The sequence below is a fragment of the Pseudochaenichthys georgianus genome, chromosome 14 (genome assembly GCF_902827115.2).
Source record: "Pseudochaenichthys georgianus chromosome 14, fPseGeo1.2, whole genome shotgun sequence".
Lineage (NCBI taxonomy): Eukaryota > Metazoa > Chordata > Actinopteri > Perciformes > Channichthyidae > Pseudochaenichthys > Pseudochaenichthys georgianus.
This window is the reverse complement of record NC_047516.1, coordinates 36973654-37045742: the sequence shown is the minus strand read 5'-3', so window position 1 is coordinate 37045742 and position 72089 is coordinate 36973654. Positions and strand designations below refer to the sequence as shown.

At 42.6% G+C, this 72089-nt stretch overlaps 1 protein-coding gene across 2 annotated transcripts; it reads right to left on the bottom strand.

The window, feature by feature from the left end:
* Nucleotides 1-17998: 17998 nt before the first annotated feature.
* fez1 (fasciculation and elongation protein zeta 1 (zygin I)) lies at nt 17999-44039 on the bottom strand. 2 transcript variants are annotated; one of them, XM_034098426.2, is made up of 10 exons: nt 43786-44039; nt 38144-38474; nt 27804-27891; nt 27006-27092; nt 26519-26702; nt 20723-21027; nt 19816-19896; nt 19312-19387; nt 19154-19219; nt 17999-18982 (listed from the first exon to the last, which is right to left on the bottom strand). In XM_034098426.2, the coding sequence occupies exons 2-10, from the start codon at nt 38467-38469 to the stop codon at nt 18933-18935; spliced, it is 1263 nt and encodes a 420-aa protein (XP_033954317.1). In that variant the 5' UTR covers nt 38470-38474; nt 43786-44039; the 3' UTR covers nt 17999-18932. The 2 variants fall into 2 exon arrangements, with proteins under 2 accessions (XP_033954317.1, XP_033954318.1); XM_034098427.2 differs by having other exon boundaries at nt 17999-18949; nt 43786-44037.
* Between the last annotated feature and the right edge of the window lie 28050 nt (nt 44040-72089).

Below are 72089 nucleotides of genomic sequence, written 5' to 3'. Positions count from 1 at the left end.
ATGAAGTCTAGGTGTTTTGTTTTTTCTTGCCTATATAATTGACTCCATACATTATGTGTAAGGAATAGTTTGATAAATATTAACATGTTGTGCTGTAACGTTAAATGAATTTAACTTTGATTCAAGTTTATTCCCCGTATGTTCATTATGGGACAGTGTCATATTTAAAATAATAAACAGTCAAACGTTGTTCATATCCCTAAATATTTTGCAATTACTTTCAACTTTTGTAATACTTTGCAGCTAAAAATAGTGACAGTTAACAGGTAGAAATGATGTGTGTTAGTTGTCTCACAAAAATATAGTTTGCCAAACCCAAATAAATGGCTCGAATGACTGCTTTCTGTCTGAATCAAAGGATAAATACTGGATCAAGTTGTTGTCCCCAAGATTTGGATGGATTGAAAACAGTCGCTGTAAGTTGTTGTTAACTTAACTGACTTTATTAAATGAGTTGATCCAAACTCATTCCATATAACTGTGTTGATTATAAGGAAATGTTAAGCTCTCTATTGATACAAACATTTTTTGTGCACAATACTGTGAACTGTGAAGATATAGTGCAAGCATCTCACCTTCACAAAGGTACTCATAAAAAGTGCCTATCTTGTCAAGGTAATCCTGGGCATAGGCGGTCAGTGTGCAGCGAGGGGTTAGGATTTCACATTTGACGTCCTTCTTCCTTGTCTCCTTGCCAAGAAGCAGCACTGGTTTAAAGCCAATGGCATGGAGTTTCTCAAGCTGTAATGACAAAATAATATATTTACTGTTTAAAGAAATGGAAAGGAAACATCAACAACAACAACAACAACAACAACACCAACAACACTATAACTAGAACTGTAACATTACTGATGACAGCATCAGTATGCCATTCATAAACCTAGATGCTGAGTTAAGCTTTTGCAGAATCATGTATTTACCAGGAAGGGTTACACAGTAGAAGCATAAAATATTTTATAGACGAACACAAAATACAAATAAATCAGTATCCTGAGTCCCAGTTCAAACCCTGATCATCTTAAAGTTAAAGTACAATACGATACAAATGTGTGACCACTCAACAATTAACACTTACAATGAGTATTGCATAATTAAAAATGTAACACAATCCAAGCATAGCTTGACACTGTTGAAATTGAAATTGCGTGCTGCGATGTAAAACGTTCCCGTATGTTGTGGCTGCAGTCGTAAGAGTAATATAGAGTAGTAACATACAATGATGTTAAAGGTGGGGTAGGTAAGTTTGAGAAACCGACTCGAGATACACTTGTTGTTATATTCCATGGAATGCTCTTAACATCCCGATAGCAATGAATATCTGAAGTGCTTTGACAAAGAATCCATAAAGAAATGTCATCTGTGGAAGCCGTAGTAGTACTGAAAAAAGCACGACCAATCATCTGCGCCGGCCCGGCTAAAGTAACTGGATGGCCTACCTGCCTGTCAGCCTTCCATCTGGGCACAAACTGATCTCGTGCTCTCATTGGTCATGTGCACGTTCGTGTGTGTTGGAGGAGGGGCTCTGTGAGGAAGGGGAAGATTTTCTCCAGTTGTGTATTTTCAAATTCTAGCGATCTCGAGCCGGTTTCTCCAAAATTACCTACCCCACCTTTAAGGTCTAAAAGTGTGTACATAAGCAAGAATGGAACACAACATGGAAGTGAAGGAAGTGCTCCGTTTATTTAAATGCGAAAGTTAAATTAAAATAGTGTCCCTTGGCTGTGAAAGTTAAGATAAGAGTAGTTTTAAAATTGAAAGAAAAGAGAATATTAAATAATACCGTTGCAATAATATCTATATTTGAAGTTGATATCAAAGTGTATATTGGTTAAGATACAAACATCATTAAGAAATAAATGTATATAAAAAACATTCAACTTTATCCTGGCCCAACATATTGGCAAACAGTGTCAGTTATTTGGTGTCAGCTTGGTGTGTCCGGGCCTTAAAATACAGTAAAAAGTGTACATACCAAGACAATGGCTTCATCCTTGATGGAAGAAATGTTGTGGTTCTTCTTCCGCCCTGACACCCAACCCCCTCGCTTCTCATCAAACCTCTTGAGCTTCTTCTCAAGGCGCAGCTTTCTTGGCTGCTCCTTAAGGCAATGTGCACAGATCTTCTGTGCACAAAATAAAATATTCTGACAGAAGGGACATGTCTTTTTTGTAGACCCACCTGGCATGATTAACACAGGATTACAAACAGACAGACTGAGAAACACAGGAAAGTAGAGAAGTACACAGCATAGATAGAAGGGTGAATAAAGAAATAGATGATAGATATAAGAGAGCTAGATAGGGAGATAGTGAGATATCTTAAAAGTGCCGTTGGTTTTATGATGGTGTAGAATAGATCAGTGTATGGGTTTGTGGTGTGGGTACAGGAGCTGCAGGAGAGAACAGAACAAGTGAATTATGTAGTGAAACTAGCTTTTTTTAAATGCACATTGTGACGGTTTAACTAGTTTAGACAGACTGAGTTCATTTACGTGTTTCCTGTTTCATACGCGTAACAAGCGCATGGACGTGCACATGGACTATGCCCCTCCCCCCAAACATATATTAAAATGTCGACCAGCGTTAGTACTGTCATGTGTAAAACAAAAGCGATTAAGATAACGTATAACTCACACTTTAACACCGACGTATGCAGCCGTAATCAAGACACATCTTTTTCACACACCACTTATGAGCTGATATAAATGTAGCTAACTAGTTTAAGCTTATGTTGAACGTGAGCTAGCTAGCTAGCCGCCCGCAAGAATTATCTCACATTAATGTTGCTTTGCTGATTATGGCGAAGGCATTTCTCAGACTTAGAACAGTTCATTATGTATGATGAACCATGCGAGTGAAGGCTTAAAAAAATCCCCAATTATTAAATCTAAGCAAAACATGCATCAGACTTTAGTGACACAATTTACTTTGTCAGAGGATGGATTGCAATGCCGGTGGCAGCGGTCTTTGGCCAATAGGTGGTTCTCTGAATTATGTAATTTCCTGTACCGATTATACAATAAAATATTAATACATTTCCTGTATTTTAACACGATAACTCTTTAATAACCTAAGTAGCCTACGGAAAAAAAAGTATATATTGCCTTATAAAATACAGAAAAGTTTAAACATCTAGCATGATAATAATAAAAAAAACTAATGATATCTTAAACCAAAATAAATAAAATGGAAAATTAACCGACAACAACAATTTAACATAAATAAAACAAGGATTAAAACAAGGATACATTTGAATCAATGTTGTGTAAAGTACCCGTTATGGTTAAAAAAAATATTTTTTTATTTCTATTTTTTGAAAATAATACAGCTTCCGGCTTCCCGGGACACGAAGAGGAGACACGAACAATTCTTCCACTTGAAATGCGTTTAAACTGTGTCAGAGAGATGTTTAATCGGTTCATTTCAATTGTTTAATAATTGGTGTTTAATACTGGCAACTTCTAATTGTTGGAAAAACGAAAACGTTCCCAATCGAGACGCCCCATAGATCATTTTGGGGGGGGGGGGGCGTTCGATCCAGCTTCGATTCCGTAACCTGACGCACTGCCAATCCAACATCCAATCCCGATTTGAAGTTTAATCACGTGGACTGTAGTCCTAAACGATAGCTGGGGATTATGGGTAGTGTAGTGTCTTCGGCCATCCTCACCTCGATGACAGCGCAAAGTCGAAGATGCTCGAACTGTCCCTTATAGGCCTACGTCTGTTTCCGGTTATTTTTATTTTGAAATTCAGTCCCTGACGGACGCCAAAAAAGTCCGAGATTATGGAATTAAACCAATAAATAAAAGCAAGGACAATTGTGTGTTATTGGTGAGTAAATAACAGTGTGTTATTTTGAAAAGAATAACAAATTAGAAGGAAAAAAAGATTTAAAAAATACAGATTTCAGTATCCTGAGGCTCTGAGCCCCATTTCTTTTCATCACAGACGGCAACAAAAGTCCGAAATTATACGATTTAAAATAAAAGCAATAATTGTGGCTTGATATTGAGTAAGAACATGTTTTTATGAACCACACAAAAGACATGCTGCAGGCAGTAGAAATACATTGCTTTTAACTTCGTGCTGTGCAACACGAACAAAATCGTGCTGTGTAACACGAAAAAAAGGGGCAAATCGTGATGGTGAACACGAATCAATAGATTAAAAATCGTGTTGGTGAACACAAAATGCCGTGAGACTGGGTTGTTCTACAACGTCCCGCTGTGAGCTTTTATTCTATAAAACGTTTTTTAAATCTACTTTATAGCTTGTAGTAACTCACGGGAGGCTTCTTTTATTTTATTTGTATTCATAATTATTTTTATTTTTCGTCATAATGTAAAAATTACATTAGTTACGAATTTGTGTTCTCAAAAAACAGTGGTGTGTAATGCAACTGTGATTTTTATTAAATTAGTTAGTTTTTAAGGAAGGCCAGAGCTTCAGCTGTGTCAAATAGATTGTTCCCTTTAGTTAACGTTATTTAAAAGATATTACGAGCGTCCATTCCCATTGGATAACGGAGAATTGTACACCCGGAAGTAAGTTTTCTCCTTACTGTCGATTGATTTTACAGTGATATCTGAACTATTCATCGACTAAAAAACACCAGATGAGGTTCCTGTAATGGCGGACTGCTGAACAGGTGACGAGCCCCGACTCTCCGATCAATTCCATCCTTTTACTTAATACTGACCAGTTAAATAATCATAAAAACCCACAGTTTGAGACATAAAGCAATGGCAATCTGATATGCCCCAAAAAATACCAAAGCTGAAGCCGAATTGTTCCAGAACACGAAGGACTCCACCAACAACCAGGCAAGCTAAGCTAAAGCTAAAGATGGACACGGCTAATGCCAATGCCGGTGGAGCCAGTGCGAACCTCATAGCTAGCTCAGCCCAAGCTGAATCTGACGGCAAAATATTAGAAGCAATCCACTCCCGAAGAGCAGACGTTACCACCCGTAATGATGAGATTCTGGCTGCAATCTCGGAAATTAAAACGGATCTCAGCTCCTACTCGGGAAGATTAACACAGGCCGAGGATCGCATTGGTGAGACAGAGGATAACGTGACGGTGCTTCATAACACAGTGAACGGGATGGAGAAAGTGATTACAGCACTCACCGAGAAAGTAGATGATCTTGAGAATCGCGATAGGAGGTCAAATCTACGTGTTATTGGTCTCCCGGAAAACGCCGAAGGTAGAGACGTGGAATCGTTTTTGGAGAAATGGATACCAGAAATACTCGGTCCCGAAAACTTCCCAACACCGATGGTAATCGAGCGAGCTCACAGAATCCCGGGTGGCAGACCGAAGCCCAACTCCCCTCCTCCCCCGAGACCTCTCATCATAAAGTTTTTAAACTTTAGGGATAAAGTCAGGGTGATGCAGGCGGCACGAGCCAAAGGAAAGGTGATATACGGGACTCGCCATATCATGTTTTTCCCCGACTTCTCAGCGGAGGTGACGAAGTGGCGTATGAAGTATGGCGAAGTGAAGCAACAGCTCCGTACCCGGGGAATACAATTCGGCCTTATTTTCCCTGCCAGGATGTACACGCTGCACAACAGGAAAAGACGTGTGTTCAATACTCCTGAAGAGGTTGAGTAATTTCTTCGAGATGGAAAGGATACAGACAACGGCTAGATGTGGTGAGTTTACATAATTTGGATCATCCAGCGGAGCATTTATTTTTTTTTTTGTGGTTGTTCCGATACTGACTGTACAACTTGAACTATGTTTTGTACCGACTTCAACGCTTCAAGCCTATGGATATATCCTGGCGTTACTGATGAAGAACGCACTGCAATTTCACTAGGTTTGACACTCCGCTATGCCCCTAGTTTGTTCCGGACGGAATAATGATGCTCTGCTGGAATTAAGATAAAAAGCGGTCACTAGTTTTCACTTGGAAATGATACGATCCACATTACGTCGTTTGAAGGTTCATCTGCATTCATATCTCTGTTCAGGCTTATTACAGCTCATTCATGCATTGTAACGCCCAACTAACTTTTGAGCTTATCTCCGTTATCTCGATCTGTGGTCGTGATTTAAAACAGTGTTGAATGCACCACATTTCATGTTTAGGGTGTGTTAAAAATACTGAATGGATGTTTAATTTGTCTTAATGTTTTTGCAATATTTCGGATTTGTTGTTGCTCTTGGTCTCTTTCATCCCTCGAATATATATTGGTCGAAGATGAGGGGTTCTTGCAGTGGTTAGTTATTGGTTTAGCTGCTCCTCTTAAAGGATCGGTTAAATAGCCTAGGAGCTCTTACATGGAAGAGGTGAGGAGGACGGCGCGTTTCGTTAAGGCCATTGGTGAGAGTGTTTCACGTCTCGTTTGGGGAGACGGAGGGTTCATGTTTTCTTATGGTGTGTTTTTGTATTTTTACGTTTGTTTATATGTGATCCTTGATGTGACAATGTGGTTTGGTAGACGAGTAGTTGCTGTTTCAATATTTACAATGAGGTCCCTTTTGATCATTTTGGAGAGATGGGTTAATGACACTTGATAACCTTTTTAAGATATCATCATGGAATGTTAGAGGGCTAGGGGGATTATCTAAAATAAAACAAGTAATGACTAGAATTAAAATGTTGCAATCCAAGGTAGTATACCTGCAAGAGACCCACCTAACATCCACTGAGATTTTGCGTTTGAGAAGACGATGGCAGGGACAGGTCATAACTGCGTCATTTTCGTCACACTCAAGGGGAGTGGCAATACTCATTCATAAATCGGTCCCTTTTCAAGTGACGGACATCAATGCGGACAGGGGGGGTAGATATATAATAATACAAGGTACCTTATTGGGTGAACAACTTAATTTAATAAATGTTTATGGGCCAAATATTGATGACCAACTTTTTTACAATAATCTTTTTCTAAATATCTCTTCACTTAGAGGTAACATTATAATGGGTGGCGATTTTAATTGCACCCTCAACCCTCTTGTAGACCGATCTTCAGGCATAGATGCCTCCCACATACAGACGAGGAGGGTGATCTCACAGTTCATGACGGATATGAGTCTATGTGACATATGGAGAGTCCTAAACCCTGACAAGAAGGAATTTTCATGCCACTCTCCCACGTACCATACTTACTCACGCATTGATTATTTCTTAATCTCCAAAAGCCTAATGCCAAATATTAAGAATTGTACCTACGGCAGCATAGTAATCTCGGATCATGCCCCATTAACCTTGGAGTACATTGCAGTAAAGCCATTTAAGGGTCCACCGAGATGGCGTTTTGATACAAAGTGGCTGCATGACCCAAGTTTTGTAAGCTTCCTGGATTCTCACATAGATATGTACTTTCAAGTAAACACTACGCAGACCTCTGCTTCTGTCAGGTGGGAGGTGGGCATTTAAGGCGTACATTAGAGGTCAGATAATTAGCTACACAAGCTCTAAATCGAACAAATTCCGTCGTCAAATGTCTGATTTAGAAAAAGAAATAAAACAACTAGAAAGGGACATAGCCCTTAACGACACACCTGATCTACAATGCAAATTGACATTACAAAGAGCCCACTACAATGAACTATCGTCCAATAAAGCCTTGGCAAATATCAACAGACTCAAACAGTCATTTTACGACCAAGGGGAGAAAGCAGGCAAATTACTAGCCTGGCGAATTAAGGCATTACATGGTGAAAGAGCGATAAACGAAATTCAAAACAATGCTGGAAATATTACATCAGATCCTAAAGAAATTAATGAATCATTTAAAACATTTTATAATCACCTATACAAGTCTGAGCCCCCTGGCGACCCAAAGACTCAGTCAGTTTTTTTGGACGGGATACACTTTCCATGTTTGTCTGAGGAACGAAAAGCTAATTTAGATAAACCAATACAACTATTAGAATTGTCTGAGGCCATGACTAACATGAAGGGTGGAAAGGCAGCTGGTCCTGATGGGATCCCCATAGACATCTATAAAGCCTTTAAAAACAAACTGCTGCCACCGCTCCTGAATATGGTCGAGGAGATATTCGAAAAGGGTTGTCTTCCCCCAACCTTACAGGGTGCATTAATAACAGTTATCCTAAAACCAGGAAAAGACCCCTCCAGATGTGGCTCTTATAGGCCTATATCATTGCTTAATTCAGATACAAAATTGATCGCTAAAGCACTGGCTTTAAGACTTGAAAATCACCTGCCTACACTGGTGGGCCTGGATCAGAATGGCTTTGTCAAGGGCAGACAGGCCTTCCACAATATTAGGAGGTTGATCAATATTTTACATACAGAAAGGGGGGCTCCAGATACGGACATTCTGTCCCTGGATGCTGAAAAGGCTTTTGACAGGGTGGAATGGCCGTATCTATTCGAAATATTATCCCGATTTGGGTTCGGGGAGGGTTTTTGTAGGTGGATACAAATTTTGTATAGCACCCCAAATGCAGAAGTATTAACCAATAGCATAGTGTCTGCACCATTTGCACTATCGAGAGGTACACGTCAGGGGTGCCCTCTATCTCCATTACTATTTGTACTGGCAATTGAGCCCCTGGCTATCGCGGTTAGAACTCATTCTCATATCACAGGAATAACAGTTGGGGGCATTGAAAATCGCCTGGCCCTTTACGCTGATGATATCGTTCTATTTATAAAAAATGTGTCAGTGTCATTGCCAGCGCTCAATAAACTGATAAAGGATTTTGGTACGTTCTCAGGGTATAAAGTGAATAGTTCGAAATCTAACATTCTTCTACTTAAAGAATCGGAAAGACTTAATCCACCTCTCCAAACAGATTTCCAAAATTCCCTGGAAGGCTTTAAATATTTAGGAATACAGATTACACCTGAAATAGAAGACCTTGTTCCAACAAACTATGACCCCATAATAGCGTCTGTGACAGATTCTATTAACAGGTGGACATCACTCCCTCTATCCCTAATCAGACGCATCAATATTATCAAGATGAATGTCCTACCTAAATTTCTGTATCTATTTCAATCCCTGCCATTGCACCCACCATCTTCATTTTTTCCCAAAATGAAGACAATCTTTACAAATTTTATCTGGAACAATCAGAGACCAAGGTTACGGCTATCCCTTTTATATCTACCTTATGAGAGAGGAGGACTCCAGGTACCCAATCTGTCCTGGTATTACTGGGCAGCCCAAATAAGAGCAGCAATGTGTTGGTTCTTGGACGGAACCCCCATACCATGGGTTGAAATTGAACGTTACACAACAACTCCACTACCACTGAATTTGTATTTGTTCTCTGACTCTCCAAAACAGCTTAAAAAGAATACAAAAAACCCTTTTGTCAGGAACACAATTGATGTCTGGTTCAAAGTACAAAGCCACTTAGGTTTAAAGTCACAGATATCCTCTTTTACTCCTGTATGGGGTAATAGAAGATTTATACCAGGAACATATGACTCAGGGTTTAAAATGTGGACCAACAGAGGCGTCAATAAGATCAGTGATCTATATGATGACAACAAATTGATGACCTTTGAGATGCTAAGAAATAAACATCATATTCCCTCAACACATTTCTTTAAGTATCTGCAGCTAAGGAGTTATATATCTAAGGCACAAGATCACTCACTTATTATGTCCACCTCTGTCAAAGCTGGAAACAATTATAGTACATCACTCCTCTGGTCATGGACAGGTGTCTTTGATCTATGACCTTTGCAAAGCTGAATCAGGAGAGTCCTCAGAGAATAAAAGACTTGCTTGGTCTACTGATTTGAATGCAGAGGTGACAATTGAGGAATGGGGGCAGATATGCCACAAAGCCCAGGTTCAAACTATTAACACAAGGTTTAGACTCCTACAGTACAAATGGATTATGCGTACCTATATAACTCCATCCCTACTACACCATTTTGATGCAAATATTCCAGATCAATGTATAAAGTGTGATAATGATAAGGGCACATTGTTCCACTGCTTATGGGACTGCCGAAATATTAAATCATTTTGGAAAGATGTTCTGGGCACATTATCAAAAATAATTTCCGCCACATTACCAGAATGCCCAAAACTCTGTATTCTTGGGGTTTTCCCTCTATCTCCCAGACTTAATATCACTAAGAAAAGACTGGTAGTCTTTTCTCTTCTCCAAGCTAAACACACAATAGCTGTCTTTTGGAAAAACCCAGAAAACCCCTCGATCAATCACTGGTTAAAAAATCTCTCTCATTGTCTAGCCTTAGAAAAATTGCCATTTGCCATAAAGGGAAAGCCTGAAGTGTTCCATCAAATATGGGGGGAATTCTTGGAGTTTCTGGAAATAAATGTGCCTCCTAATTGACCTTGTCCTCTATATTGGTTGGATGTGATATGGCTGCTTGTCTACCGGCCCTGTAACTTGCAATGTTTAAATTACAATGTTTACCACATGTCCACTTGTGTATGTATGTGTATGTCTTTCTTTTTATTATTATTATTTATTTATTTTCTTTCTTGTATTATTTTGTTTTTGATTTTCCTTTATGGGATATATACTTGTACAATGTCTTATGCTGAAAAAACGAAATACCAATAAAAATATTTGTTAAAAAAAAAAAAAACACCAGATTATCCTTGTTAATTACACAACATTGATTGGTTTGAATTGTGAACAATGCTTTTGTATTTTCCCCCTTCGATTCGGAGAAACAAATATTTTTTTTTTGGATGGCAGAAGACACTACACTACCCAGAATCCTCAGCTATCGTTTGGGACTACACCATGTGCTTAGCTTGACAAACCCCGTGATCAGTCCTCAAGCTCTTTGATTGGTTGACCTCCAACTGCATTCCATATGAAAAAAAAAAAATCATACTTTATTCAGCAGTGCTTGCTTTACTCTTTGATAGTCATCACATGAATGCATTGTAATAAATGGTTTGGCTGCATTAAATATTACACATCTGTCGTAGTTCTTTATTTATCTCCAGAGATCGGGCATCAGAATAGACCGGAAACTATTCTTTTACAGTTCTGTTTTAATTTCACAATAAAATTAGTAGTAATATTTTGTTTTGATATTATTGTTTTTTATTAACTACTAGACCGCTGGGTCATGTTACGAACATCTTTTTAACCCAAACCACCTACTGGTTAAAGCACGTTATTGCACGTTTAGAGTAATTGCAATGCAGGAAGATTGTGTTGCTTTTTAATGACTGTTTAAAATGCTTTTTCTTAATGTCTTTCATTTTTGTAAAGCACTTTTGAATGTGTTATATTTTATGAAAACATTTAAATATTAAGAGTACATACAAAATAGTGGGAAAGTAGAAGGTCAATGATATAAATATAGAATAGAAAATATCAAGAAGATACTCAAATGATATCTAGAATAAAACAGTGTAGTGCCTGATAGGAGGATGTGCTAACTAATAAGGCTTTATTTAAACATTAAAGAATACTTTAGGTTAAGGTCTTCTTTTAAATAGGAAAAAAGCTTTGGGGGTATCTATCTACAGATAAATATTAAGCCTGACAAAGTCTAAATTGCATGGTTTGTTTTGGAACTTGACAATCAACTTTACTGCAATGTTAACTATGTTGAAGCACTTATTTTAACTGATATTATACACATTAATTATAATTGTATGTATGTAGATAGTATAAGAAACGTGCAGAATACGACAGTGTAATGGTGGAGGTACACACATATTGATAGATGTCTTGTAATGTACTGTTGAGGAACCTGTGACCCAAGTTTTTCATTCATTGCATAACTACACTGTTGTGTATATGATATGTCAATAAACCTTAGAAAATCTTGAAATCTTGAAAGGGATGTGCAAAATAGCAATTATATACAGTCTTTAATTAACTATTAGAGAATAACGAGTAATGAATATGCTTTAAATGGATCTGCAGATAAATATTTAGTCTTCTCAAGCACCAACTATCAAATATCTCGCCTGATTGTTGGCACTTGACAATCACCTTCACTGAATTTCCCTCAGGTGTCTGATTTAAGGGTTGTTTATATTTCACATCATTAATCCAAATCTGTAAAGTAACTAAAATAAATGTAGTGGAGTAAAAATACCAGGTTAACCTTAAAGGAATGGTCCACTCATTAGATAATTAATCAAAACTTCAGTATTTAGTGAAACATTATGTTTAAACCATACCCTGAAGAAATCAGCGATATTCCCCGGTAAATAATGATTTTATAGCTCTTTTTTATCAAAACCTTTATATTCCGTCTGGCCGCCGCCATTTTTGCCATTTTCAGTAGTCACGTGATGGTCGTGACGTCATCCATGCGTTCACTTTGTCAACACACGGAAACATGGCTGAATATTTGAGTTCGGACTCGTCAGCAGAGGAAGAAGTTTTGATGTTTTATCAGTATGACAATACGACACCCTCTGTCCGTAGACCCTCACATCGTACAAGGAAAAACTTCCGGAGAAAACCCCCAGTTTAAAGGGAACATGGGAGAAACCTCAGGGAGAGCAACAGAGGAGGGATCCCTCTCCCAGGACGGACAGACGTGCAATAGATGCCGTGTGTAAATTGAAGAGATAATACATTTGCAACATAGGTAGTCCAGATGTTTGGAAATGCATGTGTGTATAATAGGAAGATGATATAAGATACTATATGTATGCATGTAGTACCACCCTTGCTAGCGATTCCCTCTAGTTTAGCATACTCAGCTTCGTTGTCCCTGGCCATAGAATCACGATTTTATGGGGCCGGAAAAAACTGGGGGAAAATACACACTAGTCGGTACTACGCTATATGGAAAGGCCACCAAAAACTGTCCTGGCCTGGACGCTAAAGGACGTTAAAACGGGACTAGCCGCTGCAATGGAAATGCGCTATAACATACCTTATTCTTACTCCGAGCACTACTTCTGCTCCTCCGTCGCTTCACACTTGCAGAGGGCGATTTCTCAACTGGCTGAACTGGTGTCCTGGTCGGTGATGACACCAGAAAGACCGATGGTACTGCATCTCCATTGAGTAATGGTTGTTCCATAAATCCCATGTTAAGTTTTATCATACTCTCAGAGTAGTCGTCCGGAAATTTGAAATGTTCGCTGCATACATGAGCCTGTGAATCTTTCGGTTCGGGCCGGCCACATTTCGCTAGCCACTGCCTCCGAATGTACTTCTTATGCTTACCTTTTGGCAACAGATGGAACTAAGCATTCCGTGGATTGTTCCTATCAGAATTGTGGCAATATTTCGCGATACAGTGAGGCATATTTGAAGAGAGAAACTACAGTAAATAACATGGAGATCAACGTGTCCTCGAAAACCAAACGCATGGTTTACGTCACGTCCGGAAAATGGCGGCGCCCACAGTGTTGATGTTATTTCGGTATATAATCAGTTTAAAATCACTGATAATGTCATCGGATTAAAAAAAAAAAAGAAAAGACTGGCAGAGACTGGTCTGTTTTATCGGATGATAATTATTTAAAAATGAGTGTCATGAGCATACCATTCCTTTAAAGAAAGCCCTCAGGATTATAAAATACCCCCATCACCCCAGCCACAAACTGTTCTGTCTGCTGCCGTCTGGCAGGCGGTACCGCAGCATCCGGACTAAAACCACCAGACACAGAGATAGCTTCATCCCACACAGGCTATACGATTATTAAACACCTGAATTTAGAAACAACATCCATAACATTCATCTGGCTGCTACTTAGAAATTATGTGTCTAATATATCATATTCCAATCACTTATAGACTCTTATTGCACTATTTCACTATTTTTTCTGTGTAGCCTATCTGTTTTATTGCGTAGCACTGTTGGAGGAGCCTGTGACCTAAGGGGGGGAGGGGGGGTAGGACACGTTTGATTCCTGTTTTGAATAGTGTGCCGTCGATGGGTTTCATTCCATTTCAAAGTCCTTTTTGACGCTCTGTGTAAACTTCGCGCACAACATCCAATCACAGAGGTTGAGGACTGATCACGGGGTTTGTCAAACTAAGCACATGGTGGATTCCCAAACGATAGCTGAGGATTCTGGGTAGTGTAGTGTCTTCGGCCATCCTAAAACTCATAAAAAACATTTGTTTCTCCGAATCGAAGGGGAAAAATACAAAAGCATTTTACACAATTCAAACCAATCAATGTTGTGTAATTAACAAGGATAATCTGGTGTTTTTTAGTCGATGAGTAGTGCAGATATCACTGTAAAATCAATCGACAGTAAGGAGAATACTTACTTCCGGGTGTACAATTCTCCGTTATCCAATGGACGCTCGTAATACAACTAAAGGGAACAATCTATTTGACACAGCTGAAGCTCTGGCCTTCCTTAAAAACTAACTAATTTAATAAAAATCACAGTTGTATTACACACAATGCAGTTTTTTGAGAACAACAATTCGTAACTAATGTAATTTTTACATTCTGACGAAAAATAAAAAATAATTATGAATACAAATAAAATAAAAGAAGCCTCCCGTGAGTTACTACAAGCTATAAAGTAGATTTAAAAAACGTTGTATAGAATAAAAGCTCACTGCGGGACGTTGTAGAAATGCGTGTGTGCACCACGACAAAGGAGCCTCATTCACTTTGCATTGGGATTGTTTGCGTGGTGCCGACACGTAAATGTAACAAAGTTCGTGACTCCACCACGCATTGTGGTGTTAAAGGGGAAAGGAAACACCAATTACAGTTATAATATTCCGGTAGTTTATTCATTTTACAATGGATATTGATCGTAATATTTATTGTATATGATATTACTCGCCAAAAGAAAATTAATTATCCGCCAGCCGGGTGGGGAATTCCAGGACCAGGCCGCTGCCATTAGGGGAGTCCCAAATGGTGACGTCACTGGCTGTGTTTTCGCTCCACCGAAAGTCAACACAACGTAGCAGATATGGCAGCGATGGAGGAATTTTGCAATGAGATCGACGTTTTGAACGATGAATTTCACTATTCTTCGGGAGATGACATTGATGTGGAAGCATCTACAGTTACCAGGCATCCCATGGCCTATGCTTATGAACCGATTCGGTCGAATAGAGTGGCATACGATCCGGAATAAAAAAATTAAAAAAACACAATGCTAACAGTGAGCCTCTGAATTAGCCCCGAGCGAAAATGCTAACCTATTACTGCACCGATAGCTCCCTTATTACTTATCCTAGCCGCACATCCAACACATGGTTTATGATCGCAAGGAGACACAGAATCTAACGGTGCCCACCTCAACACTGGAAGATACAAACTCGCGAGGTTATCCACAAAAACGTACATCAAAATAAGTGGCGCTAGGTACTAACATACGCCAGGCTAACGGCTTACTTTCCTCATTGTCTGGTCTAAACTGGTCTTCAATGGCATTACAACGATAAAAACGATGATGTAGTTAATCCATAGGTTAATATCCAATGGGGCTGTGTCCCCTTTGAAATGTTCTGATAATCTATAAGCAATACAACTGCAATTCCGTTATCTGCTGTCCGCTCTGTGCTCCGTGCGCTCTGGGTCCTGCAATACCATCCATCAATAGCAATACTAGCCTTTTTAGGGCTGTTTTCGACAGATGAGCGTGTGTATGCCAGTTTAATTAGTTGAGCTATAGAACACCCCCAATTCTCTATTGTACGTCATAATAGCTACCATTTAGTTTGGACGCGATTGCGTTAATTAATAAGGTCACACTGTGTCAGTAAATACATGTGTGAGCTAGTAATCTGGTAGTGCTGCAATATTTACCTCTCTCTCGGCAGCTGAAGCAACTCGTTTGGTGGCTCGAACTTCACGTTTGTTGACACTGTCATTGTCTTGCGCGGCCGACGTGCTGGGACGGTCGGTGTTCCCGACTGCATACGTTGAGAAATCGAATATTGTGGGAACAGATCCTGGCTTCAAATCCGATGTTTTGTATTGAACCAGGCATCCAGACTGGACTTTGAGCAGCTTCTCATCCTTTAGTGGCAGCCTATGGAAATGTACTTCTTCCTTCTTTGTATAAAATCCATTTGTGCAGCCTGGGGCAATACAATAAACTCCTGACGACGACCGTTTTCTTGTAATGTAAACTACTGGTGCATTGCACGCCATGTTGTTTGTTATTGAGCTTTGGCCCAGGAAGCCAGTCAGTGACGTCACTGGAAAAGTCCCGGAGCAATGGAAGCGCCCATGGTCATTAGGCACGTATTTCAAAAAGTAAATTCGCGTATCTCGATCGTTTACATTGGAAATAGACTAGATAAATACATTTCCTAATGGTAATATTGTCGCATGGAAAGCAGTTTGAAAAGTGTTTCCATTTCCCTTTAAGGAGTCGTGGTGGAGTCACGTATTCTGGTGAGATCAGGTTTGTTTTTACTGTGTTCCATCTGAATTTACTTTAAAATAAAAACATCTATATTGATTCTGACACTTCTACATCCAACTCACAGATGTAACCTTGCTTTGAGAGAAAAGATTATTAATTTACCCCTTTTAGAAGTGAAGATATAGTCTTTGTCGTGTTAGTGGCATTTTCGAGCCTGAAACCTGAAAAACAGGCTCAGGGCTTAAGAGGTTAAGGTGAGGATAAGTTTCCAGGAAATGCATGTAAGTCAATGTAATGTCCCCTGAAGTGATGTATACATGGTATATGTGTGTGTGTGTGTGTGTGTGTGTGTGTGTGTGTGTGTGTGTGTGTGTGTGTGTGTGTGTGTGTGTGTGTGTGTGTGTGTGTGTGTGTGTGTGTATTGTAGCCATACGAGAGCATCACATTCATCTTCTCAGCAGAAACAGTAACATTTAATATCCGCTGTCTGCATCTGCCCTCTACTGGCCATTATAAGCCAGTACAGGGTAACACATATTTCCACTACCACCTTTCAGAAATGTGTATATCTGACTATAACATTTATTTCCTAATATACATTATAATGGATCTAGAAGAACAAAAATAAGCCTTTAGAAGCATTTAAATGGACTTAATATATTTCACAATCCCGGAGGTCATCCTGAGATATAATGGAGGACTTTTTTTGCAATACAGTGCAATAATCACTTTGTTATAAATGTCCCAACATTTTTAGCCATAGCTTTGTACATATTTTCTTTAACTAATCCTTTCTTTCCTATATTTGATAAGTGAGCTTATTATTTATGATGGCATGCCTTTTATCCCCTGTTATCCCACTGTTTGCTGTAACACTGTATTTCCCCGCTGCTAATAAAGGAACTCCGATTCTGCCACCAGGGGCTAGCACAGTCCCTCTATCAGCGACACAAGAAGCCAAAAGAAATACCCTTATGCTAAAGTACACATACATTTCAAACTCAACCCTTTCTTTGCATATTGTTGTCTTAAGGCAACAGACACACATTGTAACATGTTAAGTCTTGTTTCAGGGGTCAGATCAAGCAGAACCACAAGTAACAAACTGCCAGAGAAGGTTAAACAAATCTGATAATTGAACAACTTTAAATCAAGACAAGCATTGAAATCATCCTTTAAGAAGCATCATTGATGGTTAAATATATCTATATATTTGTATTAAACACTCCAACACTATGATAAGAGATGTGTTATGATGCTAACCCTGACCTGATGGAGTTGTGGTTCTCTCCTGCTCAGAGCAGTGACAGATCCACCAATCACAATTGAGAGGAAGTTCTGTAGCATTTTTTGCAAGTGTGTGCTGAAAGTTAGAAATACTCACCCATGAAGATCTATGTATTTTGTATTCAAACATACAAAAAATATGGTGCTAAGGATTTCAAGTATCCATACTTGAAATCCTTACATATTATGTAAATGTGAAGCATCCAGTTCACACACTGAGAATGGACTTCACTGACAGTGAGGTCCATTGGGGTTTTCCCTCTCCTGAAGTGTTACAGGTTTTAGTGCATGTAAATAGTCTGCAAAGGCTAAACCCTGTTCTCTTCAGAGGGAGTTTCTCTCCCATACAAACACCCTTTGTGCTGTAGAGATATCCCGGGGCTCATCAGAATTGACATGATACCTAAACTCTGAGGGTAAAGACAGAAAGACAGATGCAGTCAAAGCTAGGGTAGAATGTTTATTAGAATTAGCGATGTAACATTCACCTACATGGCACAGAGGAAGTCATACATGTGCTAATGTGCTAATATGCACGCCTTATTGAAATGAGCTCATCACATCAGGGGGTGATATATCAACAACAAAATACGCCTCCACTTATCCTGAACAGGGTGAAATGACACGGTAAATAAAAGTCAAAAGTCAACAACAGAGTTTATTTAAAAAATGTGAAAAAATGTAAAGTAATTGAAAAAGAGTCAGAAGAGCATATTAGGTGAACTAAAAAGAAAAAAGCTTTAATATGCACTGCACCCGTAATAGTCGCGTGTCTCCTCTCATCCACATGGAGCTACAGTACTAAGTTGGCAGAAAAGGTGCATGGCTTTTATATTCAAATGAATGTTCAAATAGAGAGTATCATGTGTGGATGCGGTATGGCATTTCATTTATTTCAGTGTGGTCCTGATGAGTCCATGAGAACAGGCAACAGACCTCAGTGGGAAAGAGCTCAGTTTGAACACATGTTTAAACATTTGGCAACATTGAGATTATGTTAGAGGAAACAAAGAGACTGTAGAGAATAGAAATAAAAAAATAAAGTAAAAGTAATGTTGTATCCCTGTAGCGAAGTGGTGTTGTGATATTAATAGCATGTCATGCCCCGTTAGTGAAGTCCTTTACAGTTGTAAACTACCTGTTGAACTTCAGATGGAGGCCATGTTGTCCGGCCTGAGCGCAGTGTGCAGGAGGGGGGGGGGGTGAGCTCAGCGAAAGGCAGTAATCAGAGTCGAGGTGGATACAATGATGTTGATGGTGAGGATCCATGATTGATAATGGTAGAGATGGGAGGTCATGCAGCGGGGGCCAGAGGCAGGGAGGGGTGGCAAGCCCTCAGGAAGAAGTCTCCGTCACAATGTGGCCCCTGGCCTCCAGAGGTTTAGGTGGGACACAGGACTGGAGAGGAGACAGCATAACAGTGCTGAGTCACTACAGGAGGGTATACAATACATTATTGTAGCATCATGAGAAATAAGACAATATTCCAATCAGAGAACAAACTCTAATGTCACTGTTGTGATTGTGTTTCCTTTGAGCAGGTCTGCTGTGTAAGGGTTCCAGTCAATAGAATAAGGTACTACATGTACGTCGTTTCCTTACCTTTCAGTATGTAGTCAGTTAGCAATGTAGGCACCTTCTCACTGTCGTCATTCATGGCATAGAGAACTAGGTGGGGAACAAAGTGTTTGAACTCTGGGAATACTCTTTTCACCCGCTGGTAGATTTGTATCTGCCTTTGTGTTCTGGGCTATTCTTACTTTTTGTGAGCATCTGCAGGTCTTCAACCGTTGGAGGGATGCCTTTCTTCTCATATGGAATAACTGTGTTTAGATACTGGAACAGAGACGTGCAACGATCAGCGTTAGCACAGCACCGCACCGGAAAAGCAATAGCTCCACATCTTGGGAAATATGCTAATTGTCTCTCTTGCCAGATTTAGGTGAAAGTATTAAATCCACTCTGATGTTAATATATGAATATAAAGCTGGAGTCAGGAGATGAACATGTTCCCCTCTGTGGGACCAATACAGGTATTCTGATTCTGATGGTTCAGTTAACGAAGATTTAGAAAAAGAAGGACACATTTAGCCTGGCGCTGTCCGTTGTGAGTGTGTTACAGGTTCATCCAATGCTCATTTGTAACCATTCTCTTTAGTGTCGGGTGTATAATATTTAATTGTGTAATTACAACACCATAAATGCAGCACACATGCTCTATACATGGTTTGATTTAACCTAGAACTTTTGAACTCTGTCTTTACCTGTTTCTCATTTCCTGTGCTTCCAAATGTCTGTCTGATGCCGGTCTGCAGGATGTTAGACAGCCCCTCCATGCTGAAACGCTGTGGGCCACACACACACACACACACACACACACACACACACACACACACACACACACACACACACACACACACACACACACACACACACACACACACACACACACACACACACACACACACACACACACACACACACACACACACACACACACACACACACACACACACACACACACACACACACACACACACACACACACACACACACACCACACACACACACACACACACACACACACACACACACACACACACACAATTAAAGGCTGCTGATCATAGCTCTCTTGATCAAGTTGAGAGTCTGATCAAGAGTATTTGTTGTGGGAATCCAGTCCAGGATCATGACGTCACAGTACTAAAAGCTTTATTGTTTATATTGCATCTGCATCAGTAAGACATGTGTCCATTAATATAGCTTCAGTGACGCAGCCTCAGGTTCCCTGCAGTCAGCACATTAAAGCTGCCGCATGGTTGTTGTCCTGTTCCTGGACAGACTGGACTGCTACTGTAGGAGAACTCTGCTCTCTTTAGGAGCTTTCCTGGAAGACACTTACAGGCTAATGGACCTGAGATCCATTAGGCCAAAAGTCAATGAGAAGTAAGAGGGAGAGTTTTCCAGCACTGTGCGTTTAAAAAAAATTCGAATTGACTTAACTTAATGAAAACTGCAGAATAATGCGCACAAAACCATTTCTGAGAGAATCCGGGCACATGATCTCCGGTGTGGGACATGGGAGAAGAAGCTAGCATAAGGCGTGTCAAAGGGCATTCCCACAGACTCATAGTGTGAGTCATTCAGGGTGTTTAAGGGCATGTGTCTCACCTTCACAGGCATGCTCCCACTCTTCTCTGTGTTGGCTGTGTTCCCTCCGGTCACAGGGGGCGTCCCCCCCCCCTGCAGGCTCAGGGTCTTGTCCCGGCGTCTGCGCTTGCTGCTGTCCCGCTGCTCCCTCTGCCTGTTCTGCACCTCCATCAGGGCCGTGATGAACGTGTTCTTCACCTCCTTCTCAAAGTCCAGCTCCTCGCGCCGGGCCAGCTGGCCGACCAGCTCCTCGGAGAACTCTCTGATGGTGGCCTCCACCCGCTGCAGCAGCTCCACCAGCCCCGAGCTGGGCATCAGAGTCAGGCCTGCAGGGAGAGTTGGGTTTTACTTTGAGCAGCTGTACCCAGCGGATCAGAGGCAATGCTGAAATATCATCTAAATCAGGAGTTCTGGATTTCACTCCATTTGGCGGAAAAGACTTGTCACCAAAACGATATGTTCACTGCAACACCATTGGTCTCTCTGACACTAGCATTATCATTCATTTACTTAACTGTGTTCATCTGTTGACTCTTTCAGGGTAGTGGTTCTCAACTTAAATTGAATTGAATTTCGGGCAGTTCGATCACAGAGTGATATCACCTCTGTAGATTATTCAGAGGATATACTTAATAAGATTTATAGGGTTCCATAGGGGAGATTTGAGAAAAATAAGCAACCATTTCAATTAATCTCATGACCACTTGGAGGATCCCAATCCTCAGGTTGAGAAACACTGACATTGCGAGGTGAAGACAATTGGATCAAAAGCTAAATCCTCACACAGGTTCAAACCCATCATTTACATTTAACACTAACAATTCATTTATTCTGAAAGGAGATAACCATGTGGATTACTTAATCAAAACGTGTTATTTAGCAAAAAGTAAACATGTTGTTACATTAAATGGATATATATAAACTTGTGCTTGTTTGTTTGTCAAAATAACCCGGCGGATAATAATTATGCGTAGCATAACAATGTTATGCATAACAATGTTATGCTACGCACAAAATTCTTTATTGTTCCTCCGGGTTATTTTGCGCCTCTTCTCCTCCCACATTCCACATCGCAGAAACTCCGTTCAAATATCAAACCGTTCAGCTCGGTCAGGAATCGATAACTATTACGTTTCTCATTCATAACTTTCATAATTCCAGAGATACATCCCATAATTCATCACATTTTTAACATGGAAGTCAATGGAGAAACTCTTCAGACTTCAACAATCTTCATGCGACTTCAACTGCTAACTGTTCATTCATACTTTCACTCAGAAACCTCATTCCAACTTTAAAATGTTACACATATTTCTGACATTATTCGTGTAAAACAACTTTCAAATCTGATTCTGACTTTTAGATATATTAAACATTGTTCAGACCTTGTTTTAGAGGTTTTCTTCAGATTTTAACATTAACTAGAGTGCGTGATGTCACAGCTAGAGTGGAGGACAGATTTCAATTTGCCTTCATATTTTCTATTAAAACTGCCATAATTCCCAAACCCTACATTCCTGAGACATATTTTTTCATGACAAACGTAGGAAAACATCTTGTAGCTTGAAAGATAAAAATAAATGAAGCAAAAATAATTAAACAAAATGCCTCTTGAGCAGTGGCGGCCGGCCCATAGGGGCGCTAGGGGCGCCGCCCCACCTCTTGCCAGATAAAAAAACCAACAAAAAAAAACCCTGCCGTCTGTCTGCAGACTTGTCAAAGCATTAATTCATGGTTTTTACTAACCGGTATCAGTATGTTGTTACGTCGGCATCATTTAGAAACGTGTATTACAATTTAATCACGGTAAAATATGTTCATGTTGTTGTAGTTGTAGCTCCCGAGCCAGCGCGTCTTGTTTGAATGATGCGAGTAAACACAGCTGGCAGTCGCGGTGAAACTCGAGCGACTAGAGCGATGCGATAGGAGCGTTTAGAGCGAAGCGAATATTCGCATCGCGTCCGGTCTGAACGCGCCATTAAATCACCAGAAGTCCTAATTTAAGGGGTCATTTCTCCCAAAACATTTTTACTCACTCTATCAATAGCCCCACCAAAAATATTGTCCACCAGCCGCCACTGCTCTTGAGGGAATGAAGTGACAAAAACGTTCAACATTCCTCCATTAAAGCCCATTGTAATTTCAGGCAGATATTTCCTCACGGTAGCAGCCGCACACCTTTAGTTAAACTGCCAAAAAGGCCACATTATTAACCCGAAACTACACAAAGATTACACTTCAGATACTCAACTTCCTTGACATGCTTCACGTTTTGAAATTTCACATATATCTGTTACGGTTCTTCCACAAAACGTTCACATGTAAGAGGTGTATCTCTCATTCAGAACAATGGAAACCTGTGAACTCTACACACCTCATTAGCTCAACTATAAACACCTGTGCAATGGAACACGATGATGTCATCGCTCCAGCTGACATGCTCAGATAGCAGACTTCAGATAGCAGACTTCAGGTAGCAGACTTCAGATAGCAGACTTCAGATAGCAGACTCCAGGTAGCAGACTTCAGATAGCAGACTCCAGATAGCAGACTCCAGATAGCAGACTACAGGTAGCAGACTCCAGATAGCAGACTCCAGGTAGCAGACTCCAGGTAGCAGACTTCAGATAGCAGACTTCAGATAGCAGACTCCAGATAGCAGACTCCAGATAGCAGACTCCAGATAGCAGACTTCAGATAGCAGACTCCAGATAGCAGACTTCAGATAGCAGACTCCAGATAGCAGACTCCAGATAGCAGACTCCAGATAGCAGACTCCAGATAGCAGACTTCAGATAGCAGACTCCAGATAGCAGACTTCAGATAGCAGACTTCAGAGCAGCAGACTTCAGGTAGCAGACTTCAGAGCAGCAGACTCCAGATAGCAGACTCCAGATAGCAGACTCCAGGTAGCAGACTTCAGATAGCAGACTTCAGATAGCAGACTTCAGAGCAGCAGACTTCAGAGCAGCAGACTTCAGATAGCAGACTCCAGATAGCAGACTCCAGATAGCAGACTTCAGGTAGCAGACTCCAGAGAGCAGACTCCAGATAGCAGACTCCAGATAGCAGACTCCAGATAGCAGACTTCAGATAGCAGACTTCAGATAGCAGACTCCAGATAGCAGACTCCAGATAGCAGACTTCAGATAGCAGACTCCAGATAGCAGACTCCAGATAGCAGACTCCAGATAGCAGACTCCAGATAGCAGACTCCAGATAGCAAACTCCAGGTAGCAGACTCCAGATAGCAGACTCCAGATAGCAGACTCCAGATAGCAGACTCCAGGTAGCAGACTCCAGGTAGCAGACTCCAGATAGCAAACTCCAGATAGCAGACTCCAGATAGCAGACTCCAGATAGCAGACTCCAGATAGCAAACTCCAGGTAGCAGACTCCAGATAGCAGACTCCAGATAGCAGACTCCAGATAGCAGACTTCAGGTAGCAGACTTCAGATAGCAGACTCCAGATAGCAGACTTCAGGTAGCAGACTTCAGATAGCAGACTCCAGGTACTAGACTCCAGATAGCAGACTCCAGGTAGCAGACTCCAGATAGCAGACTTCAGATAGCAGACTCCAGATAGCAGACTTCAGATAGCAGACTTCAGATAGCAGACTTCAGATAGCAGACTTCAGATAGCAGACTCCAGATAGCAGACTTCAGGTAGCAGACTTCAGATAGCAGACTCCAGGTAGCAGACTTCCGGTAGCAGACTTCAGATAGCAGACTCCAGGTAGCAGACTTCAGGTAGCAGACTCCAGATAGCAGACTCCAGGTAGCAGACTCCAGATAGCAGACTCCAGATAGCAGACTTCCGGTAGCAGACTTCAGATAGCAGACTCCAGATAGCAGACTTCAGGTAGCAGACTTCAGGTAGCAGACTCCAGGTAGCAGACTCCAGATAGCAGACTTCAGATAGCAGACTCCAGATAGCAGACTCCAGGTAGCAGACTTCAGGTAGCAGACTTCAGATAGCAGACTCCAGATAGCAGACTTCAGGTAGCAGACTCCAGATAGCAGACTCCAGGTAGCAGACTCCAGATAGCAGACTTCAGATAGCAGACTCCAGATAGCAGACTTCAGATAGCAGACTTCAGATAGCAGACTCCAGATAGCAGACTTCCGGTAGCAGACTTCAGATAGCAGACTTCAGATAGCAGACTCCAGATAGCAGACTCCAGATAGCAGACTCCAGATAGCAGACCTCAGATAGCAGACTCCAGATAGCAGACTCCAGATAGCAGACTCCAGATAGCAGACCTCAGATAGCAGACTCCAGATAGCAGACCTCAGATAGCAGACTTCAGATAGCAGACTTCAGATAGCAGACTCCAGATAGCAGACTTCAGATAGCAGACTTCAGATAGCAGACTCCAGATAGCAGACTTCAGATAGTAGACTTCAGATAGTAGACTTCAGATAGCAGACTCCAGGTAGCAGACTCCAGATAGCAGACTCCAGAGAGCAGACTCCAGGTAGCAGACTTCAGATAGCAGACTCCAGGTAGCAGACTCCAGATAGCAGACTCCAGATAGCAGACTTCAGATAGCAGACTCCAGATAGCAGACTCCAGATAGCAGACTCCAGATAGCAGACTTCAGATAGCAGACTTCAGAGCAGCAGACTTCAGATAGCAGACTCCAGGTAGCAGACTTCAGATAGCAGACTCCAGATAGCAGACTCCAGATAGCAGACTCCAGATAGCAGACTTCAGAGCAGCAGACTTCCGGTAGCAGACTTCAGATAGCAGACTCCAGATAGCAGACTTCAGGTAGCAGACTTCAGATAGCAGACTCCAGGTAGCAGATTCCAGATAGCAGACTCCAGATAGCAGACTTCCGGTAGCAGACTTCCGGTAGCAGACTTCAGATAGCAGACTCCAGATAGCAGACTTCCGGTAGCAGCCTTCAGATAGCAGACTCCAGGTAGCAGACTCCAGATAGCAGACTTCCGGTAGCAGACTTCAGATAGCAGACTCCAGATAGCAGACTCCAGAGAGCAGACTTCAGATAGCAGACTCCAGATAGCAGACTCCAGATAGCAGACTTCAGATAGAGGTTAAAGGTCCTGCCCTCAACAGCTTAGCCTCTACTCAATTATGGGGTATCATCATCATGTGCCGTTTCCCTCACCATAAAACACGATGTCGCTATAACTCCTGTAAAATGTTCAAAAAGTGCTCAAACTTCACATGTGTGCCAACAGTACAGCTGTGAAGACATCTACGGGACAGTTTTGAGATTTCTTCAAATGCCGTTGCCATGGCAACACAATGCTCACCATGAAACACGGTTTTCTCATAACTTCAGTGAAACTGCTCCAAACGGCCCAAGACTTCACAGGTTTGGTAACGATGCAGCCATCAACGCATCTAAGCGTATTATGGGATGTCATCAAATGCCGTTGCCATGGTGACAGATCATTCGCCATCAAGTTAGTTCAGAAGTTTGCAGTTCAAATATTCTGCTGCTTTTCCAAGACTTTTTACTTTCTCTTCTTCTTCTCTCATCACACATTCAAGCCCCCTGTGTTCATGTATCATTTCAATCTAAATTCTTCACTTTCTTCTTACACATTACATTTCAGCATAAAGCATTCCCACTAGCAATTTCTTCAGGAATTGCATTCTCTAGTTGATCATGTTATCCATTGTGATATCTATAATGTCCAGGGAGGCAAGAAGGGGGGAATAGGGAGGTGGTCTATGGTATTTGATTGAAGTTGAACGACATGCTTCACAGGCACTCACCTGTGTACTACCTGTGTACGGTGTATTACCATTCGAAAAACTGCTTTACTGTAAGAAAACGTACCTTCGTAGGAGCAGTTGTTGTTGGAGGCCAGGGACAGCTGCCGGATCTCCTCCAGCAGGGAGGGGCTGGTGCTGGAGGAGCAGCGGCTGCTCTCCTCCTCATCCTCCTCCTCCTCGTCCTCCTCCTCCTCAGTTTCAACAGGATCTGGAGAGTTCTCCATCATCTCATCTATCTCCTCAATGACCTTAAAGAGAGGATATGGCAGGATGCAGGGAGACAATACATGGATCAAAATGGGAATAGCACATCTAGCAGTTCAAATAGTCCAAACAGTTCCTCAGGGATCTGTTCTTGGTCCTTCACTTTCTTTCTTTATGCTGTTCACACCCAAAGACTTGTTCCAGGATTGCAGGGATGATACCATTGATGTCATGCTTGATGGGCTAACCCCTGTTTTACACCCTCATTTATTTGTCATATTATCAAAAACCGGACACTGAGAAAGGGCTGTTTGTTATTTAACACACACAAACACACTCCCACACACCTGATCAGCTGTGATAAGAGGCTCTTCATTCAGACAGTTGGCGTTGTCATTCTTCTCATTCATCTCCTCCTCCTCTTTTTCGTGGATCTGCAGAAAGGGAGACAAAGCATGAGAGCAACACACAAACAGCTGGGACAGTACAGTGTGTCTTCGTGATGAATGAGAGACAAAGCGCTAAATCCACAATCATTTCTTAAAATAACTTTGCCTGGCATGGTGGAGACCAGTTACAGAAAGTCTTAGGGTTCAATATTTGATAGGTTTTACATTATTTAGTGTCACCTTTTATTAAGCAATATACTCCACTATGTTCCATTTTCAACTCTGAAATGTGGTTCAGACAGACGGAAACTCCCACACAGCTGAACTAAAGGCTGGAAGCAGCTGGACTGGAGCACTATGCTGCACTTCCACTACCCTCCTCTCTCTCTGGGGCAGGACCTTCAGTCTGGCCTTGACCAGCCCAAACATGGCCCAGACTGCTAAGTGCCTGCTGTCCAGCTGTATAAGGCCATTAAGGAGAGAGAGGGAGAGGGGGGCTCTGCTGAATGGCAGCACAGTCAAGGTTGGCCAGGCATGTCTTCAAGTGTCAGCATGAGAATAAGCCTCAGAAAGAAAGTGTCAGCACGATGTTAGCTGCTCAGCTGGACCTCTCAGACTAAAACATAATGACACATTGTGTCTTTCTGTACTGATATCAAACTAAAACTATCAAAAACAGATTTTACCCAACAGCTAAATTGGACAGACTATTTTCACAGATCTTAACCAAATATAAGGGCGTGCAGTGATTCATACCTCCTGGTCCGACAGATTGCCGTTGAGTCCCTCGGAGTCGTTGCCGTCCCAGGTGGAGATGTAGTTGTCGGTTAGAGCATCCCACACACTGCAAAACAGCACACACACATGCACTCATGTAACCAAGGTGAAGTACCACAGAGACATGTAAAACAGCATCGGGCTACAGTTTGGTGTGTTGTTTCCTCTGCCTGGTTGTAAGGAGGTCTCCAGCAGCCTGCAACCTAGTCAATATGTCAATATGGTAAGTCAATGATGGAGGTCAATACACAGAGCTGGAGGCTGCAGAGAAACAATGCACAGCAGAAAACAGCTACTCATTAAAAGGTATCCTTAGCAGAGGTTTAGATAAAGCTTCTCACATCATGGTGGAGGTCTCTGCCTGCAGCCGGGGGCCAGCATCTGTCTGAGCGGGACCACAAAGAGCAGAGAGAGGGTCTTTGTGTTCCTCCTCCTCCTCCTCCTCAGAGGCTGGCTCAGGCCTGCTGCCCCGGCACTGCCTCCACCCGGCACACTGGACACCATTCAGCTGACCGCTTACCTCACCACCCGCACGATGACATTATTGTGTGCACATAAACAATGTTGTGCTGACATTGTTCAAAATGTACTGATGTAAATAAACAGCATGAACCATTTTTCATTGCCAATCAAACATTGAGGACTGTCTGTTGTCAGAGAGGACTTATTACTTTTGATTGTGTTATTACTCTGTTAGGAAGTATGAAACACTGCTATGAAATACATTTGAACTCAAAATGCTGCTAAACAGAATATTTGTTTCGCAGAATAAAACCCACACTGATTAATGTAGGTCAACACATTTCACATAGCTGTATCAGGTTAGTTGAAAGCAATAATATTAAGTTGAACCTAAAATGTAGAAAACTAATCCTCATTGTTGCTAACATTTACAAAGTAGCTGCAGCCCAACATAATGGAATAACCTCTTCAAAAAAAACTCACCTCTCCTAAAGTAATGTACTAGAATGAAACAATTTGTTTGGAAACAGTCAGGTGAGCTGTTCCCAAGGTTTCTAGCCTTATGCTAAGCTAACCTTGCTAACTATTGCTTTGTAACAATAATAACATTTTCCCATTTGTCGTTGAATGAAACGGAACACTTAAAAGTGAATGGAATTGAAGCAGCAATCAGCACACTACAAACCGTTACATGTACAGCTCGTACCACATGCATAATAGAGGGGCGGGGGCATCTGGCTAGCAGGAACAAGAACTCCATGTCACAGAGCTGTCCTGCTGTGTTAGTTGGCCCGCAGCCATGACATAAATCATTCTTCTCGTTCTCGGTCAGCTATAAAATGTGCGACAGTCTGTGTTCAAACAAACAGCAGAATGACATCATTTCTGTGAGGGCACAACCTGCCAATGAAGAGAGATCATTGTCCAGTAGGCCTATGCCATAACACGACTTAATGTCAGAGTTATGAACATAACAAGTGCTTTAGTTTCTGGTTGAGATGATTTGAAATGGCCTCGTGTATCTTGCAAAATGGTTATGGAAGGGGCGGGACTATTAGGAAAAAACCCAGAGCAGGATGGAACGGATGTTGTGTTGTTATATCTGTAAGAGTCCTCGGCCACAACACATCAGTTTAAAGCATCATCATCATAACGTGCAGATTGATCACATCCACCCGCAGCCATGTGCATCCGTCAGTGATCAGTAAATGCAGACCTATTTTATTAGGGCAATTTAAGAGTGCTTGTTAGATCATGTGATTCCTCTCCAAAGCTCTTCTCTACAACTACAGGCAGGCTATTTGTAGTTCGATTCATATCCACACAGTGTGAGGACCTGTGTGTTTCCGCCTGGCCGCCCGCAGCTGAAGGAGGAGGGTCTGCAGTCAGCTGGTCTGCAGTCAGCTGGTGTGCAGAGACAGACACAGTGGGAGCTAACTGAGGCGTGCATCATGCACAGTGAGTAATTCAGACTATGGCCCCCGGACCCGGTGCTGCTGACTCACTGGACCTGCTGAGACACTGTGTTTGCCCTGAAAGTGTGTTGTATATAATAATGGCAACATGATGACTGTAATTAATAATGACTGAGTGTAATTAGCATGATGAACTGGAGGCAGGCTATAGTCTGGCTGTCATATTGTACTTTGTCATGACTCATTACAGTATTAATAATAAATAATAATAATAATAATTATTAATAATTATCTCTGAAGAACCAGCACCTTACCGTGGTAGAGAGGTTTGTGTTCCCTGATGAACCTGGGGGCTGTGTTGTCTGGAACCTTGTGTTCCTAGTAGGGTCTCCCATGGCAAATTGGTCTCAGGCAAGGGGCCAGACTAAGATTGGTTCAAAAGACCTCATGAAAGGAAAAACAAGAAGTGAGGATACCCGGCCCGGAGCCAGGCCCAGAAGGAGGACTCGTCGGCGAGCGTCTGGTGGCCGGGCTTGCCACGGAGCCCGGCCGGGCCCAGCCCGAAAAGGCAACGTGGGCAACACCTCCGCTTCTCTGTCCCGCGGGCCCACCACCTACGGGAAACATCGATGGGGTCGGGTGCGCTGCCAGACGGGTGGCAGTGAAAGCGGAGGGTCTCGACGGACCAGACCCGGGCGGCAGAAGCTGGCTTTGGGGACGTGGAACGTCACTTCTCTGGGGGGGAAGGAGCCGGAGCTTGTGCGGGAGGTGGAGCGGTACCAGTTGGATCTGGTTGGGCTCACCTCTACGCACAGCGTCGGCTCTGGAACCTTACTTCTGGATAGGGGTTGGACTCTATTCTTCTCCGGAGTTGCTCAAGGTGTGAGGCGCCGGGCGGGTGTGGGGATACTCACAAGTCCCCGGTTAGGTGCTTCGTTGTTGGAGTTTACCCCAGTGGACGAGAGGGTCGCCTCCCTACGCCTGCGGGTTATGGGGGGGAAAACTCTGACTGTTGTGTGTGCTTATGCACCCAACAGCAGTTCAGAGTATTCGGCCTTCTTGGAGACCCTGGAAAGAGTCCTGTATGGGGCTCCTGAAGGGGACTCCTTAGTCTTGCTGGGAGACTTCAACGCACATGTGGGCAATGATGGAGACACTTGGAGGGGCGTGATTGGGAGGAACGGCCCCCCTGATCTGAACCGGAGTGGTGGTTTGTTACTGGACTTCTGTGCTAGTCATGGATTGGCCATAACAAACACCATGTTCGAACATAAGGATGCTCATAAGTGTACGTGGTACCAGAGCACCCTAGGCAGAAGGTCCATGATCGATTTCGTTATCGTATCATCGGACCTGAGGCCGTATGTTTTGGACACTCGGGTAAAGAGAGGGGCGGAGTTGTCAACTGATCACCATCTGGTGGTGAGTTGGGTCGAGTGGCGGGGGAAGCCTCTGGATAGACCTGGTAAGCCCAAACGTGTAGTTCGGGTGAACTGGGAACGTCTGGAGGAGGCCCAAGTTCAGGAGGCCTTCAACTCACACCTCCGGCGGAGCTTTTCGGGCATTCCTGTGGAGGTTGGGGACATTGAACCAGAGTGGTCGGTGTTCAAAGCCTCTATTGCCGAAGCCGCGGTGGGGAGCTGTGGTCTCAAGGTCTTAGGTGCCTCAAGGGGCGGTAACCCTCGAACCTCCTGGTGGACACCGGTGGTCAGGGAAGCCGTCCGACTGAAGAAGGAGGCCTTCAGGGATTTGTTATCCCGGGGGACTCCCGAAGCAGTTGCAAGGTACCGACAGGCCCGAAGGGCAGCAGCCTCATCCGTGGCCGAGGCAAAGCAGCGGGTGTGGGAGAAGTTCGGAGAAGACATGGAGAAGGACTTTCGGGCGGCACCAAAGTTGTTCTGGAAAACTGTCCGACACCTCAGGAGGGGGAAGCAGGGAACCATCCAAGCTGTGTACAGTAAGGATGGGACGTTGTTGACCTCAACTGATGGAGTGTTGGGACGTTGGAAGGAACACTTTGAGGAACTCCTGAACCCGACAACTCCGCCCTCTATGTTAGAGGCAGAGCTGGAGTATGACGGGGGATCAACGCCAATCTCCCGGGGGGAGGTCACTGAGGTCGTCAAACAACTCCACAGTGGCAGAGCCCCGGGGGTGGATGAGATCCGCCCGGAAATGCTGAAGGCTCTGGGTGTTGAGGGACTGTCATGGTTGACACGTCTCATCAACGTTGCGTGGAAGTCGGAAACGGTACCGAAGGAGTGGCAGACCGGGGTGGTGGTCCCCCTTTTCAAAAAGGGGGATCAGAGGGTGTGTGCCAATTACAGAGGCATCACACTACTCAGCCTCCCCGGGAAAGATTACTCCAAGGTACTCGAAAGGAGGGTCAGGCCGATTGTCGAACCTCAGATTGAGGAGGAAAAATGCGGATTCCGTCCTGGTCGTGGAACGACGGATCAGCTTTTTACTCTCGCAAGGATCCTGGAGGGGGCCTGGGAGTACGCTTATCCGGTCTACATGTGTTTTGTAGACTTGGAGAAGGCGTATGACCGGGTTCCCAGGGAGTTACTGTGGGAGGTGCTGCGGGAGTATGGGGGTGAGGGGGTCTCTACTCAGGGCCATCCAATCTCTGTACTCCCAAAGCGAGAGCTGTGTCCGGGTCCTCGGCAGTAAGTCGGACCCATTTCCGGTGAGGGTTGGCCTCCGCCAGGGCTGCGCTTTGTCACCAATCCTGTTTGTAATATACATGGATCGGATTTCGAGGCGTAGTCGTGGGGGGGGGGGGTCTGCAGTTCGGTGGACTAAGGATTGCACCACTGCTTTTTGCAGATGATGTGGTTCTGATGGCTTCATCGGTCTGCGACCTTCAGCACTCACTGGATCGGTTCGCAACCGAGTGTGAAGCGGCTGGGATGAGGATCAGCACCTCCAAATCTGAGGCCATGGTTCTCAGCAGGAAACCGATGGACTGTCCACTCCAAGTAGGGAATGAGTCCTTACCCCAAGTGAAGGAGTTCAAGTATCTCGGGGTCTTGTTCTCGAGTGAGGGATCAATGGAGCGTGAGATGGGCCGGAGAATCGGAGCAGCGGGAGCGGTATTGCAGTCGCTTTACCGCACCGTTGTGACGAAAAGGGAGCTGAGCCGGAAGGCAAAGCTCTCTGTCTACCGGGCCATTTTCGTTCCTACCCTCACCTATGGTCATGAAGGATGGGTCATGACCGAAAGAACGAGATCGCGGATACAAGCGGCCGAGATGGGTTTCCTCCGCCGGGTGGCTGGTGTCTCCCTTAGAGATAAGGTGAGAAGTTCGGTCATCAGGGAGGGACTCGGAGTTGAGCCGCTCCTCCTTCGCGTCGAAAGAAGCCAGTTGAGGTGGTTCGGGCACCTAGTTAGGATGCCACCTGGGCGCCTCCCTAGGGAGGTGTTCCAGGCACGTCCAGCTGGGAAGAGACCAAGGGGTAGACCTAGGACCAGGTGGAGGGATTATATCTCTTCGCTGGCCTGGGAGCGCCTTGGGATCCCCCAGTCAGAGCTGGTTGATGTCGCCAGGGAAAAGAAAGTTTGGGGCTCTCTGCTGGAACTGCTACCCCCGCGACCCGACCACGGATAAGCGGGAGAAGATGGATGGATGGATGGATGGAATAATAATAATAGATTTATTTTGTTAGCGCTTTTACAGGTGCTCAAAGACGCTTTACAGATATAGTGAAAAGAAAAGAAAAGAACAAGAAATACATATATATATATATATATATAGTTAAAGTCAAATGAAAATCAAGCAATACAAAAACAATCACACATTAAAAGCCAGATTGAAGAGGCGAGTTTTTGTGAGTTTTTTGAAGGTGGTGAGGTCGGTGCAGTCTCTGATGGGTTGGGGGAGTGAGTTCCAGAGGGAGGGGGCAGCGACGGAGAAGGCTCTGTCCCCCCAGGTCCGGTGCTTGATGCGGGTGGGGATGGATAGGAGGTTGGCTTCTGATGAGCGGCGGCAGCGGGAAGGGGTGTGGTGGTGCAGCAGGTCTGTGAGGTAGGGGGGGGGGGGGGGGGGGGGGGCTGATTGTTGAGGGCTTTGTGAGTAATCAGGAGGACTTTGAAGTCGATTATTTGACGGACGGACAGGGGAGCCAGTGGAGGTTCTGGAGGACGGGGTGATGTGGTCTCGGGAGCGGGTGTGGGTGAGGAGGCAGGCAGTGTTCTGAGTTCTGGATATGTTGGAGTTTATTGAGGAGGTTGGATGGTATGCCGTAGAGTAGGGGTGCCCAACCAGTCGATCGGCTGGTCGATCGCGGGGAGATTCCCAGTCGATTGCGAGATGTGTCTAAAAATAGAACAACAATATTCTGTTTTATCGTTAATGTCCTATAACATAATCTTCCTGTCCAAGAATAATGCACATGAACGCATCAAAGCTTTGTGATTGGCGTGACCCCATGTGTCGGGGCGTGGCTGGTGGGCATGGCACTAGTTAGCTGACGTTGTCCGTGTCAACCAACACGAGTGACAGTCCGCACACACAGAAGACCACAATTATGGCAGAAGCAAAAAAGCCCAAAATATATAATTTTCACTCCGAGTGGGAGGATGAATATTTTTTTGTTTATTCCAATTCAAAGTCCATCTGTCTCATCTGAAATGCGAGCGTGGCTTTACCGAAGAAGGGTCATTTAAAGCGGCATTTCAAAACGGTGCACACACGCTACGAGACGGAATTCCCTCCTAATTCTGCCCTACGCTCTTCTGTTCGTTGCATGTAACAGAGTTAAACATGTGAATACATAATTATAAGTTTGTGAATGTTTAATTCATAATAAGTTGTGAATTTTAAGAGATGAGATTGTTTCATTTAATATTTTAAGTTTTGTTTCCCATGGGAACACCGTCCCGTTGCACGTCTTTTTTTACTTCCGGTATGTATTGTCCACCCTCCATCTGTAGAATCACAGAACAGCCGGTCGTCAAGGGCCTGCTCGATTCGCCGTTTTTAAAAGGCATCATTGAAGTTGCACCGACAGAGGTCCACCGTTTCCCGCAGCAAGGCTCCCCCCAGTTGACAGTTCGCTAGCACCCCAGCCCCCCCCCTCTCTATTTGGACTGGTAGATCTCGGCAGACTGGCAACTTTAAAAGTAGCTCTTGGTTCAAAAAAGGTTGGGCACCCCTGCCGTAGAGGATGCTATTGCAGTAGTCGAGTTGTGATGTGATGAATGCATGAATCAGGGTTTCAGCAGCAGAGGAGGAGAGTGATGGGCAGAGACGGGCAATGTTTTTGAGGTGGAAAAAGGCGGTCCTGGTGATGTGATTGATGTGGTGGTTGAATTTGAGCTGACTGTCGAAGATGACTCCGAGGTTGCGGATGTGAGGGGGGGTGATAGAGTGTGGCTGTCAATGGTGAAATTCTGGATGGCTTTGATACGGGATGGGGGGCCGATGATGTCTGATTTGGCACTGTTCAGTTGGAGATAGTTTGTTTGCATCCATGCTTTTATTTCTGAGAGACAGTTGGTGAGAGTGGAGTGTGCTGTGGGGGTGATGGTTTTTGTTGAGATATAAAGTTGGATGTCATCGGCGTAGCAGTGAAATTGAAGGTTGTGGCGACGAATGATTTTGCCAAGGGGGAACATGTAGAGGATGAAGAGGAGGGGGCCAAGCACCGAACCCTGGGGGACGCCTTGGGACAGAGGAGCAGTGGAGGAGGTGCAGTTGTTGATGTTGATAAACTGATGTCTGTCGGTGAGGTAGGATTTCAGCCAGGAGAGTGCAGTGTCAGTGATGTTGAGTGATGATTCGAGGAGGGACAGCAGGATGGCGTGGTTGATGGTGTTGAACGCTGCAGTGAGGTCGAGGAGGATGAGGATGTTCAGGTTGCCGGAGTCAGAGGAGAGGAGGAGGTCGTTTTCTATCACATTAAGATGTTCCTGCCCCCAAGAGGCATTGTAGTTAAAGGTCACCTGTCAATGTTATTTTTGGGCAATAGCATAGGTCTCAGATGTCTATGAAGTGTTTTGCTCAAAATACCAAAAAGATCACCCACTCTAGCCATGCCTCAAATCCCCCCGTTTCAGCCCCCCTTACTAAAGTGCTGATTCGGGGTATAAAACTTAAAAAAAAAAAATAATTGAAATGAAAAAAGAGGGGATGGAGCTTATGCGGGACCCAGCAGATACTGTCTAAATGCTGCAGTGATTAAACGCCATATCATGTTCCAAACCACATCAAGGATTATTTCTGAAACAGTATGGAGCTCATATGCTTTCTCTCTCTTGGGTTTACTACAAGGTGAGTACCTTTTATTTCCTGCTTCTTTTCACATACTCTCTCCAGTACAGGTTAGCTCTGAGTGTTAGCGATGCTTGCTAATGTAAACACAGACCATATTATGTCCAAAACACATCGGGCATTGTTTCTGATAGCCGTCATATTTGATGGCAAATCTGGATCAGCTCCGTTTTTAAAGATTTGCGCACGGAGGAAAAGAGAGAGGGTTTTATTTTCTGACACTTTGTGAGTTCCCTGACACACCGGGGAAACACAATTATGTATACAAGACATCAAAAAGTGCATTTTGCATGATATGTAACCTTTAAGTTAAGTCTCAGTAGTATAAGTAGTAGTTTTACACAACTGATTTGTTTTTTTTCTTTCAAACATTGTAGAAAGAACAACATTCCTGTCCCAAACAGCCGGAGAGAGAAGGGTTCAGCAGGTAGGTGTGAGAGGTCACATGATCCAGAAGGTCAGCTAAGGGTGACTGGTCTTGTGGAGCTAAATACAGAATCTTGATAGAAGGAATAATATTATTTTAGGTCTAGATCGGTTCAATCATTTTAAGGAACGCCAGCATCTTTCCTGCCGTACGCCTGAAGTAACATATTTAGGAAGGGCTTCAGCCTATAATAAAAGTGATAGACAGATAAGAGACTAACCACATTTGATAACATGAATAACTATCAATGACTAGACTATAACAATCTGTACAGTACATTCACAACAGACTGGTACATGTGTTTACCTACCAGCTACGTTAACAAGGATATCTATTTGGGGGGTTCTGATCTGGTTCTTTCATGTTTGTTTTACAGGCATTAATTCCCTCCAAACGTGATTTATATTGATGAGGAAACAGGTGTCCCTACAGTGCAGACACCGAAGCAGGTAGTGGCAGAGAAAGGGAAATATATTTTTAACCTCTGCTCAGGTTTAAACTTGAAAAAGTCCATTGGTCAGTGTACCCCCAGATGGCTCAATTTACCCCTTGACTCGGATCAATTTACCCCTTAGATTGGGCAAGTTAAGCAGACAGACCTTTTTTGAGAAGTCATATTTTCATGGCCCTTTGTGATGGATGCATTATATTCATTTTGATTGACAGAACACTTCCGGAAGTAAAGGTTGTTGTTGTCATTTTACGTCTATCTAATTTTTCCTTGCGTAGGATAACATAAGTAAACATTGGCTCATCTTACCCCACTCTCCCCTACTATTGGGTGCTGTATGTAATCTCAAATGTGATTTCCATTTGTAAGCCAAAGATACTTATTGTTGATGAACTACACTGAACAAAAGTATAAATGCAACACTTTTGTTTTTGCTCCCATTTTTCACGAGATGAACTCAAAGATCTAAAAAAAAAATTATATACACAAAATAACCATTTCTCTCAAATATTGTTCACAAATCTGAAAAAATCTGTGATAGTGAGCACTTCTCCTTTGCCGAGATAATCCATCCCACCTCACAGGTGTGGCATATCAAGAGGGTTAGGGTTAGGGTACTGTTGTGAATCGAGTGGCCCATGGTGGTGGTGGGGTTATGGTATGGGCAGGCATATGTAATGGACAACGAACACAGGCCACTCGATTCACAACATTACCCTACCCCTACCCCTACCCCTCACACTAGATACTGCCTGGTTTTCGGACCCCCCCAGACCCCCCCAATAAAGCAAAACTTCACGTTTCAGAGTGGCCTTTTATTGTGGCCAGCCTAAAGCACACCTGTGCAATAATCATGCTGTCTAATCAGCATCTTGATATGCCACACCTGTGAGGTGGGATGGATTATCTCGGCAAAGGAGAAGTGCTCACTATCACAGATTTGTTCAGATTTGTGAACAATATTTGAGAGAAATGGTTATTTTGTGTAAATAGAAAATGTTTTAGATCTTTGAGTTCATCTCATGAAAAATGGGAGCAAAAACAAAAGTGTTGCGTTTATATTTTTGTTCAGTGTATAAGTGAGGTTCAATGGTGAACAAAACCAAATACATGTAGTGCTGTTAAAAAATAAAATATGCAGGACTTGTAGCAGAGTATCTCTACAAGTATTACTGCTTTTACTGAAGTAAAAGTTATGAGTACTTGGACCACTTCTTGTGCCACTTTAGGAAAGAGAAGATTTATATTCTTGCACTTTTTGATAAACCATATGAACTGTGTGGACTCACTCTTCGTCCTGCAGCTGCTCCTCATCCTCCTGGCTGTGTGTCTGGTTGCGTATGGGCGCCAGGCACTCGGTCTTGGTGTTGTAGTTGTGAAAGCACACGTTGAGCTTCTCATCAAATTCGTTGACCAGGTCCTCCATGGACTTGAAGCTCATCATCTCGGAGAAGTTCTCCAGCTCAGAAAAGTCCTCTCTGGTGATGGAGCTCAGTGGTATGGTGGAGGTGGAGGAGTAGGAGGACTGTTGGAGCGCCGGGTGGTCCAGCTCATCCATGTGACAGGGCCGGAGGTCCTCGAACTCCTCGTCCAAGCACACGAGAGGGGCCTCCATGCTTTCTACAGGAAAGGCAACATCAGGATATAAGGGATAATAACAGTGAGGCATACCATTCAAGTACACAATGACAAGGGATGCAAAGACTTAGTGAAGATAAGAACAAATGATGAAAGATCAAATATGAAAAAGTACAATAAGCACAAAAAAAGGTAATGATAAAACAAGATGAAACATATTTGTATAAGTGTGTAAAATTGGTTTTAAGTAAAGATTTAAAGAGGTCACGGAGTCTGTGTGCCCTATATTCCCAGGCAGGTCGTGATGATGGAAAAAGTAGGCTAGTCTTTAGATACAAGCCTAAAAACATAATTATACTATCTGTCTGAATTCATCTGTATCTCTGTCAAAAATAACACAGCAAGGGAGCCACATCTAAATAGCTGGATATTTCCCAGGCAGCACACAAACAGACTGGGCTGTGTTTTCATGTTCACAGTCTGCGGGTTAGGTACTCCATATATATTTTCTCATGGGTTTTCATGATTTGTCCCCTTTAGGTTTTATCAGTGTTTCTCTGACAGGCAGGACCACTGCTGCAGCATTGTGTTGGAAACAAAAGACCAAATCAGACACATATGTCTGTTTCCCAGAAGGATTTATCTGGCCTCTCCTAAATCATGCCTGCCTCACCTCATGTGGAGTGGCACCATGTTGTCGAGACAAAGAGGAGATGGAGGTACATCTGCCAGAAGGGGACCGGGGCCCCCAGGGACCAGAACCAGTTGGCTCACTGGTAAACCTCGGTTAATGAAGAGCACCTTCTGGGATTCAACTGATGAGGTTCACCAGAATCTGGGCCATGAAACTAGGAACTGTCATAGGATATGATGCATTACAGTAAGGCTATTGTTAATGCAGGTTTTCTTTAATGGATCTGATAATTACATACTTTAATGAACATTTATCTTTCACTTAATTGTATCATAAATTGAGTCAGATAATGATAATAGTGACAAATCAGCTCTTTTGGGACTTTAGGAAAGGTACTTTGAAAAAAGGTACAAAATATATTTGGAAGAAGGTTATAAAGTAGTTTGATATGAAAATATGTTTTGTGTTAACTTTTCCTGTCAAATAAGGCAGCAAAATCCACTGAAAAAGCTGAAACATTGAATCTAATTAAAAGTATTATTTCAAAAGATTTCACATAAGTATTAGGTTAGTTGAAAGCAATAATAGGAAGTTTAAATAGGTTACTTTTAATAATATTGCTTTCAACTAACCTAACACAGTAGTGTGAAATCTTTTGACAAAATACATTTAATTAAAGTCAACGTTTAAGTTTCTTCTGTGAATAAACATTGGCACTTACTGACTAACTGGTGGTTATTGAAACACAGTGTGTTCAATAACGGACTGTTGGGAGGCCTTTTTCCTCTCTATTTACATAAAAGGTCTTTGCTGCATGTTGTCCTATGGAATATGGAATTGTTGGTTGAAAAATATAATGAAGGAATATAGAACTGTAACACTTGACACTGCATTAGGTCAAAAATGTACTAAAGACCTTTTAATATTCAAATAAGTGGACAATGTTCTCCTCGAAACATCACCATCTCTATAAAATGGCCACAGAGTATATTCTATTCCTCTGCTTTCATACCAAATGCTGTTTGCCTTTCCAAATTGTACAACTTCAACCTTTTACTGGGACATAATTATCACATGGGAATTCCAAAAGAACATTAATTGTTTCCAAACGTTGCCATGCCTAAATGAAGGTCTCAGTTCAGCATCCATAGAGTTCATATTGAGGTCATTTCACTTGATATGATTAGAGATTTCTCCATATTCTATGGAGGAGATAATGTGATGAATCACTTGGCAGGCATTACTTTCTGAAACAGCCGTAATGAATGGATGTGAACCTGCAACAGAAGCAGCAGTGGTGGAGCACTTCCTGCTGCAGTCAGAAGTTTTTAGAGGAGGTGAACCTCTGTCATGTTGTCTGACCGTCTGCAGTGTAATGACTGAGTGAGGCTTATATTTCATCCCCTGTTCTCCGCTGGACCGTGGCCTGGCCTAAGTGGGTGAGTGCAGAGGAGCCCATTTAAAAGCAGCTTGTGCAGCCTCTTCTTCCTCATCACACCATCAGCAAAGTGCTGCTCCATCCTCAGCCAGAAGCTTCCCTGCCTCCTCTTTTTAAAATGCATCCACTCTGCTTTTGGCTCAACATTTGCTTCTAATTTCTCTGCTGAGAAAACAACTTCATCTAATATAAATCCTTGGAGCAGAGAAATGAATCACTCCTTCTGTGTGACAGTGACTGACAGCATGCCACGCGTCCATCAATAGATCCAATTAAGGTTATTTGGTCTACTCAAATAAGGAACATTATCAGCTGGCTCTGAAGCAGTGAATATCTAATCACTAATCGTCTCCTTCTTTGGCCTACAGTAAGTCATATTTTGGAGAAAATGTTTTTTTTGCCTAAATCATCTCTTCTTGATGCTGACCACCTCTGGTAAAATTGCCTACATCCTTATTGAAAGGATAGTGCTGTTCCTACCCTGATAGTATAATGGCCTATGTCAAGAGTGTGATTAGGCAATATATTTAAAAAAGATAATGGCTTAAGTCACATTGTCTTGTGACTTAGGCAATTTGACAAGCTTTACAAAATGGCTGCTTCAAGAAGAAACAGATACATTAAGTTATTTCCATGGGTCAGGGCTTGTCCCCTGTTGGTAAGTGATATTTACTATACTATAGGCTAGGCTATAAATGTTGTATAGTTATTTAATCTTTTAATTTAACAATTTATAGTTACTGTAGCTACTGTAGCTACTGTAGGTACTAGTTACCGTAGATACTGTAGCTCCATGAAGCATGCACACATTTCCCTCTGGGACAATAAAGACTCATCTAAAAACGAATCTTTCAAAAGTAATGGTTACAATTACAGAACGGGCTAGCAAGTGTGCAGGTGTGCGTCATATGAGAGGCCCCGACTTAAATCTTCCGCCAAAGATTTTGGAAATTGGTCCGTGCGCAAAGCATTGTGGGGATTTTAAGACCGCGGAGGATACACATGTGCAGCCTTGACATTTCCTGCAACGAATTACGCCGGCCTCGGTAGAATTCCAAGGATCCTGGATATTTCAGAAAGTGTGGTCAATGGACAACTGGGAAGAACATGGGTTATACGTCACCACTTTGGTCACAAAGGTTGCCATGAAGCGAAAGAAAGAAAGTTGGTGAGGGATCCAGGTGCTGTTCATCATTTTCCTATAACTGAAACTTCAGGATGGAAAGAATCTTAAAGTGTGCAAAGCTTTTTTTCTTCTACACTTAGCATCCCTGAAAGAACCATTACACTGGCTGAACAAAGACACCATCGACCATGACGAACAAGTGGCAGACCCGCCAACTACATCTCCACCTCAGAGTGGCAAAAATGCAAATCTGGAAACCACTGTTGATTCGCACTCCTGCAGAAGCACAACGACAGACAAGAAGTTCCTTCACCCAGGCACAACCATCTCCCAACTACATCGGGAATATCAACAGGCAGCTGCAACTGCTGAAGTTGACGCTCTGCCAATCGAGGAGAGGAGGTTTCCGGACCTTCAGTCCATGAAACATGTCATGCTCGTCGAGTGTCATCAGTTGTTTTACAATTCATACAATACATGTCTTCTGAGTCACTTGCTTCAGAAGCGAGGCAAGAATACTTCCTGGCATTCGGAAAATGAAGAATGGAACAGGCGAGCAAGTGTGCGTCATATGAGAGGCCCCGCCTTAAATTTTCCGCCACAGATTTGGGGAAATTGCATTGTGGGGATTTTAAGACCGCGGAGTCTACACATGTGCAGCCTCGAAATGAATGCCTCGGTAGAATTCCAAGTATGCTAGACATTGGAACAGTACTTCGGCGGCACTCGATGACGTAGTATGCTTGAAATAGTGGCTCTGGAGCAGCTTTACTCAAGATTGAGAAACACTCACTCACTCACTCACTCACTCACTCACTCACTCACTCACTCACTCACTCACTCACTCACTCACTCACTCACATACTGTCCAAACAACTATATGTTCAGTACTCATACTTATTCTACAGTATATTGCAGTAAAAAAACTGAACCGTTGACTTTAATTAAATGTATTTCATCAACAAATGTCACATAACTGTATTAGGTTAGTAGTTCAAAGCAATAATATTAATTTGAACATTATATTTTGTATTTAAACTTAATATTATGGCTTTCAACTAACCTAATACAGTTATGTGGAACATGTGGGACATAATACATTCAATTAAAGTCAACGTTTCCGTTTTCACAGTGTGTGTTATTCTGTCTCATTTATACATGAATACAGTGTTTTCTTTTTCTGTACTGCTGTTATATTCCTTTAGACTGTTCATAATGTAAATACTTTCAGTTATACATTATATATTTATATTGTATCATGAATAACTGTGCACTTTACTACTGTTTTGGACTTCTGGTTAGATACTAACTGTATTTCATTGTCTTATACTCAACAATGACAATAAAGTTGAATATAATCTGATCCCATGGAAGCTGACACGATACGGATGGTGGACGTGTTTGAAATGTGCAGGTATTACATTTCTGCGTAGTGTCAGCCTTTTCTAAGTGACCTTCACAGTGAGCGGGGGTCTCAGGTGTGTCTCAGGGGTTCACCAGCACGCATGTGAGCTCATCAGAGGTCATGTAATGCAAGAGAGCCAAGTCACATGTTACTGTGGGGGGGGGGGGGGGGGGGGGGGGGGGGGGGGGGGGGCACAACATGAGCAAACCAATGGAACACCTCTTCCACTGCAGATTCATTCAAGACATCAAGCTTTCCATGTGCTTCTTTTTTAACATGGAGGTTTATTTAATTCAGAATCTTCTTTTTCCATATGCTATTAAAGTACATTACTGTGAGCCTGCTGTGTATCAGGAATATGAAATGAAAATATCACTCACGTCTCAAATGACCCATGGCAAAACTAAATATGACTCCAGGCACTTATATAATCACATTTGTTTTGAAGATGAGTGTACAATCTGATTTCACCCAAAAATAAATAAAACCAAAATGGATTCCACTTCAGAACAATATTCATGCTGCCGTGGTAGAAATGGAAATCAAGCAAGTGCATGTCATCAGCTCATCAGAGGACGAAAAAAGAGGAAAGTGGGGGAGGGAAAGAAGAGCAGCGAGGAGAGAAGAAGGAGAGATGGAGGAAACCATGGTTACCAGGGAAGGATGGAGGAAGGATGGTGTACAGCGGAGACCTGAGAGGGGTCAGGACTGTGCGGGGAACAGCAGGATGGGAGCATGGAGACAGGTTACCTGCAGGAGAGGCTGCTGTCGGTCTGGATGCTGCAGCCTGGATCTTCAGAGCAGGGGAATCAGAGCCTACACCTCCCGAGCAGCAGCAGCTACACTCATTCCAGGGGAGAGAGAGAAAATCAGGGAGGTAAAGATGGTCGCTGCTTCGGTCTGTATCCCTTCCCTCACCGTTAGCCCACAGCCTCCCTTATCTGTCCTCCCACAGCCCGTTGTTTTCCAATCAATAGGCAGCCAGCAGCTCACAGAGCCTGCGCACAGCCTCTGACGATATCACCCCCCTCCTCCCTCTGCATTCTCTCTTTGTCCCTGCCGCCTCCCTCCCTCCCTCCCTCCCTCCCTCCCTCCCTGCATGCATGCATTCATTCCCCATTCATGAGAACAGGAGGAGGAGCAGGTTTGGGGGAAGGAGATGTTTCTGGAGCAAGGTAGCACAATGTTTACCTCGTCCAATAAATCCTGTTCCTGCTTCCGTCTACTTGATGATTCAGACAGGGATGACGTATCCACGAGAGAAGCTATGATTCTTGACTGAATGTTTAGATCATGAAATCAAGCTCGTATTCTCCTGGAAAGCCTGCATTTCTTTCTTCATTTTGAAACAACAAAGCAGAACATGTCAGAAAACCATACTGCTGTTCAAGCGTGTGCAAATACATAGAAATCAGAGCAACAACATCATCGTCCTGCCCACTCACACAACAACACGGGGGCATTTCAAACAGAAGAAGATGGGAGGAACACTCAAATAGATTTACAGGAAATACAGCTGCTGAAGTAACGTCGATCGTAACAATAATGTAACTTAAATGTAAATGGTTGTAATACTTTCGATGGAAAACAGTCCTAGTGATTTTGTATCTATTGAAAAAGTAGGGGGATAAACAAACATCAAGCTAAACATACAGCAATGAAAGTGCAGCAAACATTTTTGTTGTACTTGTATAATTCCAATAAATGCTTCTAATCTAATATCCACGGCAATTTAGAATTGTATTCATATAATTCAAAGAGAATAAACATTAAGCAATACAATGAGTTTTAGAAGAGACACGCTTTACACTATATCATTCCACATACAGTATTCAAAGTGAAATCAGACACAAAGTGTAAACTGCAGGAAATACAAAAATACACTGAACAAAAATATAAATGCAACACTTTTGTTTTTGCTCCCATTTTTCATGAGATGAACTCAAAGATCTAAAACATTTTCTATAGACACAAAATAACCATTTCTCTCAAATATTGTTCACAAATCTGAACAAATCTGTGATAGTGAGCACTTCTCCTTTGCCGAGATAATCCATCCCACCTCACAGGTGTGGCATATCAAGATGCTGATTTGACAGCATGATTATTGCACAGGTGTGCCTTAGGCTGGCCACAATAAAAGGCCACTCTGAAACGTGCAGTTTTGCTTTATTGGGGGGGTCTGGGGGGGTCCGAAAACCAGGCAGTATCTGGTGTGAGGGGTAGGATTAGGGTTAGGGTTAGGGTTAGGGTAATGTTGTGAATCGAGTGGCCTGTGTTCGTCGTCCATAACCTACGCCTGCTCATACCACACACCAGATACTGACTGGTTTTCGGACCCCCGTTGAAACACAGAATATAATTGTGTTGAAAGTCAGTAAAATATCAATAAGACAATACAGTATATACCAAATGGAAAATGCCAAATATTGTGAACTTGATGTTGGCTCCTCCCTCCTTCACAGCATGTGCTCTAGCATCTGCATAATCCTGTTTTTAAATCTATGCTGGGGGTTTACACCTCGTGTCTGAAAGCCTGTTTAAAAACATGTACTCACATCAGAGCCTGTGTTATTATCACACCCAGAGTCACTCAGGAAACACTCAGAGGACATCCAGCTCTCAGATGGGAGCAGATTTGACAGATTAATCTTTGTGCACTGTGCCTGATGGGTTCGACAGAATTGAGAAAATAAGCAGGGTGTCAGTGAGGACATTTCCCAAACAGATTTAAAGCAGTTTGTATAATGTTGGATGTGGCTCAGGGGTAAATGGGTTTCTACCAATCTGAGGGTCATTGGTTTGACCTGCAGTCAACATGTTGAAACGACCTTGGCCAAGATATGTAACCCACAATTGCTCCCATAAGCATTGCACCGAAAAATGTGTCGACATGTATTATGTCGACACATTTCACATTTCACATAACTGTATTAGGTTTGTTGAAAGCAATAATATTTTTTATTATTATTAATAATATTAGGTTCAACTTAAAACCTTCCCCTCAACTAACCTATGTGAAATTAGTTGACATAATACATTTAATTAAAGTCAAGGTTTCAGTTTTTCAGTGTGGTACTGAAGTGTGTGAAAGTCGCTTTGGATAAGCTAAATGGAGTGTATCAATCAATCAATCAATGTTTATTTATATAGCCCAATATCACAAATGTTACATTTGTCTCAGTGGTCTTCACAGTGTGTACAGAATATCAGTATGACAATACGACACCCTCTGTCCTTAGACCCTGACATCGTACAAGGAAAAACTTCCAAAGAAAACCCAGTTTAAAGGGAAAAATGGGAGAAACCTCAGGGAGAGCAACAGAGGAGGGATCCCTCTCCCAGGACGGACAGACGTGCAATAGATGCCGTGTGTAAATTGAAAAGATAATACATTTGCAACATAGGTAGTCCAAATGTTTGGAAATGCATGTGTGTATAATAGGAAGATGAATCCACGAGGATATCCATCCAGGACCTATGATCCAGGACCACAGCCACGACTCAAGATCCAGCGCTCGCGATCCAGGACACAGGACCGCAGGATCATCCATGACTCCGGATCCCAGCGTATATAGACACCAAAAAGAAAGACATGTGGGGAAGCTGGGTTAATCGGAACATGAGTGTACACGGGTATAGACAGAGAGAAGGAAGAAGTAAGATGTCCCCCGACAAACTAAGCCTATATCAGCAAACTAGGGCTGAATCTAATCAGCCCTAACTATAAGCTTTATCAAAAAGGAAGGTCTTAAGCGCACTCTTAAAAACGGATAGGGTGTCTGCCGCCTGAACACAAACTGGAAGCTGATTCCACAAATGTGGAGCTTGATAAGAAAAGGCTCTGGCTCCCATTGTACTTTTAGAGATTCTAGGAACAACCAACAACCCTGCATTCTTGGAACGCAATGCCCTAGTAGGACAGTAGGGTATAATGAGTTCTTTAAGGTAAGATGGCGCCTGCCCATTAAGGGCTTTGTAGGCGAGAAGAAGAATTTTAAATTCTATCCTGTGTTCTATAGGGAGCCAGTGTAAGGCAGCCAGAACAGGAGTAATGTGGTCCCTTTTCCTAACTCTGGTTAGTACACGAGCCGCAGCATTTTGAATCAGCTGAAGCGACTTGATTGACTTCTTAGTACTCCCTGATAATAAAGAGTTACAATAATCCAGCCTAGAAGTAACAAATGCATGGACTAGTTTCTCTGCATCGTTTTGAGGCAAGATATGCCTGATTTTTGCAATGTTACGTAGATGGAAGTAGGCGGTCCTTGAAATTGATTTTATGTGGGCGTTAAAGGATAAATCCTGATCAATATAACACCAAGATTCCTTACAGTCTCACTGGAGGCCAAATTAATGCCATCCATAGTTAGTATGTCTTTAGATAATTTGTTTCGTAGATTCTTCGGGCCAAGTACAATAACTTCAGTTTTGGTCGTGTTTAACATCAAAAAGTTTAAGGTCATCCACGTTTTTAAGTCCTTAAGGCAGTCTTGAATTTTATTTAGATGATTAATTTCATCAGGCTTGATTGATAAATATAGTTGAGTATAATCCGCATAACAATGAAAGTTTACAGAATGATTCCTTATAATATTGCCTAACGGAAGCATATATAATGTGAACAAAATAGGTCCGAGCACTGAGCCCTGTGGCACTCCATGGCTAACTTTGGTTTGCGTGGAAGATTCATCGTTAACACGTACAAACTGAGAGCGTTCAGATAGATAGGACCTAAACCAGCCTAAAGCAGTTCCCTGTATGCCAACTAAGTGCTCTAGTCTAGTGTAATGATGTTTTGGGACCTTTTTTGGAAAGCTAACAAATGTCATGTTTGTGTACACTCCAAACAGGATACGCAGGGCACAACTAAGGATTTGCTTGAAATCATGTTGTTGTCCTCACAAAAAAGACACCATAATCTTATAAATTGGCAAGGAGACAAAAGAGAGGCTGCAGGGCTCACTGATCACATGACGTCAGAGCCGGAGCTGCTGGGAATACCTGCCTGCTTCAAGATGCTGCACGCTCTGGAAATGAAATCTGACACCACAGAACATTCACTCAACCACATATTGGTAAACGGACACACACAAGCACACACACAACATGCAGGACATGTATTCCTACATTTCATCATCATTAGTGGGAAACGCTATATTGAAAGTATTTTTGACCAACTGCTCTCTGCTGCTTCTTCCCACACAACAAGAGAAAGAGAAGAGAAAGGACAGAGGCCTCCCATCACTACGGCAACATGGCTCACACAGCCCTGCATCGCACAGACGCTGGTTGCCATGGTTATAGCGTAATTACTTCACTATCAACAGCAGAGGGAATTTAGTAGCACTTTCAACTACTGTTACCATTAGTAGAGTCCGCTGTGGAGGGTTTAGCTGAGGAGCTGCGTACAGTATGTGGCCTGATGATTTCAGCTTATTAACAGCAGACTATGCGTAGTGAATTTTTTTAGATTTGTGTATTTTCAAAATAAATGGGTTCCTTCCTGAAAATTACATTAGTAATCCTTAGGGTTGCACAATTCCAGGAATGTTTAAAGATGGAAACTTTCCATGCGAATTTATGGCATTCATAGCCAGTGTTGGGCAAGTTACTTCCAAAATGTAATATATTACTTATTACTGTCTTTTGAAAGTAATAAGTTACATTACAATATTACTGTCTCTGAAATGTAATGAGTTACACTACTTTTTAGTTACTTTCACCAAAATAACCGCAAAAGAATGGCTAGGTATTTGAAATGCTAACATGTAGTTTAGTGCAGCTCATTATACCTCCAGTGAAGGGCGATGTGGTTTAGCATAACAACTGTGTAGGCCCTTAAGGCTACTAACAACTTGTATTACACGGCTTAGTTGAATACTCCATTCTGATTGTAAATTCTTAACATATGACACGTTGTTAATACAGTAGCACAGACCACTGTCAAGGACTATAATGAAGGTTGCTAAGGAGGATCAAGAAAGAGAAAGGAAAAGAGGTTAAAAGACAAAGCGCTGGACGTCAGATAAATCACCAGAAGAAGGCAGACAGGAAGTAAACACTAACAGGAATGGGCTCTGTAGTGTGTTTAGTATACTGCTACTGATACTGTATGCTAATAGATAAAGGAGTGATAATAATACAGTAAATGCTTTGAATTTCTTAGATATAGTTGTGCAGTATTCTTAACAGACTGGATAGCAGCAGACAATAGAAGGCTTATTACAACCAGAAGAGACATGAGACTTTTATTTTTTAGAGACTTGAGACTTGACTTGGACTCGTGACCAAAGACTTGAGACTTGATCAGGTCTCACCCCACAAAGACTTGAGACTTGGACTCGTGACCAAAGACTTGAGACTTGACTTGGACTTGCAAAAAAAGACTTGTGAACATCTCTGCAAAACTGTACTGATAAAACAAATGAGAACATATTGTATTTGTAAAGCGCTTTGAGCACTGGAAAAAGCGCTATAATAAATGTAAGGAATTATTAATTATTATTATTAGAACATATTGTAAATCAAGGCAAATATTATTTAAACCATGGTTTGAAATGGCAAACATTGAAAAGCAAAAGTATTATTAAAACCATGTACTAATCATCACCTGGATCACTGGAAAACTGGATCACATCATCATCATGTGAGGTTGACTTTGTGACCTGGAGAACATTTCAGCTGCAACATCAGCTCGTTGATAAGCTTGGGATATGAGATCTTTTTGTAGCCATTCGTGGTGAAGGCATCTGTGCTATTGTGTGCATTATGTTTGACCCAACATTTTTACAGGCATGGCAGAATATGGCACTATTTTCACATATTCTAGCCCTTGTCTATTTGTATACCACGAGCTGCAAAATGACCGTCTAACCCCACTGTACAGACGGGTACTTGTTTAGATATACCTGGGCAGGCTCTGATTTGCCGTGGTATCCTGGCTCGCACCTGCGGGCCGCAGAGGGGCGGCGTAGTTTCGGGCGACGAAGACTGCTGCTCCGGGGGCGAGGGCGGCGAGTCAGGCGGGAGTAAGCTAGTGTCCACAGCGGAGGGTAACGTGATGTCCCCATCTGACCTGTTGCTACGGTCTGCAGTAGATGCAGTGTTGCTGGCGTTTAGTGATGGTTGCTTTAACCATTTTCGTATAAATGATTATCCACAGATGTGTGTCACTGCTGTGGAAGCACTTTGGAAATGATGCACGCGCAGCGGAGCAGGTCACGCGCACCTGACACAATTTGTTGTTAGTATTTTTCGCTCCGTTCTCTTTTTTAAATAGAGGGTGCATAACATTCAACTGCCCCGAAGATCCCGACGCGAAGCCTGAAGAGTAAACACCAGGTTTATTAATCTACCCGCACAATTTGTCTCTAGTGTCGGAATGTCTCGCTGTGTTAGTACATTCTTAAAAAACCAAATTTAATTTCGGGTTAAAATGTGTTGTCACTGCGTTACTGAGCATTGTAACGGGTAAAATATTACCCACATTTCATTAGTAATGCATTACATTACTTCGTTACAGCAAAAAGTAATATATTACTGTAACTCCATTACTTTTGTCACACAACACTGTTCCACACTGTTCATAGCACACTGCTTACTGTTACAGGGTGGTTTAGGCTAGGTTGCAGCTCCACCCTGTGGACGTATTGTGCCTGTACTATATATATATATATCTGCCTCACGTGAATATACCTCAGTTGTATGATTGCCTGCTTAATGTGAATACATGGCGTTGAGACACAGCCTGAGTTGCCTTATTCATTAATGCACATACATCTACAAACATGGTGTCAGAAGCTCAAATAGGACCCAGCTGTGGATTGCATGCTACTGTCCGTCGCTGAGACAGAGTGCGTTTATTTGTTTTGGTGAGGTTTAGCAGTTTCAGTTAGCCTGTTAGCATTAGCGTCACGTTGGAACAATGGCATCCAGCATCCCACCTCCGGAGCCTATAAAGATGGCGGGGGACATCCACGGCAACTGGGTGAGCTTTCGAGCAGAATTTGAGGATTATCTGCTTGCGACCGGGCTCAGCGAGAAAGTAAAGCCGGTACAAGCAGCTGCGCTCAGGAGGCTAATGGGGAACGACTGCCGACATGTTTACAAACACAACCTGGGACTCACCGCGGACCAACAAAAAGATGCGGGTGCTATACTGGTGGCACTGGAGCAATACTTCACACCCGCAAATAACGTAATCTTTGCGAGAGGTACGTTTTTGGCAACCTTAAACAAGAGGATGGAGAGCTCTTGGATGCGTTTGCTACCAGGCTGAGGGAAAAGGCTGCCTCTTGTGAATATGGAGCTATAAAAGATGAACTCATAAGGGACAGGCTTGTTCTCGGGATAACTGACGAGGGTGCTAGACGTCCCTTACTAAGGGAAAATGACCTTAAATTGGACGAGGCCATTAAAATTTCCCGTGCAGCCGAGGTCATGGACAGCAAGTTAAAAACCATGTCACTGGGCAGCTCTGGACCTGGGGACAGCATTAATGCCACACAAGGACAGCGATATGGACGGAGGTCTGGCAGCAGGCCATCCGAGTCCACCAACACATCTGCACAACCACAGAGCATGAGAGACGCTGGTGAATGCAAGTACTGTGGCACACGGCACAAGCGTGGGCGGGGCCTGTGCCCTGCTTTTGGTAAATCGTGCCGCTCGTGTGGCACTGCTAACCATTTTGCAAAAGTATGCATGAAAAGAGGCCAGCAGGCACGCCAGTTGAATGCTGTGGATGACCCGTTGCCAGGGGAACTGGAGGACAGCGATGAGAGAGACGTGTACACAGCGGAGAGCATGGGGGCTGTGAACACTCGAGGTAAAAAGTGGTTTGTCAACCTGCCACTGCAAAGTGGGGTTCAGAGGTGCCAGCTCGACTCTGGAGCCACTTGCAATGTGATGAGCATCAAGGACAAGACGAGACTGGCGCCTAGAACGCCTCTTCTGAAGAGTCTCACCAGATTAAAACTATACAACAGTGAGTGGATGAGCTCACTAGGGGTGTACAGCACACAATGCGTCATTAGGGGTAAGACGCACAGACTGGACTTTGAGATTGTGCATACTGGCCAGAGGCCCTTGCTTTCGGGTGAGACATGTGAGAGACTTGGTCTGATACGCTTCACCATTCCTGAGGAGCTGAATAAGGTGGAGCACTGCAGGAAGGGAGACCTGACCAAGGAGTGTCTGGTCAGCACCTACCACGACGTGTTCACCAGCCCTGTTGAGTCTCTGCCCGGTGAGATTCACTTTGAGCTGGACAGCACTGTGGCACCGGTGCAGTGTGCTCCCAGGAATGTTCCAGTGGCCCTCAAGGCAGCTGTTAAGGCTCAGCTTGATCGATATGAAGAGGAGGGACACTTGACCACAGTCACTCAACCTACGGACTGGATTAGCAATCTAGTCATAGTGAAAAAGCCAGACAAATTGAGACTATGCATTGACCCGAAGGCTCTCAACCGTGCTCTGAAACGGTCCCACTACCTTATGCCCACTTTAGATGACGTGTTGTATAAGCTGCCAAAGGCACGTATATTCACCCTGGTGCCGGCTTGACAGGGATTGAGCCCATAGCCGATGACATCCTTATAGTCGGCTGTGGGGACACAGAGGATGAGGCCAATCGCGACCATGACACAAACCTCATCGCTCTGATGGACAGATGCAGGGAAGTAAAACTGAGACTGGGCCTGAAAAAGCTGCAGTTCCGAGTGAAGGAGGTCCGATTCCACGGCCACATACTGTCCGCGGAGGGCCTCAAGGCTGACCCTGAAAAAGTCAGGGCGGTTCTGGACATGCCAAACCTCACAGATGCAAAAGGGGTCCAGCGGTGTGTCGGATTTGTGAACTATCTGTCCAGATTCATGCCACGCTTGTCAGCGGTATGTGAGCCGCTGAGGAGACTGCTGGACAAGGATGTGATGTGGCACTGGCTGCCCAAACATGATGCCGCCATGAAGGAAATCAAGGCACTGGTCACGGCGGTGCCAGTCCTAAGGTACTATGACGTCCGCAAGCCAGTCACCGTACAGAGCGACTCCAGTCAGGCGGGTCTGGGCTGCTGCTTGCTTCAAGGGGGACAGCCTGTCGCATTCGCCTCCCGGGCATTGACCCAAACAGAGCAAAATTACGCACAGATTGAAAAGGAGTGCCTGAGCATCGTATTCGCCTGCCAACGCTTCCACTACTACCTATATGGGAGGAGTGATGTGACTGCAGAGACCGACCACCGCCCGCTGGTGTCCATCTTCACCAAGCCCCTCCTCAGTGCGCCAAAGCGCCTTCAGAGCATGCTCCTCACACTTCAGAACTACTGCCTTGCGGTGGTATACAAGCCAGGCCCTGAGATGTACATAAGTGACACGCTCAGCAGAGCCACCACCCCGCCACAGAGAACAGACACACTGTACCAACGTGAAGTGGTCTGCAGCATGCAGCAGGAGCAGGGTGACACGGCGGCCATTCAGCAGGCAGACTATTTAAATGTCAGCAGCCAACGTCTGAAACAGATTCGGACACACACTGAGGAGGATGTGTGTCTTCAAACACTTAAGTCTGTCGTGCTGGAGGGATGGCCAGGACACAAAGAGGAGACCCCTGTAGCCGTCAGGGACTACTGGGCCATCAGAGATGAGATAAGTGCCCAGGATGGCGTGCTCTTCAGGAGTCAGCGCGTCATCATTCCAAAAGCTATGCGCCCGGAAATGCTGAGACGGATCCACTACAACCACGTGGGGGCGAGGCGTGCTACAGGCAGGCCCGTGATACACTTTACTGGCCCGGTATGCAAGGGGAAGTCAAGGATTATGTGCAAAAGTGCTCTGTGTGCAATGAGTATGCACACGAACAACAGAAAGAGACTATGATGTCACACCCGCTCCCCACACGTCCCTGGCAGCTAGTAAGCATGGATCTGTACAGCTACGCAGCACAGAACTTCTTACTCGTGGTGGACCATTATTCTGACTTTTGGGAGATCGACCTCCTCCCTGACCTATCAGCGGACACCACGATCCGTAGATGCAAGGCACAGTTTGCACGCTATGGTGTCCCAGACAGGGCCATTTCTGATGGTGGAGGCCAGTTTGCCGGTGGAGAGTTCCGGGCGTTTGCGAGAGAGTGGGGTTTTGAGCATGTCATGTCCTCACCGAGGCACCCAAAAGCTAACGGCAAAGCGGAGTCAGCAGTGAAAATTGTAAAGAGCCTGTGCAGAAGGGCAGACCGTGCCAAAGAGGACCCCTGGAGGGCCATATTGCATTGGAGAAATACGCCCACTGAGGGTATGCATTGCAGCCCAGCACAGCGGCTTATGTCGCGGAGACTGAGAACCCTTCTCCCTGTGGCCGACCAGCGACTGGTGCCTCAGGTCGTCATGGGTGTTTCTGACAAGCTGAAAATGAAACATCAAGCAGCAAAGCTGACATATGACAGATCAGCCAAGGATCTGCCGGAGCTGAACGTCGGCCACCCCATACGGATGAAGCCACTCCCAGGAGACAGGACAGGCAGATGGAGGAGAGGTGTGTGCCTTCAGCAGTTGGGACTCCGGTCCTATCTGGTCGGTGTGGAGGGGACCACGTATCGGCGCAACAGGGTTGATCTTCGACCAGCAGAGGCGGCCCTTCTCCAGCCGTCAGTTCTCCCAGAATCGGCCCCGGAGCAGCCTGCGAGTGGGGGGAGCGCCAGAGAGGTCGTTGGCGTCCCCGAGGAGTCTCCAAGGAGTCTCCAAGGCCATCACCCTCGGGGTCGTCGCGCTCTTCCCCGCAGACTGGGGATACACCATGCCGTGAGTTACAGGGCCGGGCCATCTCCCGGAGCGGACGGCTGATTAGACCTCCTGACAGACTTGACCTCTAGGCCACGCACACATACACACACACACACACACACACACACACACACACACACACACACACACACACACACACACACACACACACACACACACACACTTGGACTGTGCGCACTCCAACACACATGGAAGATAAAGATTGAAAAAAAAAAAAAAAAAAAGGGAAGTAGAGAGATTGTAAAACAAATGTGATTGATTGTTCTGAGTTTATTGCTGATGTGTTCGGATCCGGCTATTATTGAAGTGTCTCTGCTATGTGCACTATTTGTTGTTGAAATCATTTGATTAATGTTCTGATTGAAGGTCAACAGTTTAATGGCAGTATTGATCCTGTGTTGTTACTTAACAAAAGGAAGGGAGATGTTACAGGGTGGTTTAGACTAGGTTGCAGCTCCACCCTGTGGACGTATTGTGCCTGTACTATATATATATCTGCCTCACGTGAATATACCTCAGTTGTATGATTGCCTGCTTAATGTGAATACACAGCGTTGAGACACAGCCTGAGTTGCCTTATTCATTAATGCACATACATCTACAAACACTTACTGCATGGCAATTGAGACCACACAAGGCACTGTGCATTCCTCCATCATGTGCATGTGCACAGATGAGTAATATTTAACTCAACATTCCTGTTTTCGTTCTTCAATGAAACAAATAATTGTTCAATAAAATAATTAACATTGTTCTACTTAAAAAAAAATTAAAATTAAAAGATCTGTTGAAATGTCATGTTTTTTGTCTAATTTTGCATCGAATATTTCCAAGATTCTCCAGCTGAACTTCCCATGGAAACTTTCCGGAAATTTACCGGAAATGTCCCGCCCCTTTGCAACCCTAGTAATCCTCCTCCTGTGTTTTCGCTCCTGTGTCTGATTGTGTTCACCTGCGGCCCCTGTGATACCCCTCCCCTGCTGTGTCTTGTCATGAGTCTTGTGTGTATTTAGTCCTGTCTTCCCTAGTGTTCTCTGTCGGTTTGTTGTCTGTTATTCTCCTGTGATTCTACCTCGTGCTCCCTGGTTTGTCTGTGTTTCTCTTGGTTATCAGCTTTTTTATGAATTAAAGCTCACTTTTGGTAAAGACTCTTCCATCTAATTTCTTAACTGCACCTGGGTCCTCCTTCCTGCTAAACCCTCACAGAACGAACCGACCAAGATATGGATCCAGCAGTTTTTTGCGTTTGACCAATAGCTTTATGAACTAATGTACACTCTGGAAAGCCTTTTAGGAGACTGGAGTAGGGCGTCATTAAGAGAGGCCAAAGTGGCTGCCCTTAAAAGGGCACGTATGGAACTAACAAGCCATGGCTAAAGAGCTTGTTGCCCGACTGGCTCAGAATATTCTCTAGCAGCCCTGAGCTTTCCTGGGGTCCCACCTGGCCCTGGGAGGTCATACAGTATGTATGTATATATTTATTTATATATATATATATATATATATTCTTGTTAGAATTAACGTTACATTTGATAAAAACTGATTTAAAATAAATATGAACAGCGACTGACAATGCTCGGCATGTTCAGTTTTTGCAAACAAGCCTTTGTTTTTCTTTCTCAACATTAAAATGTTCTCCTTTTTAAGGTGGAAAGAATAAAAGAGGTTGATATCCGGTGCTTGGTGGTGTGCCTTCTTGAAAAGGAGGATCTCTTCAAGGAAAAGACCACAAAAGACGATAAATCATACTGTAACTTGTGTTAACCTGAAACATAATGCAATGTTTTCAAATCTTATTGCACCAAAAACACTGAAATGTATTTTCTAATCTACATATTCCAGGATGGTGAAGTGGAAGTTAGCAATGAGGTGCTGAAGATTGTCTTGACCAGGGGTGCGATGCAAGAATAGTGATTGAAGGAACAGAAGTCACGGACTGATACGGAAGTTGCAGTACCGCCGTTTGGTCACAACGAATGTTGGGCACAGTGAATGTTGGGCACAGAGTCCGGCGCACTTCCTGGGGGCTTGTGGCAACCATAGATATATATAAACACTAGATGGCTCATGGGAGATTTTCCAGCGTAGCTGACTGGCCGCCATCTTGCTACAGTCAACAGTTACTCTGATTCGCGTTATGGTAGCTGTTGTCAGGTGAGTGATCTGCACAAAAATACTCTTAACTCGCTGAAATCTTGACTGATTTACAAACGGTTTGGTTTATTATAAACATTATTAGCATGGCTATGATACAGGATGCTTGGACATGTTGAAATTGCAGCTTTTCTTTGTGTATGTGGTTGTATTTATTAGCTGGCTAATAACAAGAGGCTGTCAGTGAGACCTAGTATTACAAAGTTCACCCAGCAACTTTACACCAGTGGGAGAGGCAGAACTGCTCTTTCTTTTCAACATAACTTCAGTTACACGTGATTTATTCCAAGTGGTTTGGCTTGTTAAAAACATCTTGCATTATGATACAGGAATTTGCTGGCTTTGGTGTTTACAGAAGTACCTGACTATGCCGGACTTTTGTGCAGCCTACGGATGCTCCAATCGCCGCTGTCTGCAAGAACCCGTGGGATCACCACATATGTTTATGTTTGCTCAGTCTAATAAACCCATAACATGGTTGTGAAAGAATACCAAAGCTGAGGCTGGACGATGATTGATTGTTAGTGTGCCATGTGTCACTGTGTGTCCTTATTGGTTTTGTGGTATACTGTATTTTATTTTATTGTGTGCAAGACACATTTAAAACAAATAACCTTGAACCTTGAAGCCCCATCTCTCCCCACCTGCTCCTGCTTCCTACACATCCCCTCCACACCACACCAAGTTGTTCTTCTTAATAATAATAATACATTTATGTTGGGGGGGCCGCCTTTCATAACACCCAAGGACACCTTACAGGGGCATAGGGGCAATATAGGGAACAATTTAAACAGTGGATTTTGTGATATATCAGCCGGGGTGAGTCAAGACAAACCACAAATGGACTACAGAAGGACATATGGTACAGTTTATATTATTCTTGGTATTTTTTCAATAACATATTTCAAAGGTTCTGGATTTGTTTACAAATCTAGAAACTAAATACAAAACTAGGATGATATGAAGATCTCATGTCAAAAATAATTGTGATAAATTAGACAGAACTGGCCTGTCTGTGAGCACATTTTATGTTGGTTTGGTTCTTCTGATAAAGGTGTGAATATCTAAATACATATACCAACATATGCTATTGTCATTAGTTGTGTCCCTGTTCTTCAAGCTAAGGCATTGCTCAATTAACAACTCTTGGTTTACAGAGTGGTAACATGAGACCGATTTTTATATATAAAATATAAATGTATTTTAATTTTATAATTTATTTATAATTTATGTTAAATATTGACAATATAATAAAATAAATGGAAATATATACACCTGCAAATATTTAATATAAATACCTTGTGTGTGTGTGTATAGCTATTGCTTTATCTGATTAATGTTATTTTCATATGAAAGTCCATGATTATAAGTATGCAGTATCATAACTACATATTTGATGTTTATAAAAAACCAAACCGTTTGAAAATCGGTTGAAAAATTGAGCAAGCTATGGGTTTTTCAAATAGTAAACCATAATGTTATGAATGAGAGCACTGCCTGTAGCAAGATGGCGGCCAGTGGCAACGTCGGTCTCAATTGGCCAGCAGCGCGTGTGAGCCATCTAGTGGTTTATATATATCTATGGTGGCAACCATGCTCGGGGTCTTCTTCACTGCTTTTGGTGTATTTGTGGCGGAAGTAACAGCGCCACTTACAGGCCCCGGCATATGTACTACAGCGTCAGCGCTTTCGAGCGGGTCCTCGTGTAAACGGAAGACTTTTTGATATCGTATTCGGTTCGTTTGCGTTCGTTGGCGTTCCCGTGTAAATGGGATTTAAAAGATATGTTAAAAATGTTGGAAGCAGGTTCATGCCTTTATTTTAATGTCTGTATTTACTTTTATTTCATATTTGAGAACATCTGTTATAAAAAGTTCATTGGTGTAAAGAACATTTAAAAATAACTGTTAAAAAGTGGAACTTAAATGTGTATATTATTTTGACTCAAATAAATGAGTTTTCTAATACTCAAACAAATTAAGGTAACAATTTGTATGGACATTTGAGAGTAGTATTGGACTTAAATAAATAAATTACAATAGCTCAAATGTCTCTATCCTGGACTTGCACTTTTGTCCCTTTGTTTTCTTTTCTATTTTCTATTCTACAATACAAACATTCATAAATGAAATGATAAATACTTTGTTCTTGTAAATTACAAAAAGTACAGGAATATTCAATATCAAGTCTAAATCTTTGCAGTGTCTTTTTGCAGAGTATATTGTGTGTGCACCATTTAAAAAAAGAAACCTCCTTAACTTGAGCAAAAAGGTGTTTCCAATTCACCAAATGTGTAGGAAGTTGAACGGTTACACATGTCACGTGACTTCTTCTTCTGTAGTTTTACCTAGACTGTACATATAAGTAAAAGCTATCATATAGGTAATAGGAAGAAGAATAGGCTACATGCACTAGGGTCTGAGACGTACTTCCGCCTTAGCCGTAATACTGCTTGGGAGCTTCCGGTTTGCTTCCGGTCTGCGTAGCTGAGCTTCCACAAATGTTTTACTGTTTAAATCTATGGTTTAAATATGAGTCGACGGAAGATTTTCAAAAACGGAGCATTGCAAAGACAAGTAAAAGAACTACTCCGAGCACTGCTGTGTCCCACTTTGTACGGCGTCAGCTAAATTTAACGGGGTCCTAAGTTTCCATGGCTTTCCGACCGAACTCGAGCTGCGAAGACAGTGGCTGGTTAAAATACGACGCGATAACTTCACAATCTCCTCTCACTCCAAGGTCTGCAGTCGTCTACTTCGCTACGGATCAACTAATAGAGCCAAAAACCCTTGATGGCCGTAGGAGGCTTGTGAAAGGTGCTGTACCAACTCTGTTTGAGTGGAATCACTTCACTGCTCAAACACCGCGGGCTAGTGTTTGGGAGAGAAGGGAGCGGCCCACTGAACCAGTCTCTCGGGAGGAGCAGGAAGAGCACATGGATGTCCGTGACATGATTACTGCTCAGCCCCTGAACCAGCTTCACTGGACATGTCCTCTCAAGCTACAGAAGACAACTCCAAAACAGTGGAGGATCTGCAGAAGCAACTGCAGGAGTTAAGAGTCCAGCGAGAGTTTTGCTTACAGCGGTTTGCTGGCTCCGACGACAACATCCGATTCTATACCAGGTAATGTTTTGGCTAAATTCTATCCAAGTTTTTGAGATGGGTTAGCTTATAAAGAATCCTGTTTACCTGCCGTTTGACTGCTGACTATATGCATGCAGTGTTGGAATAAGTAGGCTACTCAACTTAACTGAAGTATAAGTACAAATACTATGGTTTGAAAATACTCCTGAACTGAACATGTAGAATCATAAATCATTGTGTTTACAAGTAACTAGAAACTATGAAGGTTAACTAATGTGGTGGAGTAAAACATACTAATACTAACAACATACTGATAATACTTTACTACAAGTGGAAATCTTCAAAACCTTACCAAAGTAAAAGTACATGTCAATATCCACTGCGTTTCTCCCAGTTGCACACTTAAGAATGAAGAGTAAAAGTAGTCTGTGTAAAATGTTCCCTGTATGTTTTAGATTATTATTACTGCTGCTTTAATGTAGTTGTTACATGTTACCTGCTGTATATTACTATACCTGCACCAAGTGCCTTCTTAATCAGTCTATTTGAATTGTAATGTATTATAGCAAACAAGAGGAAAGCATTAGCCCATGTGGTACAGTTAACGAGTCAATTAATGACTGACATGTCTCTTGTGTACAGATTCCCGAGCTATAACCACCTGGTGGCCTTCTGGTTTTTGATTGAGCCTTCCATTTATAAAATGGTTCGTGTCACAAGAGCGATATCAGCTGCCAAGAGGAATGAAGAAGTGGTTACACACGCACGTCCATCAACGGTAGGCTACGTTTCTTTTAACACGCACTCTAAACACAAACTGAAGGGAAAAATGTTTCTCTACATTTCATTGCTTTCGTGTAGGCTAAAAGGCTAAAGTACTCAATCATTTTGAATACAATCAGAGAACTAAAACAACTTAATGTTTTTCCCATGGTGTGGGCTACACCCATGACATTAATATAGTACCCTTTTTTGTTTTTATCTTCCAGAGACAGCTGCTTCAGCCAATTGACGAGTTCTTCCTTTTTCTCTGCTTCCTGTCGGTGGGTTTGAAAAGAAAGGGACCTTGCAAACCGCTTCAACGTACACCAGTCCCTGTGGAGCCGCATCATTGCAACATGGACAAGTTTTCTTACAACTTTATTGGGGTCACAGTGCATCTGGCTTACACCTGCAGAAGTTCAAGCCCACCTCCCAGAGGCAATTCAAAGATTTTCCCAGACACACCAGGTGATCCTGGATTGCACAGAGCTGAGGTGTCAAACACCATCCTCACTCCTCCTCCAAAGTGAAATGTTATTCTACATACAAATCTCACTGCACCATGAAAGCCCTGGTTGGCATAGCCCCCACATGGCGCAGTGACATTTGTTTCCAGTCTGTATGGGTGGTTCTGTCAGCGACAAGGAGATTTTTCAACAGTCTGGAATAGCTGCGTTGTTGACTGAAAACATGGCAGTGATGGGTAGATAAGGGCTTCCTGATCAGCGATTGCTGCAAATGCAAAGTGTACTGCCCACCTTTTCTGTCAAAGCAGAAGCAAATGCCAGCCTATCAGGTGAGGGAGACACAGGCCATTGCCAGACCTGAGGGTTCATGTGGAGCGTGTCATCAGGAGGATAAAAGAGAACAAACTTTTTGATGGCGTCATCCTCCTGTCCCATGCCTACAACATCAACCAACTGTTTGCAGTAGCATGTATGCTGTCAAACTATCAGAACAAAGCACTGGTCAAGAAATGGGTGAAATAAGACAAGATGATGACACCTGTGCAGGTAGCTGTGATTAAGCTGGGTGAGCACACCGTGTTGCCTGACACACGCTAGTGTTTTGTTTGAATAAATGGTAAATAGCAAATTACAATGTGTTGATGATTTCTTACAAATGCAATGATTTACTATTCATTACAAAAAAAATCACTTCACTTTATTGTCTTTTTAAATACAATTGTATATTTATTTACATATATGAAATGTGAACAAACAAACAATATAAACAATATATATCAAAAACAAAATATTAAAATCACATTTTGTTGTCATTCAAAACACATGATTGAGGGATTGCCTCCTAAAAACAATGGCGGCTGAGCCAGGGTCTAGCAGCTAACTGCTCACAGAGTTATCAATGGCTGCAGTGCCCACTACTTTTGTAATGACAGGTACTTCGGCATGTATGTGTGCTCTTTGCACTTCTGGATCTGTGTATATTCTTTGCACCAGGTAGTCCTCCTGTGCCCACACTACAAAGTCACACCACTGCATCCCAGACACAAGAAGTTGACCCTGTACTTGCCAGTAATAGGCATGGCTTTTCTTGAGCTTAGGGGAGCCACATTCCATCTGCACATATTTGCAGCCGACATAATTTGGGACGTTGGGACATTTGAATTCAACAAGGCCAAATTGGGGATATTCTGTTGGGTCAAATACAACTCCATCAGGGGAAGCACCAAGCCAGGGCGTAGAGGGGTGAATGACAAGGCCACAAGGGGAGTAGTTCACGTTTGCCAGTCTACTGTATTCAGCTGCTACTGTGGGCTCCATCTCTGCACCTCTCCTCATCTCTGCAGTCTGCTTGTACCTTTGAGTATTCGCTCTGCAAGAGAGTTAGCAGAGCTCTCACCTCTGACGTGACTAATCTCTCTGAACCTAGAGGCAGTAACCCTGGGTTTGCGGAGCAGATGCCACTCTGAGCTAGAGCTTTGCTCACGGGTAGCCTCCTCAATTTTGTGAGACATTTCCAAATCAACAGATAAGCTGTTAATATGCAGTTGCTCCTCTTCTGAGCACACCAGCGGTAAATCACATGGCAAGATCACACACCCTTCTATGGGCAAGTGCGGTGTTGGTGGTGTGTCAGTGTGAAGTGTGGTGTACCGAGACGTCAAAGCAGGCATCTGATAGGACAGAACACTGCCCTCCTGCACCATCCCGAAGGCACTTTCCACAAGGGGCTTGTCAGGTCTCATGTTCATTGTGGTCACAAGCGGTCTGTCTTCAATGCTGAACGCTGAGTATGCCTCCGTAACTCTGAACAGGCAGGGATCTGGTAATGGCCCCACCATGCCTCTGTAGAATCCACTCCTACAAAGAATGGCAAAGACAATATAGCACATTAATGTGACAAAGGTTAGGAATACAGCACCAGAATTATGAATTTAAAAAACACAGGAAACACAATTTTCCAGCTAAAATGACCTTCCTCCAGTCTGCACCATCCTATTTGGTACAGGCTTGGTGAAGACCATGGAGTTGATGGGCCCTGGCTTCACACCTTTAAGGAAAAGACAATTACTGTTCGTTGAGTCACTTTAAAACAGAAACTCTGTGAAAGATTACAAGTATTTGAACCTCATTGAAATTACCATTGTTCGCGGCTTGTGCCATTGCTGTTCCGATTCAGTACAGCTATGCACAGGTGGCACAACTGGCATGTTCAGTTCAGTGTAATGTGCTGTTTGGAACAGCAATGCTACTGTGTGATTGCACAAACTGTTCCTGCAACACAGGAGCACTGGTTGTGCGTGAGCACCACTGGTGATGAATCACGAAGCATTATCTAAAGAAGAGAGAAGAAATACTAGTGATTAGTAACCTCACTTGTGGTAAATGAGCCAGGAGGTTATGAGTAGAATTATTGGTTATTTGTACTGACCCATTATCCTAGAAGAAGCATGTATTCCTGAATGCTTAGTGTTACCCTCTTAACCTACAATACCACAATGAACTTTCTTTGGAAACTAAGATGCCTTGAAAATTGTATTAAAACAGTTTTGACTATATATTTGAACCCCCAACACTTACACATCCATAATCAATGTAATAATATCTGACCAATCAGCTGTGATAAAGCAGTAGGACACTGTAGGACAAGTATGACACTGTTGAGATTCCCTTAAGGGTAAACTAATGTTTAACTGAACTGAAACTCAATAAACAGGGGGGAACACAGTGGCAATGTTGCCTGCCTACACTCAAACTGTGTGCTGTCTCGCTCTTCCTCATTGACCTGTAGCACAAGGCTCTCACGCTGACCTGCCCTGTCAGCCTGTCCTTTATTGGACACTGAATGAAAAAAACAGAGCAACAGCGTTAGATCTATACTCACGTCAAAACATCTATAGCAACATTGCTTTACAAAAGCCGATACCATTATGCAGTGTGGCTAACAACAAGACAACCTTGGCTAGGCTATAAGGCTATTAAACGATAGTATTTGTTAGCAAAATGGCTAATGTTTTAAAGAATTAACACCAGAAATAGTACATAGCGTTACCCAGAGCACTATAGTAGTCTACTATAGTAATAGTATAATAATAATAATAATAATAATAATAATAATAATAATAATAGTAGTAGTTATACTATAGGGCTCTGGCGTTACCTAGCTTTTGACAGCTAACGTTAGCATAACCCGGAGCATAAGCTAGCTGGTTAGTACCTGTTACCTTCTTACCTTCATAGTTGTGTATATATGACGCAGCATATAATTTGAAGCCTTTATCGAGTTTGCTGGCTGGGGCTTTAGTCGTCCGGCAAATCCGATGAACATCCGACATTTTTAATTTCGGAAGCTCTTGTAGGCAGCGGGTGTAGAAGGTCGTCATTTTTCATCAACAGGAAATGCATCAGCCGCTCTGAGTAGAATGCGGAAGTGACTGTGCATGTAGCCTATTCAGATGTTTTACTTTTAAATATTATGTTACAAGTAAAAGTAGTTCAAAAATACAAAAGTATTGGCATCAAAATATAATTGAGGTACCAAAAAGTAAAAGTATCTGTTATGAGCAGTGTTGTGCTAGTTACTGAAAACCAGTAACTAGTTACCATTACTAGTTACTTCATTTCAAAAGTAACTCAGTTACTTTACTGATTACTTACACCAAAAAGTAATGCGTTACTGTGAAAAGTAACGTTTTAGTTACTTAAAAAAAGGGCTCCCATTATATTAATGCCCTTAGAGCCTTCATTTCAGTACTGTTATTGCATTGGAGAACAATACAATCTGTTGATCAACTTGACATGCATTATATGCAATCTGGATTGCATCGATATTAGCTGGCTTTACATTTGTGTATATTCTTTCTCCAGGTAGTTGGAAAAAGTGTTCCGTCCCATATGCCGTGTGCCACCCGGACATGCTATCATGCTAACTAGCTCCCTGAACGCGGGTGACTCCACTGTAGCAATAGCCTGCATGTGTTCTACAACATACCGTGCAATGGCTTTATCGACTTTCCCCTGGCTAGCAGTCCCTTGGTTAAAATCCAGCCGCTGTTGCTTAGGTGCAGGTGCAGGTGGAAGTGGCGTCGGCTGAGTCTCTGTGGTTTTTAGCTACTAGCTTCGTCCCAGCATGTTGTTTTTTGCAGATGTTTTAAGAGATTTGAATAGGGACAATGCACATTAATGAACACTTTAGACAAATAATGCTTCAAGTGTAAATATGCCGGATTTTAGCTTTGAGCTAATTTCCATTTCTATTGAGAGTGGGACAATCCCGTATCTCAGTTGGGAGGCTATTCCACAATGAGCTGCCTTTAATGGAGAGGACATTTTGTCCAAAAGTGGTCCGTCTATGGTGGACCTCACAGTCTCCTCTGGTTTCTGACCTAGTGCAGCGTCCAGTGTCTTTTTTGTGGATGAATTCCCCTAAGGGAATGTAAACATTTATAAAAAAAACACATACTTTTAAAAGACTTAAAATTGTCAAAGCTCAAGAAATTATGTTTTTTCAAGGATGGTACAGTGGTGGTATGAATGTGGCTTTCTGTCAAACACCTGAATAGCAGAATTGAATGGTATTGGATACTTTCTTAATATGTTTCTTAAAAGTGAAGTTCGAGTCCATTATGACTCCAAGATACTTGAAGTGGGAGACTAGTTCTATTTCTGCTCCGTTTAAAAACACGTTGGGTCCTTCGATTTTGACTGAACATCATGCATACTGTTTTTTTTGGATTTAACTGTAAGCAAATGTTGTTCAGCCAGTGTTGAACCTTGTCCAAAGCATTTGAGAGACAGGATGAGATCATTTCAGTGTTTTCCCCATGTATAAAGATGACCGCATCATCGGCATACATGCACATTCAAATCAGGACATACATTAGGCAAGTCATTAATGTACAGGAAAACAGTAATGGTCCAAGAATGGAACCTTGTGGAACCCCAACAGGGTTCACAAGGTAGGGGGATTTGGCTCCGTTGACCAAAACACAGTTTGATAAATAAGACTTAACCCACTGTATTGAATCTGCCGAAAAATTGAAATAAGTCAGCTTTGTAAGGAGCACTTGGTGGTCAACAGTGTCAAAAGCCTTACTGAGATCAAGGAAGACAGCTCGTGTCCAACATACATTTAACCGATGCTAGTGTGTTTGTCAGCTAATGTTAAGTGCTTTATATAAAGCTGCTTGATATTAAAGATTGACCTAGAGTCCCGGAAGTGAAAATTACAGTCACAGTCAGTTACACAACCAACACATCCTCACTCCCAGGTCGGCCTATGTTGACGTTATGGCAAGTCCCCTGCCGGCTTTTTCCATCGCAAGGGGGGGCCTTAGAGTCCATTTTCAACGCAAGGGGGGGGCCCTTAGCGTCCATTTTCAGCTTTCCGGGATGTCCATATGCTTCTATGGACGCTCATGGAAGCATGGCATTCGTTTGTGTCGACTGCCCTTAAAGGCAATGTAAGCGTCCATTCTCATTGGATAACGGAGAATTGTACACCCGGAAGTAAGTATTCCTCTTACTGTCGATTGATTTTACAGTGATATCTGCACTACTGATCGACTAAAAAACACCAGATTATCCTTTTTAATTACACAACATTGATTGGTTTAAATTGTGTGCAATGCTTTTGTATTTTTCCCCTTCGATTCGGAGAAACAAATCTTTTTTCGGAGTAAAGGATGGCAGAAGACACTACACTACCCAGAATCCCCAGCTATCGTTTGGACTACACCATAAGCTCTGTTTGACATCACGTCCAGAGATCTCAGGAGCAATGGTTAAAAAAAGGTTGCAAAATGTCTATTTTGTTTCAGTTAAATTGTTATTGTACAGTATTAGAATTTCACTTGTTGTTGTTGGATACATACATACTAATTTAAGCTATAATGAAATAATAATATTCCTCTACTCTAGTAAATAAAACCATTATAACAAGTGTGTTGTTCAAATGCAGTCTTATAGCAATGTGAAAAGGGGAAACTAAGTGGTTACTAACGTGTGTGGTTAATTAAAGGTTGTTTCTTCATGCAAAATAGATTTTGGATTGAAAATTCAATTAAGCTGCTTTATTTTAACAGGTTTAGTAGAGGCGGGGCATTTTGAACCCTTAGGACAAGGGTACAGGATGTTAAGACCGCACAAGGATTAAGCTAAATATAAAAGTCTAGCAACTGAGAAAAAAGCAGCTTTCTGAAAAAAGAAGAGTGCATTTTGTGTTTTACACACGGGATATATCAGATGTTAAATGCTGCATAACGCAGAGCTGCACTGTGAGTTTTACCTGTGTTCATTTTTAGAAAAGTGTGCAACGACCACACTGCTGTATCATGTTCGTGTTCATCTTGACTATAATGTGATTTACATCCTTTTTTTAGCCTGTGGCCCTCAATGATCTGCCCTTTATTTTAAAAGAATATAAAACATTTCCTTTAGTGAAGGTAAATAAAGAGTGTTAGAGATGTAGGCTGTTTCGTTATTTGAAACATTCTCCTTGTCCTCTGCTATTATAGAAGACACCTTTCTCTATAACACAAATCCACTGTTGGTGCCCAGACTAGTCAAACACACTCAGCTAAACACCGCCATCTAGCGGGCAAGAGAAATCATTACATCTTCAGAAAGAGGGACATATTCTCCCGGAGTTTAATGCATTTTGAATGGCAACAGTTTTTAACTCTATTCCAGTAAATAATCATTTATTTATTGTTTGAAAATCAGCACCATTAAAGTCTTTAAAACTAACACTATTGTGGACTAACATTTTAGTCCAGAAAAGTTTCTAATCGGATTATGAGGTGAGATTATTGACTACTGTTTCTAAAATCAAGAATTAACTTTGAACCCACACTTTAAAACTAACACAGACGAAGTGTTCTAAATATAAAAATAATGAGAATTAAAAAGAAGTTAGAATATCCTTACTCCTCAGTCCGCTCTGTGCAGGTGTTATTGGAACTATAGCCTACTTTCTGCTGAGGAAATTCCTCCTCACCGATCCTATTTTGACCTGGCCCTGGACGTCAACCCCGCCATAGCCAGCCACAATGACGATACGTGCACGGCTGGTTTAAATGTAATGTTTTTTTGTAAACATTTTGTAATGTAAATCTAATGTTTTTTTTTTCCATCCTCTGCTTTTACTGGATACATCCAATGCTTAATAGGGTTGGAATTCAGTCTTTGACTATACCGTGAAATAAGAGAATGGGTCATAGGGAGATGATAAAAACACACCTTCATAGCAGAATACTGCAGCCGTGAGCAGTGTCCAGATTTGTCTAACAATTAGATCGTCATACAAATCCTTGTATTGGTTGTCTCGTGCTGAAAATGCATGTTATACAAAATGCTGTAATTAAAAGATTTGAAATAACAAGTCTAATCACTCTTTATTTTGCTGACATCTGGTGGTGATTACAGGGACATCATGTAAATAATGATTTGTATAGTGTAAGTAAAGTATTTTTGCCATTACTTTTTATGAAAGAATACAAGTAACGGATAAATAGTTTACGTTTTAGAAATGTTTATTTGTTTCTTGAATGCTGAGAAAAATCTGATGTAATCCTACTTTTTCTAAAACATTTTAAGGCAGCGTGCAAATATACTCATTGCTTTCATAATGACCAAAAACAATGCTCAACATTATCAATTGAGTCAGAAAACTGCAGTTATTTTTGCTTTCTAGATATCCAAGTTTGAAGTGTTGGCTACAAGTTCAGACATAAAGCCACACAACATTTAGAGTATGCATAATATCATCTCCAGACAATACACTAAAGTAAAACTTCTCTGATAAGCACATCCCAGGATATTTGATGAACCAGGCAATGTGACAGTGTTTATCAAGAGGCGCTTTCACACCGGAGTACTTTTCCCCGTACTTTTCACTTTTAGTTCCGATAGTTCCTGGGATTTTGCGTTCACACCAAAAAGAGAACTTAGTTCATGAGAATTGTTCCCCCTTTTCAGTCCCTGCTAGAGAGCAGGGACTTTCCTGTGGAGAAAAAAGTTCCAATTTCTGATTGGCTGGGCGAATTGCAAACCACGCCCTGTAAAACTCTGAAAGGTTTTGTGAAGCCGCCATTGTATTTGCTGGCATTAGCATTATTAGCATTAGCATTAGCCCAGGGCACCAACGGAGAGAGACTAACTATATGCCAACACAAAAAAACATGGGAGCGGTGGAGATGAGGAGGTGTCGGCATTTTGGCGATTTACTCGGAAGTCCCCAACAGTCCCCAACTCCGGGGACTTCCGGCCGGGGACTTCGGGTGGCAGTATACGCCGTGAAGTTGTTTGCGGCCTGCCAGTAAACCCAAAGCAGAAGAAGACGAAGTGACGTCAGCGGCTTCATTTGCGTAATCTTCCCTCAGGGACTTATTCTGGTGTGAACGCGATCTGCTCTTAGTTCCATGGGGGTACTAAGTGCTGGGAACTAAGTACGGCAAAGTACTTGGTGTGAAAGCGGCTAAGGACGCTACACTGGGGATACATCCCCCTCACAAATCTGGGTAGCCCCGGTTCAGCCCCATCAGGTGTCATTTGGAATATACAGTGGTAAAAAAGTGACATACTGTGTAGACTAATGCAACCGCTATCAATGTGTCTTTTAAACTCTCTGAACAAATAAAAGAACAAAAAAAGCACCATCTATGTTGTTTCCACATTGGCCTATCTCTCAAAAGTTAATGAAAATTCTAGTCGGAACCAGGCACAGCGCCAGGATTTTTTTTCTCCTGGTGCTAAGGTGGGGCTAGACCCTGGGCTAGACCAGGGGTCTTCAACTAAAATTCAACGAGGTCCAGTTAGAGAAAATGTCCCCATGCAAAGGTCCGGAACATCAAAATGTCTAAGTTGCTTCATGAATTAGTGTGATATATATTGAAGTGACCTGTAGATTTATCAACGTCTGCATGTAATCAACGACTGACTGCCAATCAAATAAAGAAAGTACAAAAACAACAACATTTATTGTAAATTAACATTACTTAAAAACTGTGGATATGTGTAATGTTCCTCTCGGGCTGCATTTACAAATAAAATAGAGAAAATAAATAAAATAGCTTTTGAAAATATGTGCATCTTAAAAGTGCTTAATTTTAGATAAATCAAATAAAGTGTAGCAGCAGCTTGAGTTTCCCTTTTTCTTTGTTAACCGTTTCAGATCATGACTTAACAGTTTCAGACGATTATAGAACAATATCAGTCTTTACACATCATAACAATTGAACAGTTTTAAAGTTTCTCTTTCTTTCCCTCTTATATTGCAGTCCCTCACTCACTTTTTTAAAATTCAGTGTGAGAATTGAGCTGGAGCTTGTCCTGCCAGGAGTTTGTAAATCTGGGCCGTCATGGAGTCAGGGCCATTCTCACACACATGCAGGTGCTCATTGGTTACAGTGATGCAAACACAGGTATGGTGAAAATAGAGAGAACTATTCGAAGCAGAAAAAAAAACAGCGTAATATACCATCTGACAAAGGCCTGTGCTATAATGCTTCAATTAACTGGCTATTCTACTCAGATCAATAGGAGACAGAGATGTTATAAATCAAGGGTTTTTATTATTATTTACAGCAGGGGTGGGGACCTTTTTCCTTTCAATTTTTACAACATCCTCCGAGGGCCGTATACATTATTGAACTCAACCTGTTCAACCTGTAGATAGTATAAGAACTGTGCAGAATGACAGTTTAATGGTGTAGTACACACATATTGATAGATGTCTTGTAATGCACTTGAGGAACCTGCGACCCAAGTTTTTCATTCATCTTGAAATCTTGAAAGGGATGTGCAAACTAGTCATTACATACAGTCTTTAATTAACTATTAGTAGAGAATAACGAGTAATGAATATACTTTATAGGGATCCTATTAATATCTAATAATAAAAATAATGAAATTCAATAACATGCTGTAACCACCAGGTGTCCCTTTATATCAGCTGTGCACCTTTATGGTGTAAATACAGCCTATCTACCAATTGGATCAAATATAAAAGTGACCCGAATTAGTGTTGATACTGCAAGGAGACGTATTGTGTGAAAAGAAATGTAAGATGTTGTTTAATGGCTGATATATTTATGATCCACGTCACGTTTTCAGTTCCTCATGTTTGTCTTCTCATCAGGGCTCTATAAATACAGAACTACGGCAGATATGTAATATGTAATGCAGCCGAACCGTGTATTACAATGCCGTTATGTGATGACTTTTAAAGAGAAAAGCAAGCACACTCGGAATAAGGTATTATTATTATTTTTTTTAAATGTTTTCGGTCTGTTTCCAGTATTTGTTAATAACGATGTGCTCTGAGATGTGAGACTGGAATTGCACAGGGGGGAAATAACGTAAGCTATCTTTAGATGCGGATTTTGTTAAACTAATATGTTTAGGCTGTGGACCAACACTATACATTGACGGGGAAGGGGGTAGCAATAAAGATAACACCATTAAACAGTTACACAACATAACAGAAATAATATCGATAGCAGCGTCCCTAGCAACCACCTTGGTAACAATGAAAACGTCGCGATTTCCTGAAGTAATCTTCGTAATAACTAGCAAACTAAAGATCATGTACATCCACTGCACACATAATCTGAAACAACAACTCATATTTCTCGCATCAAATGACATCAAAACGCATTTTAATGGCCAAACTAACTTTAAAATAGGCATTTTCTACCGAGAATAAAACGAATTTCGGCCATGTTTTCTTTTTCTGCGATAGCTGGGGATTCTGGGTAGTGTAGTGTCCCATCCTTTACTCAGAAAACG

Coding starts and splice junctions, on each gene's coding strand:
- fez1 (XM_034098426.2), bottom strand. CDS start 38,469: ATGGAGGCCCCTCTCGTGTGCTTGGACGAGGAGTTCGAGGACCTCCGG. Junction 19,388..19,815: donor GCACAGGAAATGAGAAACAG/GTAAAGACAGAG, acceptor TCTCTGTTCCAG/TATCTAAACACAGTTATTCC. Junction 19,220..19,311: donor CCTGCAGATGCTCACAAAAA/GTAAGAATAGCC, acceptor TTCCCCACCTAG/TTCTCTATGCCATGAATGAC.